The 72,089-nt window shown below is 38.6% G+C and overlaps 2 protein-coding genes across 2 annotated transcripts; both read right to left on the bottom strand.

The window, feature by feature from the left end:
- Positions 1-13,827: 13,827 nt before the first annotated feature.
- On the bottom strand, positions 13,828-24,040 carry CD2 (CD2 molecule). Its single transcript, XM_032220027.1, has 5 exons — positions 23,905-24,040; positions 19,262-19,570; positions 17,212-17,466; positions 16,596-16,727; positions 13,828-14,379 (listed from the first exon to the last, which is right to left on the bottom strand). Exons 1-5 carry the CDS (start codon positions 23,960-23,962, stop codon positions 14,183-14,185), a joined length of 951 nt encoding a protein of 316 aa, XP_032075918.1. The 5' UTR covers positions 23,963-24,040; the 3' UTR covers positions 13,828-14,182.
- An 18,659-nt stretch (positions 24,041-42,699) lies between these two features.
- On the bottom strand, positions 42,700-61,549 carry LOC116510509. Its single transcript, XM_032220103.1, has 6 exons — positions 61,486-61,549; positions 58,032-58,175; positions 54,343-54,582; positions 47,208-47,345; positions 45,516-45,635; positions 42,700-44,934 (listed from the first exon to the last, which is right to left on the bottom strand). Exons 1-6 carry the CDS (start codon positions 61,541-61,543, stop codon positions 44,744-44,746), a joined length of 891 nt encoding a protein of 296 aa, XP_032075994.1. The 5' UTR covers positions 61,544-61,549; the 3' UTR covers positions 42,700-44,743.
- Between the last annotated feature and the right edge of the window lie 10,540 nt (positions 61,550-72,089).

The following is a 72,089-nucleotide window of genomic DNA, read 5'->3' as shown; positions in this document are numbered from 1 at the left end:
GAATTAGACTTTATGGTTTTAATGAGTCTTTCCAAATCTGTGATCTGATTATTTCAAGCTATTAGCTCATACCTATTTAAACAACTATCCTGAAACTGATGTGGAAGGGATCATTCAGAATACTTACTTCCAGCTTACTTACTTTAACAGAAAGTGCCATAAGCTGAAGAAGTTTGGAACATTTGGGCTACAAAGGATGCACCCTATAGTGGATTTCGTATTTTCTTTTAAAAATCAGTATCAGAATTCATGTTCTTATTAGGTGAGTAATAGAAAGAATTTAGAACTGTTACAGCTCAATAATCTTTTAATGTCTATGTGTCATAACTAAATTATCTTGGATTATATTGAAACACTCTTTTGCTGGATACATGGGTGAAAACACATGACCTTCTGGAACAGACAGAATTACAACTAACACATCCTCATCATGTTAGCTCTGCTTTCTGGATTGCAGTTTAGTAGTATTTGAAGTTAATCGTCAACATAATGGCTCTTGAAAAAGATGACAGTGCTATCTTTTCACTGACCTTTCACAGCAAAAATGTGATTGAGGTCAATAGAATTGAAAAAGTCCAGTGATAATCTTTTACCCTGGCCCAACACAATCTATAAAGGATATCCATCACCCCTTCCACCACAATATTACCTGGGTTTCTTTCAATTTGAATGGCAGGGCAGGGAGGGGTAAAAATGGGATGAAGTTGAAAATCATATTAATAATCTGTAGCATCAAGGAATATTCTTGTGAAGTCTTGTCCAAGTGTCATGTGGAAATAAATTACTGGAGAGATTATAGATCAATGATAACGCACCTTGCTCTTTAAAATTGGTAACAATATAACTGGAGCTGAAAGTTGATGAGGGCCAGGAAAATTAGCTGAGATAAGATTCTAATAGCTGGCCAATAGTTACTTCTAAAAAATGTTGTTTTCTGAATTAATATAGTCTGCTGAAGTTATGTGCTACTTCAAGTCACATTTCTTTCCACTATGTCATAAGACAACATAATTAATTATGATTTGACACCCCAAATATTTAATCTGGCCATTTCACTATGGCCAGATAAAATATTTGGGGTGTAAATCATAAGCCATTTCACTTTGCCCACTTCTGTGACTGCACCTTCAAATAGATTGAATATTACTTGAACATATTCTAGAGAATGACCTATCAGATATTGTGCAGACTAAAAATAAAATTAATTAATGAACAAATAATTGTCTAATTCATTTTCTCTAACTTCAGGAGTAGTCACATATTCTCTTCAACCATCCATGCTTCACTGATAAAAACAGGCTTTGTATATTTTTAGATTATGTATGTGAGACAGATAAGTACAGGCAGTTGTGCATGAAAGGAACAAGTGTGTCTGCTGTTAATTGCCTTTGTGCAAAGGACAACACTAAATGTATAAATAAAACTCCATATAAATTTGCCAGTGATCATGGATCATGTAGAGGCCTGGGGAAAGGCCCTAGTAATGAAAAAACAGATTTCTAATATTCTACAACCCAGTTGTTTTAATATCTGAAAATTAAGAAAGAAAAATCTCTTCAAAAATTTGCTACAGAAAACAGTTGCCTTGTTCTTGTGCCCCCCCTAGTGTTCACTCCTAGGGTTTTTATTTTGTCTAATTACCTTGATAGATCATGATATCATAAAATAAGGAAAATAAAAATGTCCTTTCCTTTCAATCATTTTTCAATACAAGATAGACTCATTTGCATTTAGTGCTCTACTCTATATATTTCAACTCAGCAAAATCTTTGTAATGAGATATGGGGTTTTTTTCCCTAAAAGCTGAAATAAAACCAAGGGAAAAGTACCTGAGTCCAATGATTTTTTTGCACTTAAAGACGGGTGGTCCTCACTTAATAACCAATTTTTCAGCAACCATCTGAACTTTCAACAGTGCTGAAAAAGTGAGTGATAGTTATGACCATCCTTGAATGTTCAGCCATTGCAGCATCATTGAAGTCAGTGATCATAATCAATGTCCCAAACCTCCGGATTGCAGTTGTGACTTTGTGGTATCCCATGGTCACATAATTGCCATTTACACCTCATTTGCCAGCTTCTGACAAGCAAAATTCTTGGGGAAACTGGCAGGAGACTGCAAATGGCAATTATATGATGTCCCCACTTAACAACCTAGTAATTGCTTAACAATAGCAAGGGCAGAATTGCTATTGCTAAAAGGAACAGTTGACATGATGTCATGCTTTAATGGTCACTAAGCAACAGCAATTCAAGTCCCAATTGCTGTCATTAACTGAGAACCACCTGTAAATAAAACAAGAAGCAACAGCAGTACTCTAATAAGGTAACACATGGAGCAACATTTGCAACCCTTCAGCACTCCTTGATCATGCTACTGAATTTTGATGGCACAATTTTGCCTTTGTGAAGAAATTCAGGGGAGGGCTTAGAAGGTAGAACAGGGAGTGGTTACGCTTTTATTATAAATACATCCATATGAATGGATGCAATGAGACACAGAAGAGAAGTGAAATCCAATGAGAAGTCAGATAGGCAAGTCTATTGATGAGCCAGTTTATATTAGAGTTTGATGACCAAGATTCATAGGAATCACATACCACAGTAGGAATGAGATGGTGGTTTCCAGTGAAAGAGCATGGGTCAAAGCAGCCTCTTAAATCGTGCTGTAGCAAAGGTCTTTAATCAAGAAATCTAATCTCTTGCTTGGCAAAGACCCTTATAGAATATCTTTGCTTTGCTCTTCTCTCTATTCACTGGGTGTGGGAGGCCTGATGTTGTCATCATCCAACTATTCCTGCATTTGATCAGCCTGAGTTGATTGTGTCTCCTGAAGCTGATGGATTCTGCTGGAACACCTTTTAAAATATCAGATTCAGAGTCTGAGTCTTGGACTACATACTAGTAGAATTTCCACCACTTCTGGTTGCCACCAGAGGAAAGAGGAAAGATCTATTACTGAGCAACATTCATATATACAAAATTAGGATCCAGGCAGAGGTGGGGTTTCTGGGCGGTATGGCCTGGTATGGCCATACTGGTAGTAGCCAGGAGCAGTGGCTCCCACCTACAACCACCTACCCACGTTGCATAGCTGTTTATAATGCAACCAGCCAATTGAGCATGCATCACGCATGTAGGGCCTGCGCAACCTCTGCCAAGCAACTGGGTGTCGCAGGGAGGTGGTTGTGAGCATACATGTGCAGCGTGCGTGCCCAATTAGACATCCGGCACAGAGTACTGATTGCAACAGGATCTGGAACCCACCACTGGGTCCAGGCCAGGGTTTGAAACCTTAAACACTCAAGGAGCCATTTGGACCTACTTCCCATGGAAAGAAAATCCCAGGAGTCACAAAACTGGGTGGGTGGGTGTGACCAATTCAACTTCACTCCCATCCGTTCACATGACCTGCCCCCACCATGCCTACCTGGGTTTTGTGGCTCTGGGTGTTTTCTGTGGAAAATGTCTCTCTCCCTCTCAGCCCTCCCCTCTCCTCTGTTTTGCTCCTTTTCCTCTCCCTTCCTCTTTCTTTCTTTCTTTCACTCATCTCCTCTCTTATTTGTTTCCTCTTTTCCTTCTCTCTCATTCTTTCCCTCCAACTCTCTCTCTCTTTCTCTCTCCTCTCCTTCTCTCTCTCCCTTCTCTCCCTCGTGTTTCTATTTTTCCTCTCTCATACTTTCCCTCCATCATTTTCTACATTTCTTATCCTTTTCTCCTCTTTTTCTCTCTCCATTTATCTCTCTCTCTCTCATTTGTTTTGGTTTTCCTCTCCCTCTTTATTTCCTTTCTTTCTTTCCCTCCTTTTCTCTCTCATTTTCCCCCTTTTTTCCCTCTCTTATTTCTCTCTCCCTCTCCCTTCATTCTCATTTGTTTCTCTCTTTTTCCTCTTTCATTCTCTCCCTCCATCGTTTTATCCTTTCTCTCTTTTTCTCTCCCTTTGTCTCTCTCATTTCTCTTTCTCTCCCTTTCATTTCTGTTTCTCTCTCTTTTTCCTTTCCCTCTCTCCCTCTCTCTCTTTCTTTCTCTCCCTCTTTCTTTCTTTCTCTCCCTCTTTCTTTCTTTCTCTCCCCTTCTCTGTTTCCCTTTTCCCTCTCTTTTTCTCTCCCTCCAGCTCATTTCTCTCTTCCTCCCTCCCTTCTGTCTCTCATTTGTTTCTTTTTCCTCTCTCATTCTCTCCCTCCATCATTTTCTCATTCTCTCTCTTTCTTGTTCCCTTTTCTCTCTCATTTCTCTCTGTCTCCCTTTCATATTTCTTTTTCTTCTCCCTCTCTACCGCTCTCTTTCTTCTCTTCCCCGTTTCTCTGTTTTCCTCTTTTTTTCTCACTCTCAATCTCTCCCTCCAGCTGTCCCTCATATATCTCTCCCTCTCTCCTTTCTCTCTGTCATTTGTTTCTCTCTCTTTTTCCTCTTTCTTTTTCTCCCCTTTTCTTCCTTTCATCTCTGTCTCTCCCCCCCCTTCTCTCTTTCTCCACTCTCTCTCTCATGTGTGTGTGTGCTCCCTTTTGAACCATTTCCAAAAATAAGCTTCTTTGTTTCATCATCTTAGAATTATTTTTAAAATGAAGAAATTATTAAACATTGTGAGCCAATTGGCAAATGGTTCTGGAGCTTTTTAAAATGCCCATGTGGTTGGCAACCTCCATACTGTCTTGTGACTTTCATAAATCCTGGGCTACTATGTTCAACCTCAAGTGGCAACTAAATAGAAGAACCTCCACTGGAAACAGACCATCCACGTTATTGCACTAGGCAGTGGGAATCTTGCAAACAGAAACATTTTCTCAAGTTTCCACTATCTAAGACATTTATATATATTTTTATATATTTCTTTTCCTGTTTTTTTCTATATCTTTGTCGGGAATGTTTAGGTAGATAATTAAAAGATGCATAGTCCTTGTTGATAGATGTCCCCTGATAAAATTGTGCCTAATGCATTTATAAGGTGTAATACTTCTACAGATTACACAAAAATAGATGATGTACTTTACTCAAATGTGTTTAGAAGGGAATACATTTCTATACATGGCTAGTAACTGCTTGACACAATGTAAGAAAAATGGAGATCACTTATATCTAAAATGTGAAGAAACATTTTCCACTAGATGGCAGCATTAATATTTTTTGATTCTTAAAATAATCATTAACATCAAAACTGGATTTAGATATGATGAAGCCTTAAGCTATGGAAATCATAGAAGCTCTATTTGGCAAGTGCTAACAATAAATAAAGTTGTATCATAAATGAACTTGGAAAGCATGTTGCTGATATGCATTGCAAACCCCTGATAGAGTGAAGAAGGGCTCTCTTTGAACAGATGGTATGAATCCATGTAGAAGTAAAACATATCTTAACTATTGATAAAATTTTAATTTATGTTCATATATGAAATTATAGTAAAACTGTAATAAATGAAGCAAAATCTGAAATTTTGAGATACTCCTTTTGATGTGAGGTTCTCAACCACTATTTAACTTATGCCTAACTCCACATTTCATTAACATTAAATTGTTTAGTACTTTGAATTCACAAAATTGCATTGAACTAAAAACCTCATGTTGAGTTAATTCATAAGACTATGTCAGGCAAGGAATGACAGTATTCAAAACAGTTTGAATTTGGAATATTGAAACACTGAAACTGTTAGAATAAGATTTTGGAATTACTTACAAAGAACGCATAGCTTCTCATAAGAAATATATCTGTTTTGGTTTCTCAGAAACATAACAAAAATAAGCAATTTCATAATCTAAAAATTGACACTATGGAAAACTAAACATTTTATGAAGGGATAAAAATACAAGCCTACAATAAAAAATATTGAAGGAGATTTTGAAGAATGGAATCAGAAATTAATAGCCATAATATCAACAATGTCAATAATTATGTCTGCTTCAGATGTAGAACAAATTTTATCTGGAAAGATAGATATGGTATTGAAAGTAGGTTTACAACTGTCAGGCCAAGAGAATTTGGAAAGGGTTGTTTCAATGGATCTACAAAAGAAATCAACTGATGTCTTAAATTCAGTTTCATGATGAACTAAGAAATTGATCTGAACAATATTTTCCTGATGCACAAAATAAGCTTGTTAAAGCTTAAAGAACTATGTGCAATGCTGCAAAGAAGAAATGAAGATAAATCAAATCCTATGACAATATTTGAATGAACTAAATATTAAGATTAATAGAAGGAAAAGAAATACAAAATGTATTTATTTGATCAAGTTTAATACAAGCTATGTTGTTACTTTCAGAAGTCTTTTATGGACTTTCTGCTAATACCAGGAGTCAGAAGATTGTGTTTTATGGACGTATCCCTAGATAAGGGATCAGTGGTAGGTTTCAAATTTTTTTACTACCTATTCTGTGGAAGTGGCCTATTTTGTGGGCATGGCTTGGGGGTCATGTGACTGGCTTGGAGTGGCTTGGCAATCATGTGACTGGGTGGGCATGGCCAACTTGTAAAATGTGGTGAAACTCACTTAACAACCTCTTGCTTAGCAACCAAAATTTTGGGTTCAATAGTGATCGTAAGTTCTCTTTTTCTTTCTTTCTTTCTTTCTTTCTTTCTTTCTTTCTTCCTTAATTCCTTCCTTCCTTCCTTCTTCCTTACTTTCTTTCTTGTGTCTCTGTCTCTTACTTTCTTTCTTTCTCTTTCTTTTCTTTCCCTCTTTCTCTTTCTATCTTTATCTCTCTCTTTTCTCTCTCTCTTCCTTCCTTCCTTTCTTTCTCTCTTACTCTTTTTCTTTCTTTCTCTCTCCCCCCCCCTCTCTCACATACACATCCCTTCCAGTTGGCAAAAAAAATCTGTTTTGCCAACTGGGAGGCTGGCAAATAAACCTCACTATCTATTTAAAACTAACCCTATCACCCTACATACATTTAACTGGAGTGAGTGGGGTGGGGGTGATTTTCATGGGGGCAGAAGGGGCACTTGGCACTTGGCACCGAAGGCATCACTCCCAAGACACTCCCATCTTCCTACATATAACCATAGGCATTGAAAGCCTGAAAATGCCACTACCCCACATTTTCATGAGGGCAAGCGGCTCCATAAATTGCATCGGGGAATCAGGCCAATGGGCAGTGATGACTGGAAAGGAGAGATGTTTCACTTTCAGAGCTCCTGCTCCAGTCGGCTCCTGGGAGGGCTTAGGTGCTGGTGGCAGTGGCAGCTCTTGGCGAGTGAAGTCATTGTGGCCATTGTCTCCCCTGAGCTGCCCGCTGAATCTCTGAGGCACCTGTCACTTTCAGGTGAAGGAAGAGGGGCAGAGTAAAGCAGCGCCACCTCACTTGGAACCTACCGAAAACCACTGCTCGAAAAGCATAGCTTTCTTTCCCAGTTACTCAGAGGCTTTGGTTTAAGGTGGTGCTGCTTTACACTGCCCCTCCGCCTGCACTAGATTTCTTTTCTTCCAGAATGGCAGAGGGGGGGAATCCATCTCAACTCCAAGTTCCAACACTACAGCTCTGCCAGAAAGGTGGGGATAGATGGAAGACTCCTGCTTGCCAGCACGGATTACTGGGTCTTGACTGCCTCATGCACGAACTGTAGGTGTGTCATTACACACACACACACACATACACACACACACACCATTTCCCTCATGTCTGCCACTGACAGAAGTCAAAGAGAAAGAAGCATGGGAGCTTCTTGCAACAGCCGAGGAAGGAAGAGGAGCAGACAGAGGCTTTGGCTGTAGGAATAAGCCGCGCTTCCTTCTCTTTGACAACCACTTCGCTTGTAGTGGGATGGAGAGAAATCATGGGGAAAGAAGGAAGCTGGGGGGAGGCTTTTTCAGAGGATCCCAGGCCAGAGCAGCATTGAGGCCTGATCCAGCCTGGGCTCATCTGAATAAGTCCGTCCGTCCATCCCCCAGCTTCCTTCTCTTTTAGAAGCAGTTTGCAAAGTCCTGGTTTTGCAAGCTGCTTGTCAAAGAGAAGGAAATGGCTGGAAAGGATTTCTTCAGATGAGCCCAGGCCAGAGCAGCATTGAAGCCTGATCCACACTGGGCTTGTCTAAAGAAGTAACCCCCGCCCCCCCCCCCCCCCGCTTCCTTCTCTTTGAGAAGCACCTCGTTTTGCAAGCTGCTTTTCAAAGAGAAGGTAGTGCAGGCTTCTTCCAACCGCTGATTCCTCTGCTCCTGTTCCTTCCTCAGCTGTTGGAAGAAGCCCGTGCTTCCTTCTCTTTAACAGCCATATTGTTTGCAATGGGGTGGGGAGAAATCCATGGGTTAGAGGTGGGGGAGGCCACGCTTCTGCTAGGTACAGCCTTTCCTCCTTCTAATGCATGGATTTCTCTCCCTACCCCATTGCAAATGAGGTGGCTGTCAAAGAGAAGGAAGCACTGGCGTCTTCCAACCACCAAATCCTCTGCTATGGCAAAGGAAGTGGGCGGGTGGGTCAAGCATGGTGCAGACAGGTGGGGCGAGAGAGAGAGTGAGCAGTGACTGGATTGGCGAGGGGAGCGAGAGGGAGCAGGCCAGGGGAGATACCATACTGGTACAAGGCCTCTGGCTCTATGGGTATGCAAACGTACACCCAATTTCTGCTATCGGTCTGGGCGTACCAGTGTGTATCAGTAGAAACCCACCACTGTAAGGGATGGAATAACACAGGAACAAATAATTGTTTGTATAAAGTCTAAATTTGTTTATACTTGTGATGAAAGTTGGGAATCACATTTTTATATATTTCCATATATAAAATATATTGCAATATATTTCAATAAATCCATATCCAGACTGAGAAAGTCATTCAAATACTCTGCATGTTTTTACAGCATATCCTTATGAAAACAGAACGGAGTATTGGTGGACATGGGGACAAGATATATACCCCCAATATAAGTTAGGAGATAAAGTTAAAATACATCTTCCAGTATCTCTCCCTACTGGTCATGCTGGACATGCACTTTAACAACATCTGTAAACTTTTATTTTCCCTCAGTCTAATCTAGTTGGTTTGGATATTGTTGTTATTGTTGTTAGATATTCATAATGGACTAGAAAATCAGTCACATGAATTGCCTAGGCTTCTCAACCCCCAACATTTTTCTTAGTTTAATCATTGTTTCTTTTCCTTGAAAACACTTATATATCAGGACCATCTGCCCTTCTGAATCTTTCAAAGCATGTTAAAGCCAAATTCTGACCCCATTCACATCTGCTAGCTTGCTGAAATTAGGCAGAGGACTACATGAAAAAATTAACACTCCGTACAGTATAAAGTCTGGCATTCGATCAGTGTCCTACCCTAGGAATAGATACTGCTCTACTCAAAAGAGATTTTTTTAAATGCTACCATTCTCCATCTTTTCAGAATACGTTGTATGCTTTTGTCTTACTATTTGCCTGAAATGCTGAGAAATTAATATGAGGGGAATATATTTCTATTTTATTCTATTTCTATACAGAACCAGAAAGACTAGTGAAGCCACTGAGACATACATTAGCCTGTAGCAATCAGACACTTCTAACAATTGCCCAAACGATAGCACTTTGTTGCTATGGCAGCAGTAATGGGGGAATGTGACTGAGACTGATCTGGGATGTTTTTGTTTTTATTTAGAAATGTGCAACTTTTCCCACAGCAAGAAGTAGCTGAGACAAAACAAGCAGGTGTCAAATTGGAGTTCTGTTTCTGCTGTTTAGTAGGCAACCAGAAGCTGCTACTTAGACCGTGGAGGAGGGTGGCTTTAATCAATGGATTGAATTTAGGAGCTAGATAAAGGGATGAAGTGAGAATTTTTACTAATGTGGAAAGTGGACTGCCATGAGATCTGTCGAGCAAAGTGCTGCAAGATACTGTAAATTCTAATTTGGTTATAGTTTCTGTAGGAAATTAAAACACACTTCGGTATTAGAAATTGAACTATTTTAGGAAATATTAAAAGGGCAGAATGTTGCCTCTAAAGGGAGGCAGAAAATCAGCTCTCCCCCCCCCCCCTTTGTCAATAGGTCATAAAGGCCTGAGCCAGTCTACCCACTTCAGGCAGACCCATCTAGCAAACAGAAACTCACCATAAGGCACCTGGGGAAATTACATGTCAGCAAGGCAAACATGCTTGGGTCTCAGGACAGCCTACAAAGTTAGCTAAGAGTCCCCGCCCCCTGGGAGTCTGACAACCAATCAGAATGCATTTCTTACACATGAACGGGGGCTCTGGTGTGGAACCCAGAGAGGGCATAAAACCAGGGTACTCTCAGCATCTCCCCTTTTTTTCTGTTCAGGAGCTCAAGCCATGTGATCCTGTCCACCATTAAATCTTTCCATGCATTCTCTATATTTCCAGTGTCTTTTTCCCCACTTGGAACTGAAACAGATGGACATTTCTTCCAACACTTCAAATGTGCTCCAGGAAGTCAAAATAGATTGAATCTGTTCTCAGATTGTGGCTCCTAGTAAATTATAGATGTTTGAAGCAGCTTTTGAACTTGTGCGAAATCTTCAGGTGAAAGTACAATAGTACAATTCCCTGAACTACAAGACAGCACTCTTCTCTCTGGGGCCAGGGAGCAGCCCGAGCACTGGCGGCAGGAAGGGCAGTGGCAGAAAAATCTGGGCCAGAGGTTTTGGGGGAGGTGGAGCAGAGGGAGGGAAGACATGGTTTTGGAGGAGAATAAAGCTCTGTCGCCATGCAGGAAGGCCTCTGCTGTTGCATTACTAGGTCTTCCTGCAGCCCCCTTTGCATGCTCGCCTTCCCTTAAAACCTGCTCTTCCTCACATTTGGCCTGCTCTGCGCTTAATGAAACTGGCGGGGCCTGGGCCGAAGCAGCCAGGGGGCGCTGCAGGCTTGACATGTGATGGGCTGAGGTGGGCGGGTGGTTGGGTGGGAGAGAAACAGGCTCTAACGGCGGGACCAGCGGAGCCTCCTTCCATGCTTCTGGCTGGCAAGGGCTGCTGCTCCAGCGCAGGCCTGCAGAGAAAGAGAGGCAGCCCATCCTCTGCCTCCTCTTGCAAAGAGACTCAGCAGCCCTCTTCTCTCTCTCTCTCTCTTTCTCTCCCTCCCTCCCTCCCTCCCTCCCAGGCTTCGGAACCTGCCTCTCTGCTCTCCCACTTCCCAGCTGCAAAGCAGACGGGAGGCCGATACGCTTGGGCTTTGGTGCCTCAACTCGCCAAAGGAAGCTCGGCTCCTACGGCGACCCTGGATCGCTTTTTTCAATCCAGGTTTTTTAAAAATAAATAAATCAGGGAGGAGGGGCACAAAATGGAATAGCCAGGCAAAGCCCTTGCTTTGTGGGTAAGGATTTCGAGAGGGAGAAGGAGCCTTGGGAAAGAAACGAGTTGGCTTCTCTGCTTTGCTTTTAAATGCACCCATAGGTGTGTAGGCCTCATCTCTGGTATGAGGCTCTCGCTGGAGGCTGGATGGCCTTTCTGGGGCTTGTTATTTACACACAACATACTATATCCCTTCTATGGCCCTGTCATTCCAAGTAGAGTCTTGCGCCCTGCGAGGGGGTCAATTCCAGCACTCCTCTGCCACCTTCCTTGCCTCTTAGTGCCCCCCTGCTGCCCCCCTTGCCTCTTAGCGCCCCCTAAGTCATCCCACCGCCCCTCAGAGGGCAGTACCGCCCACTTTGGGAACCACTGGACTAGGGTAATGTTTCTCAGTTTTAACAGTTTTTTAGATGTCTGGACGTTTTGAGACTTGAAGTGTAATCATTTTAAAATTGTTGAGATTGAGAAATGCTGGATTACGCTGGATTTCTGAATAAAGATGTACAGGGTTGAGTTAACTGTCATTTTTCCTCCTTCTCTCTTTCCACTTCCTCTTTGCCCCTTCCCCCAAATTCTTTGATTTACCATTTTAAGGCTCACTGGAAATTGGACAGAAGTTTGACAATAACTTCATTTCATTACTGACATGCTTTAAATTCCAGCATTCCATGTATGTGGTGGCAGTAGAAAAGAGACCACTGGATTTTAAAATTTCTTTCTTCTGTCTCTTTGGCAAAGCTTTTCAAATACTGAGGCATCTCAATTAGGTCACATGTGGAAAAAACACTGAACCACAGGCTGCAAGGAAGTTCAATAGTTTCCTGTGAAAAATGTTGCTAAACATTTGCAGCAAAACTTTTGTTCTTTGTGACTAAGAAGCTCAGAGACTCAGAATAAAAATGCTTCCTTTATTATCTTTCTGATAAACTGCTATTGTTTGTTTAATACTAGCTGCATGTTTAATTCTCTTTCAGATTATCAGCCTACTGCAAATGCTTTTCAAGTTGAAAAACAGAAAATGAATGTTTGAAATAAATATATTTTTCAATTGTCTTTTGTTCCATGCTCTTCTTATTACTTTATATTTTATTTTTATCCTGCTCTTTCTCAGATTCTAACTGACTGAGTGTCCCTAGAAGACAAACTATGAATCAGAGAGTGAAATATATAAATTGAGCCAAACTCACAATAAGAGCAAAAATACAAGCAAGAGCTTCCATTCCCACCATTAATTTCATGTACAGTGACATTTATACAAGAGGCTTGTCTCCTGTACTCCATTCATCATGCTTCAGATCACAGGGTTCCCATGGACAAACATGGGATTCCCAAGGATTTCCTGATAAAGGGCATGGTGATACCCCCCAAGTTGATCAATAAACTGTTGGGAAAGACAGAGATGGGGAGCACCCCTGCTGACTCCAGAAATGGCTTTCATCAACCACCATAACAGTGCTAAGCTATAGTTTGGTGTACAAAGAATAAGACTGACATTGTAGCTTTACTTGTTTCTCTTAGCCAGCCCTGCCATGCAATTGCAAAGTGGCTGAAGGTCTGCACTTCTATTTTTCATTGATTATAGCTTCATGTAAAATATAAAACACAAACTATGAACCTTATTTATCTTTATTAGAAATAACCATCCTTTTTATCTGAAGTTTGATTCTGGCTTGTTTGGTAATTATAATTGATATTAAGTAGTTTTTAAAGTTGAGATATAACTCTGATCTGGAGGTGAACTTTCATATTTCTCCTCATGACCATCCTAGAAATGGGACAATCATTTATTTTGTAATGAAAAAAGCAGAAAATTATTTTAAAAAATATTCACATTCCTACACAAACATCAATGTTCGTCCACATAGGTACAAATAAAATTGGAAGTCATTTTTCCATATTTATTTTCTTATTTGTCTCATTCTACTTTTCACTTTCTAACTTGTCTGTCTTTTTGATCTCCTACCGCCTTTTTAATCTTCTGATCTTATTTCCGTTCAAATTTCTTCTTTTTATAGCTTTAAATGCAATTCTCTGTGTATGTCTTACAAAAATATAGTGCAAAGCTACAAAGATATAGTATAGGACAGTGATGACAAACCTTTTTGGGACTGAGTGCCAAAAAGGGTGTGCCTGTATGTGTGTGTGTGCATGCGTGTGCGCAGCACCAGGTGCCGAAAAGGGAGCATTTCGCGCACGTCTCAGCTGTGAACAGGAAGAGTGGCTTCCCAGGGGGCATGTGTGTGCTGGAAAATGAACTTCCAACCAGCAAGTCTTCTGGTTTCTGGAACGCATGCGCATGCGCCAATCAGCTGGCCAGCGTGCAGGCTCATGCCGGAAAATGGAAGACCAGCTCTTCCAGTTTCCGGCACTGTAGCACGCACAAAGGCCAGCTGAAAATCACATGCGTTATGCGCACCAGAAAACCAGAAGATAAACAGCCAACACTGTGGGTGCCAGACAACATGGTTCCATGTGCCAGTTCAGGCACACATGCCATAGGTTTGCCATCATGGGTATAGGACATATAGATATAGAACAATGTAAATATAGAACAAGTTTTAAATTTCTTTTTTTTTTTATTGCTTTAAATGCAATTCTCTGCGTATGTATTACAAAAATATAGTACAAAACTACAAAGATATAGTATATGAAATATAAATATAGAACAATGTCATACAAGAAAATACTTAAATTGCTTGAAAACAACAGCAATCATACAATCATTAAAACAGGCGACAGCCTCCCTAGTCATGAAGTCCTACATAGCTTTTTGTGGGGAATAATAAATTACTCTGAACCTTCTGATTTTCTAGTTTTGTTTCTAATCTATTTTCCAACAGCCACACTTTAAGCCTGCTCAGAGTTGGCTGGCTAACCATAAGTTTATAGACATTGCAATGCTAATATGGAAAGCAAAAGTATTTCCTCTGAGAGAAGGAAACATGAAACACAAAAATACTTAAAGTCTTTCTTTTGTGCGCCGGGGTGGTTTTGGATAAGGGCATGATTTGGAGGGAGCAATCTGTTGTTGCAGTTCAGAAGGAGGTGACCTGCTTTTTTGAGTTGTTGGAGTAGAGCCAGAAGAAACAGGAATCTCCGGAAGTTTTCTTTGTTGCATGTGATTCTGAATCTGGATTTGCAGGGCATACTCCTCAGCTGCAGTAAGGACAAGCAAACAAAAACTCTGAGTAACACTGATGGTCTAACTCAGTGGTAATCAACCTGGTCCCTACCGCCCACTAGTTGGTGTTCTGGCTTTCATGGTGGGCGGTAGGGGTTTACTGTAACTCTGCTTTATAAATTTTATAAAGTAAAGTTACTTCCCTACTTTATAAATCACCATTACTGTGGAACTGGTGGGCGGTTAGAAATTTTTACAACTAACAGAGATACAAAAGTGGGCTGTAGGTATAAAAAGGTTGACTACCCCTGGCCTAACTGAACAGCAGCAGTACAAAATCAGCTCTGGATGGCACAAATTTTATGCAGGCTATCACAAGGTAAAGTGGCATAGGATTATTGTCAAGTCCTCAATTTCCAATACTAATTGAAATCTGTTCAAAAGTAGACAGTCTCATAAATGAGGAGCCTGCCATATCAAAGTTTCCAATCCAACACCAAGGTCTAAGTCATCCTTCCCCAAATTGGTAACATTACATGTCCTTACAACAGCCAGCATCGAAATGAAGAGTAGTAATCCAATGTATTTGGGGGCTATTGGTTGGGGAAATCTGCACCATGATGACGTGATTATCACTTGGCTGCCTTTTGTCTCTCATCACCTCTAGTCATCTCTACTTGATATCACTTTTTTTTAAAAAAAACTTATTTCAGGACACAGTCTCAGAAAGCCTTGGGTAAAATCATCATCATCCACTTTAAAAAGTAAACATGGATCAGAAATAAAGAATATCAGTTAATTGAAATATATACAAAAGTACAAAATAGATGTTCTGTACAAAAATCTTATGTAGCACAACTCTATAGAAATACTAAAATACAAAAAAGGTCTTTATCATAAAAAAATTAAATAAGCTAGATCCTAAGTCATACAAACAAAATATACATAATTAAATCAGATAATGTGTGTGTGTGTGGGGGTATTTGTATATGTATCTGTGCATGTATGTTCCAGCATAACTCTTGAACACCTTGAACACCTTGAGCAATTTCAACCAAACTTGGTACACAGATGACTTACTCTCTGGGGAAAAATGCTGTAGGAGTACGATACTCCTAACGTCCCTTGGGTGTGTGTTCTATTAAGATACAACCTGTTGTGTCTTAAAATGGCTTCTACTGAACTGCCATAAAATGGGTTTTACTGTACAGCATAATGGATTTGCCATGGTAATGGCTTCACAGTACTCCACAAGGGGGCTACCTCTGGTAAGAGGGAAAATCCGACATTAGAAATTATGTTTGGTCTGGACATTTTCCCCCTATAAATAAATACCCAGACAACACTGGGTTATCAACTAGTATACAATATAAAAGGCAGGAAAGTCTACTACCAACACTAGTCAGAAGCCACAGAGCCCAACCAGAGGATTACTCCTATTCCTTAAAGTCAAACTAAAGAAACTGGGGAACAAGAAAGTCATCTATCATCCAAAGAATAAAAAGTCAATTACAAAATAGTGGGACTAATAATTCTGAAAGACTTTCAACCTTGACTTTCCTGTTGGAGTTGTGGGGATTGCCAAAAGTACCCAAAGAACATGACTGAGTAGATTTTGTTGGGATGCTCCTGCTCAAAGATAGGGAGAAGTACCATAGTGCATTGACCCCGAGACTGAAGAGATTTTTTAGGACAGGGTTGTGAAGTTTATGAGAAAAAAAAGGACAGTATTAAATTTGATTGTTTAATTTGACAGGACAAATTTAAGCATAATCATTCTAACCCAAGTTTAATACCTTTTAAAAGTTAATTTAACAAAATCAAATCTAGCTTTTGTCTACTCTTTGTTAATCTTAGGGATATGTCCCATGTCGGCGCATTTAATGTGAGGTTTTCCAAAAATGTATGCTTGGCAGGTGAAAAAGAAAATAAAAACCACGCACCCACAGAGCACATTTTAATGATTTCATCTTTGAGGAACCAAGGCTGAAAAGCAGAGCAAAAAAAAATATCACATACTTTCATAAAAATCAGGCTTTTTGGGACACATTAAGTAAAATGCTGTATTTTCCGTGTTTCCTTTCTTCCCTTCCTCCATGGGCCAGACCTGAACTTTAGTTTTCATTAAAATATATCTAGAAATTGATTTAGTGCATATATATATTTCACAGCGATTAATAGGTTTAGCATGCTTGATTGTTAGAAAGAGAGAAGCTTGTTAAATTTTAAATGGAAGGAATGTCAAGCTTACCTTTCCTTTCGCGTCTTTTTGCTTTCTTCCTTCTGATGCAGTAAATAATCAGAGCCAAAAAGATGATCAATATGACTACACTTCCCATGATTATCAGGATTATGAAGAGCATAGGTACTGAATAAAATACATCTGAAACACAGAACAACTCATAAGAAAAGACTGTATGTGTGAACTTATACAAATATACGCATGCACATAGATAAGGGAAAGTGAGCATATACAAAAGAGAAAAAACAATCTATTATTTTTTCTGCCCTCCTAACATATTAAAAATAAGGGGGGAAAACACAAAACTTTTATTTATGGGGTCCTTAAAAATGGTTTCTTGAATATATCACAGTTGGCATAAACAATCAAACCACAATTTCATTTAACATTTATTCATGTAACCGATTGGCTCTGCCACAATTACAGGGCTGTATATATTTAGATAAGTGGAATGTCTCACAATTGAATTGATTCATGTTAAAAATTACAAATTACAAACCACTCAGTCTGAATTTACACATTAAGCCAGAAACTAAACATGGTTTATTTATTATGGTTTACATATTTAATATTCCAGGCTATACAGTCTAGCATTCAGAAGTGTGTTGCGAACCTAGGTTAATACCTGCAACTGGACATGTGATTTGTTTCTCGATATAATTCTTCTTAGTAGGAACATCAACCTCACATCTGAATTTTCCGGAACTGACATTTAATTGTAATGTCACCTTCCATGTTGCATTGTAATATTCTGGTTGTACAGATTCAATTTCTTTAGTATCTTGAAGCAATTTAAATCTGGGTTTTGATTCCCCAGAATATTTCGCCTCACATGTCAATGTTTTTTGGGAACAAAACTCATTGAGTTCTAGTAGAAGCTCTGAAAGAAAAGAAATAAACTCTGCTAAAAGATTTAAATATGCCATTATTTTTTTTAAAAAAACCAAGAATTGCATAATAGAGGATTAAATCTTTATCTTTTCGACTACTATTTCCATGCAGAGCCATGGTGACTTAGTGGTATAAAATTCAATATTTCAGGCTAACTCTGTCTACGGCCAGGAGTTCGATCCTGACTGACTCAAGGTTGACTCAACCTTCCATCCTTCTGAGGTCGGTAAAATGAGGACCCAGATTGTTGTGGGCAATATGCTGATATTGTAAATCACCCAGAGTGCTGTAATGGGGCAATATATAAATCTAAGTTCTATAATCTTCTGTTATTGGCTTTGCTGGATGGGGCAAATAGGAATTGAAGTCCAAAATATACAAAGGACGTTAGAATGCATAAGCAGCATATAAAAAAAAAAGATATATTAAAGTTATCTTACAAACTGCAAATTAAACAAAAATAATGGGGGGAAAACAGTATTTGGTTATTTAATAATGACAAATATTCACTGAATTCTGCAACTATTACTACTATCAAATAGAGCAGAGTAAAATACAATACAATGTAATAATAATAATAATAATAATAATAATAATAATAATAATAATAATAATACATAGATCCTTGAATGAGTTCCATCTGAGTCTTGTTTTCTTTTATCTAAAAATAAAGTAAATTGCCTATGCGCAGGCTGCTTGAGGGATTAAAAATTTTTTTTCCTTATGGGCGGGGACTACCAAAATGGGAAGCATGCCTCTGCCTGCATAACTAGGGAGAGACTCTCCACTCCACAAAAAACAATGGCTTGAAAGCAGCTCCTCTGCCATCCTCCCCCATTCCTCCGCTACCTTCCCTAAACACCTCCCCCATTGCAAATGCAACATGCTGTTTGGGTGGGAAATGCCTGGAATGCAATAAAGCCCACCCACTCATCTCCTGCTGTCAGGCTGGATAATGTAGTGAGAGGAGAGGCAGAGAAGCCAGAGGGGAGCCAATCGGAGCCCTTGGAAAGAAGGGGATTGAGGGAAAGTGTGTGTGCTGTAGCATGCTGCGGATACCCTCACTCACACCTTTGCCTGGCTTCCTTCCTCCTGTGGTCTCCTCAGTGCTCACTCCTGCTCCCACTCCCTAGTCTAGCTTGATTGCAGGCGGAGCCACACCGCCTTTTGCAAGCCCGCTGTCAATGAAGATGGGTGCCGGTGAGAGCTGGCTTTTTGCATAGCTTTCTCCTGCTGTTGTGGGGGAGGGATTGCTTCCTCCCCAGGCCTCTGTCTGTTTCTCCCCCCCTCAAGCTGGATAAAGCTAAGACAACTGGATAAAGCTAGGTAAAAAGCTATCCCTCACTGGCGCCCAGCTTCACTGATAGCAGGCAGCATTACCTTTAGGGAGCTGCAGTCTCAAAGACTGCATAGTAAGAAAAAAGGCATTTAATTTCCTTTTGAAAGAAGTTTGGCGACTGTGGCCAAATTTCTCCCACCTGTTCACGCTAACTGGTGTAAACTGGCTGAATACCACATACCAGTGGCAGACAGGTTATTTGGCTCACTTCAATCTATTGGTATTTGTTAGAGACTTGGGAATCTAAGATGTTATTTTCTGAGGGTTGTCTATCTTAGAAATGCTTTTCAATTTTTCATAATTTACAGTAAAAACCATATGGGAACCCTCAGTACCCACAGAAATCCAACTATGGCCAATCCAAAGTGCCAATTTGAAGGAGAAAAGGAGTAAAATAAAGGTGTTCATAGGTTGATGGAGGGTAGATTGGTATTCAAAAACTCACCATCAACTTGCAATGTAATTAATTCACGAAATAATGCTGTGCCTTTTTCACCATGTGCTTCTACAATGTAAGTTCCAGCATCCATTTTCTTCAATCTATTTATTTTCAGACTTCCATTAAGAAATAAGTTGTATTTGTTTGGTTCTGGTTGGTTTTTTGACATAAAAATATTATTGTTTGTAATGTCTGCAATAAACGTAGAGTTCTTTTTCCATATTAAAAGTGTTGGTCTGGCACTGGTTTTGGGTGTTGAAAGAATAATTTGGTCTCCTACATGACCGTGAATCTTGTCATTCATGGACACAGAACCTACAAAAAAAAGAGCCAGTTGTTACATTATTTGAATCCTACCATCGCATATTAGATGTTGGTTAAAGTAGAGGTATGGAAGTTTAAAATCCCCATTGCTTCAGTTTTTCTTTTGTTTAATTTTAAACATGCATGAACTGAACATGTAATACACTGACTCTGAAAAATTCTGATACTTTGTAAAATGTCTGTGTGTGTGTGTGTGTGTGTGTGTGTGTGTGTGTGTGTGTTAAACTCAAATCACTTTTCACTCCTGGTGACTATACGAATAAGTCCATCCAGTTTTATAGGTGACATTTTGGGGATTAGTCTTTTTCCCAAGGTTCAAAAAGTGTGATTGATCAAAGTTATTCAGCTGACTTTTAAAGGCAGTATTAGAATTTAGAATTATAAATTTAATCCCCAGGACCACCTTGTCAGTGCTGCTAAAATCAAGAAAGGTGTCAAGCATTGGGCCCCCTCAGTGGTGGGTTTCAAATCCCGTTCCCACTGGTATTGTTAGAATGGGCCCAGTGGCAGCCTCATGGAGGCGGGCAGTATGCGCATGCGTCTTAGCACTTGTGCGACGCTCCGCAACACTCCAGCAGCTTCGCGGAGCGTAGCACAGTGCTGTACGCACCATGTGTGTGCATGGAAGTGCAGAAGCCTTTAAACACAGGCAAGGAGCTCGGGTGAGTGGGTGGGCCCTCCGGCGCACCATACCGAAATGGTATCCGGTGCTCCGGGATGGCTCTGGTACGCCCGTATCGGGGCATACTTCCTACCACTGGGCCCACTCTTATTCAATCTGTTCAATATAAATTTTGATCCATCCAACCCCCAAACTGGAAGACATTTCTCTGTTCTACTCTGTGCTGATAATGTAGATGGTTCAAAAATACCTATTGGCCTTAGATGGGCATTGAGCACACTAACATGGTATTGCAAGGAAGACTAGTTAATACTCAATTATCAGAAACCAAAATTAAGGCATTTGCCAAAGGCCCAAGAACCTTGGGCACAAAATTGACCAGGCCTCCTGTTTCAAATAGCTGGGGTAAACATTCTATCAACAGTAGGAAACCTCATGGGAACTATGTTTCTGAAAATGCACAGATACACTCATCTGCCATCCTTGAATTTCAAGACAAGAGGAGGCTACTATTTACTTGCAACATTCAAACTATTCAAAACTGAGCCAATAACATAACTTCTTAATGGTGTCCAGATGAGTCCCATTTCCTATTCTACATCATTAGAACTTGTTCAATTCAATATTTTTTTAATATTGGCCTTTTAAGACCCAAAATGTGTATCTGATACTATTCAGGGATTGGAGATAGACCTCATGAAAATGGAGGCTAGAATGTAGATGATCACACTCAACTATTGACTCAAACTCTTCATTTCCCCCTTAGCTTTGCTCCATTAACTAGTTTAATTCACATGGAAAAGGGAAGCAGCAACTAAAATCCCATCTTTGGCTTTCTCTCCGGGTTGTCTACTCAGCATGAATATGATCAGCCCAAAGCACTCATTAAACATCCTGTAGTAAACACCGAGCAATAATTGGACCTAGCCAACCTTTGTTCCCAGTGAATCCAACAGGTATTCTGTCTCCCTTATGACAAATTTAATTAATATTGACATATCTAACTATTGGAGGACATATATTCTAGCACAGCATTATGCAAACATAGCTGAATGTGAAGGCTAAAACATAAAGGGAGGGAAGACAGAATACCTGTTGGATTCACTAGGAATAAAGGTTGGCTAGGTCCATAAAGGCAAATGCTCTTGGGATCCTGGACACTGGGAACATGACTTTGTGAGATGAAGAGAGATGCTACTAAAGAATAATCAACAAGGGGAAGCATAGCTCACAACTAGATTCTGGTCAGAGCAAATGTCACAGTTGATAATTGAATGCCATAATTGTTAAGCAAATCCATTGATCGCTATGGAGAGGGATTTAACTGGAAATAAACACCAGTTTCTGCCAAAAATGCCAAAAATTGCAGTCATGTGGTCATGGGGTGTCGCAAATTGTAAATACAGCTGGTAAACAAGCATTTAAAATGCAGTCATGTGACCATGGCAGGGCCCCAGACATCAGAATTTTGACTCTGGCGCAGCTTTTGGGCTATCTGCTGTAACTTTCAACAGTTGCTAAGCAACCAGTCATAAGCACAGGCTACCTTATTCTCAGAGCCATTTCACAAAGCCCTCAAAATCATTACAATTGCTTTGAGGAAAGTAAAAATAGGCCCTTTTTAGTTTAGCATTCCATTTCTCCCAAATGCTCAAATTGCCATTTAGTTGACTATTCATCCACTTTAATAAAATCCTTTTCATAACTACTTTTGTTTTTTATTGTCCTGAATATTTTAGTATTGTCTACAAACTGCTGACCCTTAATTTTTATGAACAAATTAAAAATACTGGTCTAAACACAGGTCCTTGAAGGAGTCTATTTCTTTCTCTTCATTGAGAAAACTGCCTATTCTGAGCTATGATCTTTAATTTAAATTGTGAGTCTGTAATTAGATTAAGAAGAGAAGGAGAAAGAAAAGCTAATAACACATGCATTCACTTCCATCCTAATTGTGATAAACTGAATGAAACACAATTAGATATATATGGATATGTTTATGAGAATAGAATAGAATAAAATAGAATAGAATAGAATAGAATAATAACTTTACTGTCACTTTGAATGTACACTAATTGGCATGCATTAAAATGAAACTTTGTTGCATACAGTTCACAAAGGGTCACTACATAAACATTACAAAATAAATAAATAAATACAAAATTATGTATATATCCACATATAATATATGACACAGAGAAACAACACACTGTAGTTCAGATGTATACATGTACATGGTGAGTTTAACAGATGATGGCATAGGGAACAAAGCAGTTACAGAATCAGTAGTCCTGCTAGAAATACTCCAAAACCTCTTTCTGGAGGGGATTACAGAAATGGACTGTAAAGTAGGGGGGGCGGTGTCTAACAATGCTTTGAGCTCTAAGCACAAAGCGCTTACAAGCAGTATCCTGAATGACAGGAAGAGAGCTTCCTATAATCTTCTTGGCTGTCCTTACCAGTCTTTGTATGGACTTTCTATCTGCAGCCACCAAACCAAACAGCAATTTGTTAAAATGTTCTCAAATGTGCCTCTGTAAAAAGTAGCCACGACAGAAGGAGAAAGATGTGCTCATCTAATGCAATGTAGGAAATGGAGATGCTGGTTTGCACTCTTCACTAAGGATGATGTGTGGAGAGACCAGATCAGATTGTTAGTTATCTGCACCCCCAGATACTTAATATTGATTACCACCTCTAAAGCTGCACCCTTGATACTGAATGGAATATGACTACGCTAGCTCTTTTTAAAATCTACAATGACCTACTTTGTTTTATTAACACTTAGAATCAGGTTACTTTATTCAGATTACATCAGTCCACCAGAGCCTTCACATCTTCTCTAAAGTTAGGCCAGTTGGAAGGGAGCATTATGGGTTTATATAAACAAAAGTTTAGGAGGGAAAGGCTTCACATTTAGGAACAGCTTGGTCAAGATACACATATCTTTCTAATATTTAGGCAAACTATTAAAAAAATTACATTTCAGAGCTTTTGTTATAGAAAAATCAACTTAGTTTGACAGTAAAGATGATAAATAAATGGATTCTATTTTATTTAAAATGGGGTTCAGTATGGTATTTTATATGAAATTTTGATAGAAGTGTTCTGTTTTTAATTTTTAAGAAAGCAATTTGGCTGATTCTAAACTATTTCAGATTTGTTGTTTTTCAGTGTTTGCATTTTCTCTGATATCTTTTTTGTAAAAGTTTGTATTAAACTGCTGGGTGAAAGCAGGTATTCACAATATTGCATCATACGTTCCATAACTTCTAGAATGTCAATAGCTGACTTTCATAAACGTCAATAAAATTGTACAAAACCCAAACTCTACTAAATCCTAGGAGACTCATTCCCAATCTTAATAGCTGTAAGTCTAGAATAGTGATTACAGTAAAATGTTAGACTTGGACTAGGACCATCCAGGTTTTAGTCCTAGTCTCAGCTGCAGCAACCAACTGGGAGATTTTGGACCAATCTTTTTCTCTAAATCCAATGTCTCAAAGATTAGCCTAAAGACATTCACTAACTTTTCACTGACACCTCCAAGTTCAACATCTTAGCCTGAATATTCTCACTTTCAAAAAAAATATTTTAAAAGATACTAAACTGTAATAACCTTGTTACTACAGTGAAAACATTTGCAATAAGAGTTCTTCGCATTTGCAAAGAAATTCAAAGAATGTTGCATTTTTAAACTCACCTTCCAAGCTGAACAAGATCATTAGGAATTTAATTAGGAATGGGTTGCCCAAGTTCATGTTCAAGGCTGTATTTATCTCTAGAGTGAGAAAGAAGTATATGACACAGCTTGCAGTATCTGACACCCGTACATCACATTCTTCGTTTTGTCTTTCTCTCCCTCCCTCCCTCCCATCACCCACACCACCTGCACTTCAGCTTTTATTTCTCTAGTAATGGAAATAGAGTCAGTATCTTTATAAGCAGATATTGAAAATATATACAACTGATGTTTTTTCTTTTCCTTCCAAAATCTTTATTTTCTTCTGTGATTTCAAAGAAAAATCGAACAAGGTGTATTGGTAAGTGTCAATACACAACTGGAGGGTTACATTCAGCAGTTTTCTATACAGATCATATATATGTCTGTCAAATTGTTAAAATCATGGCCAACACATCAAAGGATAGGGGACCTGATTCAACATTAGTAAAAGTAGATGCTTTATGCTGAGCAAATTTTTTCTCTTCAGCAAAATGTATAAATAAGAGAAAAATTATTGTGTGCATAAATACATATGTAAATATGTAAGTGAATAGCCTTGAATTGTGGAATATGATGCACGTATTGTAGATTTGCTGCTTAATTCAGTAAAATAATATATGACAGAAGAAAGTATGCAGTATAATAAATTATTGCTTAGCAAATGATTCAATTTTGTGTAGGAAGTAAGTCAATTCTTTGTGATGTCTTTTTGTTTAAGATATTTATGACGATATGGATAAGAAATGGTTGTGGGAACATGAGATATGCTGGTTTGGAACTGTATTCTTAGTGAGAACCTAAAAAGAACTCACAGACATCAAATATTAAATAGATTATTTGATATAAGAAGGATGGGGCTGAAAAAATGTATTGAATACCAAAACAATTGTATTGATAGGGAAAAGTTAAGCCAAAATATTTTTTTTAAAAATAAGAGAAAGCGGTGAATTAATATTCCTTGGTAGAATATTGACCAACCAAAGGAAAATGGATGCAAATGCAAATGACAACAAAAGGAAGTGGGTAGGATATGGTTTGTTGCAAAAATGATTTTTTTAATGAGAGAAGCAAAATGACTGCAGATGAGGGTGTGTCTTTAATTACTTTGTTATAGGAAACTATAACAGGAAACTGTTAGAATTTCAAACAAAAGGTAAAAAGAAATGGAATTAAATGGAAATGACTTGTACAATAAAATAAAGCTGAAATAAAGAATGGGTGGTGAATAAATTAACATTGAATACAAAAGTAAATGATCACCCAAAAAAAGAAACAATGACAAGGGAAACCACTAGAATATAAAATAAGAGTAACCCACTCCATATTATGGTAGCAATGATGTTATAAATGATGATGATATTTGGTAATGAAACCTCTAGAGGAAAACAACCAAGCTCAGAAAGCACCAAGGATTCCCCATTTCAACCGTTGTTGCTATGTGAATCCCTTGTAACAGCAGGTTTCCTATTTCAATTATTTCCAGGTACCGTCAGCCACCAAGTCAAAACTGTACTCCTTGGTCACCGATTCAAGAATAGAGTTTATTCATGTTATCATGGCTTCCCATTTCCTTTTGCACCAGTCCTCTGATCCTTTTATCTATCAAATAAGATATTTTGGATACATGTTTAGCACATTTTTGGATGATAGTGCTCTGTTCAGAAATAGCACAAGTGACATGTCACAGGTACAAAGAAAGGATTGTATCAATCCAGAGCACTAGAACTTTTTATAGGAACTCCTTTGTCAGTAAACATGAAAGTGAAGGAACAATTTAAAATGTATTCAAATCAGCAATGAAGACAGATATTGCTCTGAAGGCATGAGGGTAGCTGCTCCAATTGTGTGAGACCAGCTATCATCTTAGGTTGAGAAGGACATTACAAGGAAGGCCACATTACATGAAGACAGACATACCTTTGTCTTCATTTTTATTTTTCTCCATATGGAGATGATGATGGCAATATTCTGAGAAAATATTTTCAGAAAACAATGGCCAAATAAGTTACTTGCTCACAACTTGGCCTCATTTTTGTCAATGGCATATTACACATCAGATTTCATGCCATGGCTCAATGTTAGACTTTGGAAGAGAAACTTGTTACTTTCCAGAATGTCATGAATCTGTATCAAACAGATTAGTAGTATCTATTAATGCTAAATAAGCAGTGGAATAACATGCCTTCTGAACACTGGAGCTCTTCAAGAAAATATTGGACAGCAATTTTTCTAAGACAGTATGAAGATTTCCATGTTGGACAGTGAGTTGGACTACTTGGATCTCCAAGTCCCTTCCACTTCTGTAATTCTATGGAAATATGTTTGTGCATAAGTAAAGATCAATTTTATGTGATTTAAGGGTAAAACCAAGGCTGCCAGGCATTCTGGCATTGATGTAGGGAAGTGGAGTCTCTTATTTAGGGCAGGAATGTCTAGCAGAAGAAAGATATTTTGGTTCAAAGAAGCTAAACTTCTTCTTTCAGCAATGTGAACCATGTGAGATTGCATCTCCACAAAAGTCTAGTGGGGATTTTTTTTTTCACTGACTTTCAGTAGAAAATGAAATAAAACACGTATTTTCAGCCATATATGCTATTAAAAAAATAGAAATGCACAGGATGAAAAAGAGCACAAAAATCATCTCTTGTCCAGCCACTTCTTGTGAAATAATTGCAGTACTATCTTGCCCCTTCTTGTCATTGCCCTTTTGTTTTTTCAAAAGACAAGTGCATTTTGTTTTTCTAGAAAAAAGCCCCTTTGGGACAACCACAACCTAGTTGATTGAGAATCTCCATAGACAGATAGGTAACTCTGGCCAATGAGAAAGCTGTATCTACTGGCTTGTAGTTTTCATCGATACAAGTCAAACATGAGTCAAAAGCATGATAAAATAGCTAAAAATGTAGTTATCAAAATCCAGGTGTCGTTGGCTTCTGGTTATCATTTTACTCTGTTTTATCTCAACATTAGTGCACAATTGCAAAGTTATTCTCCTGATAACCATAAAGGAGTTATCAATATCATAATCTGTGAATCTCAGCAGTCTTGCACTTACAGGAAGAGGAAACTAGTTAAAAAAAACACTATAGTGTTTCCACATGCGTAGTGGAAACAAAAATGAAAGCTGTTTTTTTATTTTCATAATGTATATCAGAAATCACAAATCCAGATTCTAAAAATGTGCAGTGGAGGGCAAAACAACATTCTATGGAAAGATACTGAAAGACTTGCAATAGCAAATTATTTTATTTAGGTTGTCCAGAAATTGAATCATGGCAACTGAACTTTCTTCTTTTTAGTTTGGAATATTTTGCTAGTTATCAAATTAGCCTTTTCAGTCTGAACCTATTTTACCTACACTATTCTCAGTGCAGAATGTTCATTCTAGGCTACAGTAATTAGTTATTACTTTACTGCAGGGGTGGGCTTAAAAAATGTTAGCAAGGGATTACCTGCCCGGTTGCTATCTAGATCCCTTCCAGTCGGAATTTAGGCCTGGCTACAGCACGGAAACCGCTTTGGTCGCATTGACTGATGATCTCTGGAGTGCCAGGGATGGAGGTTATGCCTCCGTCCTAGTGCTCCTTGACCTCTCAGCGGCCTTCGATACCATCGATCATGGTATCCTTCTGCGACGACTGCGGGAGGTGGGGGTGGGAGGCACCGTCCTACGGTGGTTCTCCTCTTACCTCTCAGACAGGTCGCAATCGGTGTTGGTCGGAGGGCAGAGATTGACCCCTAGGCCCCTGAATTATGGGGTGCCGCAGGGTTCGGTACTGTCCTCCCTCCTGTTTAATATCTACATGAAGCCGCTGGGTGAGATCATTCGACGGCACGGGATAAAATACCATCAGTATGCGGACGATACGCAGCTGTATCTGTCCGCCCTGTGCCAACTCAGTGAAGCGGTTGACGTGATGTGCCAGTGCCTCGAGGCTGTTAGGGACTGGATGGGGCTTAACAAGCTTGTACTCAATTCAGATAAGACCGAGTGGCTGGTGTGTTTCCCTCCTACTAATTGGCCAAGTCTTCCATCTCTCAGGCTGGGGGGTCAAACAGTACGCCCCTCAGACAGGGTTCGCAACTTGGGAGTCCTCCTGGACCCACAGCTGAATTTTGAACACCACTTGTCGGCTGTGACCAGGGGGGCATTTGCCCAGGTTTGCCTGGTGCACCAGTTGCGTCCCTACCTGAACCGGGAGGCCCTCACAACAGTCACTCGCGCCCTTGTGACCTCTAGACTGGACTACTGCAACGTGCTCTACATGGGGTAGCCCTTGAAGAGTATTCAGAGACTTCAGCTTGTCCAGAATGCAGCCGCGCGAGCGATCGTGGGTGTACCTCGGTTCACCCACGTAACACCTATCCTCCGCGAGCTGCACTGGCTGCCTATTGGTCTCCGGATACGCTTCAAGGCGCTAGTCGTCACTTATAAAGCCCTTCATGGTATTGGACCTGGGTACTTGAGAGACCACCTGCTGCCAATTACCTCCACTAGACCGATCAGATCTCACAGATTAGGCCTCCTCCGAATTCCATCCGCCGGCCAGTGTCGACTGGCGACCACCCAGAGGAGAGCCTTCTCTGTGGCTGCTCCGACCCTTTGGAACGAACTCCCCATGGAGATTCGAACCCTCACCACCCTCCAGGCCTTCCGCAAAGCCATTAAAACCTGGCTGTTCCGACAGGCCTGGGGCTAAAGAGCTGTTGCCCCCGTCTCGAATGGTATGACTGTTGTATGTTTTTAAATTATGCATTGTTATGCTTTGTTTTTTTTTTTTATTTCTTTTTGTCTGTATTCCCCTTCCCTGGTTGAGTTGTGAGCCGCCCTGAGTCCCCTTTCGGGGGAAAAGGGCGGCATACAAATGAAATAAACTGAACTGAACTGCTGGGTGGGCATGGCCATGGTGGGCGTGGCCTGGTCAGACTCCTGCATCACAATGGAGGGGGGATTGCCCTCCCCGAGCTCTAGAGGCTTTCCTCAAGCCTCCAGGAGGGCGAAAATGGCCTTCCCAGGCTCTGGATGCCATCTGGATGCTAGAAACGGGCCCATTTCCAGCCTTCCTGAACTTCCGGTAGGCCCATTTTTCTCCTTCCCTGAGACTCTGTGTGCACCCTGCAATTACAGTAGCTGCATCCAAAACGGATAGGGGTTTTGGGAGGGTGAGTGGGTTGTGCGGGCCAGCCAGGTGTGGGATATGCACAGAATCTTAGCTAGAGTTTCTCTTGAAGCCCTGCGAACCCCCAGTAGCCCAGCCCTGCTTTACTGGCTCATATATTTGCAGCTAAATCACCTGCAAATGATCTTTGTGGCATTTCAAATGCTGCTAAATATAGCATCATCCCATTGGCTAAACTGTTTGGGATCACTGAGAATTGCATCGAATGAAGCAGTGTCGAGAGTGCCACAGATTGCCTACTCCTGGTGTAAGTAATATTGGGCAAGACAGAAATGAGACATAAGTATTATCTTCTTTCTTTCTTCCTTCCCTCCTTTTTTTCTTTCTCCCGTTTTATCTTTACATAATCTTATAGGACAATTAGGCTGAAAGACAGACAACACCAGTCACTGAATAGTTGCCATTCCACACTTAATATTATACTTTATATTGTCTTCCATTAAAGAAGAATCCTCTTTTGTCTGCAGCCATTTCCCCATTTTCTCTTTGTACCTTGATAGAGAAACGTATGCCATTACTACAATTGAACTGTCAACCTTCTAAGTGGGAGATGAGCATCTTCACCTCTAGGCCACCATGCCATTCACTGTCCAGCCTAAACAATAAGCAAGAAAGCAAAGCAGATTTTAGGCAAATAGAAGTTGTCTCTGTGCTGTGCAGGAATAATGGAGTAAATTCTTTTTCGATACCAATTCAGAACAACATAACTCTGACTTATTCTTCGATAAGATGAAGGCAATGTCATGGAGACATAAAAAGATAAATATGTTTCTGGGTGACATAAATGCTGCAATTAGGCATACATGTTGGAAGGCCTACATTTTCTTTATTGGTAGTCCATCTGCTTCATATATTATTATTATTATCGCAACAACAGAATTGTATCACAGCGGCCAGTTGTTTCGCTGGATTTGGCATTGGTTACTAGTCGGGCCTCACCCAGGGGCCTAGGATGTCGTAATGTATTTTCGTAATATGCGTGCAGATCCAAGCAGTGCAGCTTTTTGAATTTGACTGATGGTGATTTTGTCAATTTTAACTGTTTTAAATGTAATTCCAGTGCTTTTGGAATAGCACCCAGTGTGCCAATTACCACTGGAATTACCACTGCTGGTTTGTGCCATAGTCGTTGAATTTCGATTTTTAAGTCCTGGTATTTTGCGATTTTTTCATGTTCCTTCTCAGCGACCCTGCTATCACCTGGTATTGCGATGTCTATTATTATTATTATTATTATACAATTGTATCACAGCGGCCAGTTGTTTCGCCGGATTTGGCATTGGTTACTAGTCGGGCCCCACCCAGGGGCCTAGGACGTCGTAACGTATTTTCGTAATATGCGTGCAGATCCAAGCAGTGCGGCTTTTTGCATTTGACTGATGGTGATTTTGTCAATTTTTAACTGTTTTAAATGTAATTCCAGTGCTTTTGGAATAGCACCCAGTGTGCCAATTACCACTGGAATTACCACTGCTGGTTTGTGCCATAGTCGTTGAATTTCGATTTTTAAGTCCTGGTATCTTGCGATTTTTTCATGTTCCTTCTCGGCGACCCTGCTATCACCTGGTATTGCGGTGTCTATGATTGTGACCTTATTTTTCTCAACCAGTGTGATGTCTGGTGTATTATGCGCCAGTATTTTGTCGGTTTGTATACGGAAATCTCACAAGATCTTGACCATCTGATTTTCGGTGACTTTTTCAGGCTGATGTTCCCACCAGTTTGTTGCTGTTTTAATATTATAATTTTTGCACAAATTCCAATGGATCATTTGTGCTACTGAATTGTGCCGCAATTTATAATCAGTCTGCGCGATTTTTTTACAGCAGCTGAGTATGTGATCAACAGTTTCATCAGCTTCTTTGCAAAGTCTGCATTTGGCATCATCAAAGGATTTTTCGATTTTGGCCTTAATGGCATTTGTGCGGATAGCTTGTTCTTGCGCAGCCAGGATTAGTGACTCTGTTTCTTTCTTTAATGTACCTGTTGTTAGCCATAACCAAGTTTGTTCACTGTCCACTTTATCTTTTATTTTTTCCAGAAATTGGCCATGCAGTGCTTTGTTCTGCCAACTCTCCATTCTTGATTTTATCACATCTTTTCTGTATTCTTGTTTCGTCTGTTGGGCCTTCAGTAGATTTTTGTTCTTTACTTCGATTAATAGATGTTCTTGACTTTCTTTTAAATAATCAGCCAGTGCATGTTTTTCTTCTTCAACTGTTTGCTTCACTTGTAATAATCCTCTGCCACCTGATTTTCGGGGCAGGTACAGTCTATCAGTATCAACACGTGGATGTAAACTGTAGTGCATTGTCATTAGTTTCCTGGTTTTTCGGTCCAAAAGGTCCAAATCAGCTTGTGTCCAGTTAACTATACCAGCTGTGTATCTTATAACTGGTATTGCCCAGGTATTTATTGCCTTGATTGTATTTCCACCATTCAATTTAGATTTCAAAATTTTCCTAACTCTGTTGGTGTACTCTCGTCTGACAATAGTTTTTACTTCCCCATGCTTGATGTTATCCAACTGCAGAATGCCTAAGTATTTGTAGGCTTCATTTTCTTTGCATTTAATTAGTTGGCCATTGGGCATTTCAATTCCCTCAGATGCAGTGATTTTGCCCCTTTTTATGGATACAGTGGCGCATTTTTCCATGCCAAACTGCATTGAAATATCGGTGCTGAATACTCGGACTGTGTTTGTCAATGATTGGATTTCTATTTCTGACTTTCCATAGAGTTTCAAATCATCCATATATAGTAAATGTGAAATTTTTTCAGCTTCTTTGGCTGTTTGGTAGCCTAATTTCATTTTTTTTAAGATTACTGATAGTGGGATCATTGCGATGATGAAGAGAAGAGGTGAAAGTGAATCACCCTGGAAAATTCCTCGTTTGATATTAACCATTCCGTAGCTCTCATTCCCTACTGCCAACTCAGTTTTCCATTGTTTCATTGCCTTTTCAGTAAAGGATGTAATATTTTTGCTAATGCCAGTTGTTTCTAAGCATTTTATGATCCAACTATGTGGCAGTGAGTCAAATGCCTTTTTGTAATCAATCCAGACCATATTCAAGTTCGTTTTTCTGTTCTTACAATTTTCTAATATCATTTTATCAATTAGAAGCTGATCTTTGGTGCCCCTGCTCCTTCTTTTGTTGCCTTTTTGCTCTACTGGCAAGATGTTGTTTGTTTCCAAATAATCCATCATGTTATCTGCAATAATGCCTGTGAGTAATTTGAAGGTTGTTGGCAAGCATGTTATTGGTCTGTAGTTTTCAGGTGTTGTTCCTTTAGTTGCATCTTTCTGAATCAAGTATGTTTTTCCAGTTGTCAACCATTCATCAATTTGGCCCTTTTGTAAAATTTCATTCAGTTGCCTGGCCAATATTGCATGTAAACTGGTCAGATATTTGAGCCAGAAACCATGTAATTGGTCCTTTCCAGGTGATGTCCAATTCTTTACCTTTTTAACTCGATTTTTGACCAACTTAGTTGTTATTTCTAATACTTGCATTTGTTTGTTGCCAATGCTTTTCTCAAAGTAATGTATCCAGTTTGCTTCCTTGTTGTAGTCCTTTGCATTTTCCCACAATTCTTTCCAGAATTCAACTGTGGCCTGTTTTTCTGGTTTTTCACTTTTGGTGTCACCATTTACATTAAGACTTTGATAAAAACGCCGTTGGTCTGATCGAAATTGCTGATTTTGTTTATATTGGATGATTCGTGCCTCATATCTTTCAATTTTTCTAGCTGTTGCTGTTATCTGCTGTTTTACAATTTCTACAGCTTCATTGATGTTTCTTGTATCCAATCTATATCTTCTGATTAGCCGATCTATGATTTTGTTGTTTTTAAGCCGTTGCTCATGCATGTTCTTTAAGTTACTAGCATCTGCTCTTAATTTTTTGATTTTTTGTTCTAAACGGATTTTCCACTTTGGCTTTGATGCTTTTTCTGTTGTGTGACTAGGTACTTTAATTTTAATGCCTAGTTCATTAGTGACTATTACAGCTGCGCTGTACATTAACTGGTTTGTTTCCAAGATGGATTCCGGTTCAATTGTTGAAAACACTGCATTAACCATTTTCATGATAGGGGCCAAAATTTTCTTAGGCACAGTTTTTAGTGATGGTAAACGTTGCCTTTCCTCATTAAGCAGAAAATGCTCCATGATCTTATCCTTCAATTCTTTTTGTTTTTGAGTTAGTTCATCAGTTGGTTCAATGATAACTGGTTCTAGTGGTGGTGATGTTATTTCCTCCCCGAGAGCTTCTTCTGGGAGTTCTACTATAGTGTCTTTAGTTGTGTCATGAATATCAGTTATTTCCGCTTGTGATATTGTTTTTTGGGTTTTGCAATTTGCCTGAATCTCCTCATGTTCAACTTCACTAAACACTTTATTCCGTATAATAAATCGCCTTTGATCTGCTAGTCGTTGTTCACTAACATTTGAATCTGGATATTGTTGTTTCCATAATTCATACATTCGCTTTAAATATCCTCTTTTTTCTGGCTCTGAGTTGTAGTAACAGGCCATTATGGCACGGTTTTCATCTGCACTATATTTTTGTCGTTTTGTTGGCTGGTCCACTTGTAGCCCACTTGTCGACGGATGTCCAGGGACCCCAACATCCGCCGCGGCCCTTGTTAACCCGCGCGACGACCGATGCGGTATGGAATTCTTATTCATTTTTTTCACCATATTGTATGGGTTGGCGGGGGGTTTTTTACGGGACCAGATGCCAACCTGATCCCAACCTTCCTCCTTTCTCATCCGGGCTTGGGACCGGCAACGGCGGAGTTTTATTATTATTATTATTATTATTATTATTATTATTATTATTATTATTATTATTATTATTATTATTGTACAATTGTATCACAGCGGCCAGTTGTTTCGCCAGATTTGGCATTGGTTACTAGTCGGGCCCCACCCAGGGGCCTAGGACGTCGTAACATATTTTCGTAATATGCGTGCAGATCCAAGCAGTGCGGCTTTTTGCATTTGACTGATGGTGATTTTGTCAATTTTAAACTGTTTTAAATGTAATTCCAGTGCTTTTGGAATAGCACCCAGTGTGCCAATTACCACTGGAATTACCACTGCTGGTTTGTGCCATAGTCGTTGAATTTCGATTTTTAAGTCCTGGTATCTTGCGATTTTTTCATGTTCCTTCTCGGCGACCCTGCTATCACCTGGTATTGCGGTGTCTATGATTGTGACCTTATTTTTCTCAACCAGTGTGATGTCTGGTGTATTATGCGCCAGTATTTTGTCGGTTTGTATACGGAAATCCCACAAGATCTTGACCATCTGATTTTCGGTGACTTTTTCAGGCTGATGTTCCCACCAGTTTGTTGCTGTTTTAATATTATAATTTTTGCACAAATTCCAATGGATCATTTGTGCTACTGAATTGTGCCGCAATTTATAATCAGTCTGCGCGATTTTTTTACAGCAACTGAGAATGTGATCAACAGTTTCGTCAGCTTCTTTGCAAAGTCTGCATTTGGCATCATCAGAGGATTTTTCGATTTTGGCCTTAATGGCATTTGTGCGGATAGCTTGTTCTTGCGCAGCCAGGATTAGTGACTCTGTTTCTTTCTTTAATGTACCTGTTTTTAACCATAACCAAGTTTGTTCCCTGTCCACTTTATCTTTTATTTTTTCCAGAAATTGACCATGCAGTGCTTTGTTCTGCCAACTCTCCATTCTTGATTTTATCACATCTTTTCTGTATTCTTGTTTTGTCTGTTGGGCCTTCAGTAGATTTTTGTTCTTTACTTCGATTAATAGATGTTCTTGACTTTCTTTTAAATAATCAGCCAGTGCATGTTTTTCTTCTTCAACTGTTTGCTTCACTTGTAATAATCCTCTGCCACCTGATTTTCGGGGCAGATATAGTCTATCAGTATCAACACGTGGATGTAAACTGTAGTGCATTGTCATTAGTTTCCTGGTTTTTCGGTCCAAAAGGTCCAAATCAGTTTGTGTCCAGTTAACTATGCCAGCTGTGTATCTTATAACTGGTATTGCCCAGGTATTTATGGCCTTGATTGTATTTCCACCATTCAATTTAGATTTCAAAATTTTCCTAACTCTGTTGGTGTACTCTCGTCTGACAATAGTTTTTACTTCCCCATGCTTGATGTTATCCAACTGCAGAATGCCTAAGTATTTGTAGGCTTCATTTTCTTTGCATTTAATTAGTTGGCCATTGGGCATTTCAATTCCCTCAGATGCAGTGATTTTGCCCCTTTTTATGGATACAGTGGCGCATTTTTCCATGCCAAACTGCATTGAAATATCGGTGCTGAATACTCGGACTGTGTTTGTCAATGATTGGATTTCTATTTCTGACTTTCCATAGAGTTTCAAATCATCCATATATAGTAAATGTGAAATTTTTTCAGCTTCTTTGGCTGTTTGGTAGCCTAATTTCATTTTTTTTAAGATTACTGATAGTGGGATCATTGCGATGATGAAGAGAAGAGGTGAAAGTGAATCACCCTGGAAAATTCCTCGTTTGATATTAACCATTCCGTAGCTCTCATTCCCTACTGCCAACTCAGTTTTCCATTGTTTCATTGCCTTTTCAGTAAAGGATGTAATATTTTTGCTAATGCCAGTTGTTTCTAAGCATTTTATGATCCAACTATGTGGCAGTGAGTCAAATGCCTTTTTGTAATCAATCCAGACCATATTCAAGTTCGTTTTTCTGTTCTTACAATTTTCTAATATCATTTTATCAATTAGAAGCTGATCTTTTGTGCCCCTGCTCCTTCTTTTGTTGCCTTTTTGCTCTACTGGCAAGATGTTGTTTGTTTCCAAATAATCCATCATGTTATCTGCAATAATGCCTGTGAGTAATTTGAAGGTTGTTGGCAAGCATGTTATTGGTCTATAGTTTTCTGGTGTTGTTCCTTTAGTTGGATCTTTCTGAATCAAGTATGTTTTTCCAGTTGTCAACCATTCATCAATTTGGCCCTTTTGTAAAATTTCATTCAGTTGCCTGGCCAATATTGCATGTAAACTGGTCAGATATTTGAGCCAGAAACCATGTAATTGGTCACTTCCAGGTGATGTCCAATTCTTTACCTTTTTAACTCGATTTTTGACCATCTCAGTTGTTATTTCTAATACTTGCATTTGTTTGTTGCCAATGCTTTTCTCAAAGTCATGTATCCACTTTGCTTCCTTGTTGTAGTCCTTTGCATTTTCCCACAATTCTTTCCAGAATTCAACTGTGGCCTGTTTTTCTGGTTTTTCACTTTTGGTGTCACCATTTACATTAAGACTTTGATAAAAACGCCGTTGATCTGATCGAAATTGCTGATTTTGTTTATGTTGGATGATTCGTGCCTCATATCTTTCAATTTTTCTAGCTGTTGCTGTTATCTGCTGTTTTACAATCTCTACAGCTTCATTGATGTTTCTTGTATCCAATCTATATCTCCTGATTAGCCGATCTATGATTTTGTTGTTTTTAAGCCGTTGCTCATGCATGTTCTTTAAGTTACTAGCATCTGCCCTTAATTTTTTTATTTTTTGTTCTAAACGGATTTTCCACTTTGGCTTTGATGCTTTTTCTGTTGTATGACTAGGTACTTTAATTTTAATGCCTAGTTCATTAGTGACTATTACAGCTGCGCTGTACATTAACTGGTTTGTTTCCAAGATGGATCCCGGTTCAATTGTTGAAAACACTGCATTAACCATTTTCATGATAGGGGCCAAAATTTTCTTAGGCACAGTTTTTAGTGATGGTAAACGTTGCCTTTCCTCATTAAGCAGAAAATGCTCCATGATCTTATCCTTCAATTCTTTTTGTTTTTGAGTTAGTTCATCAGTTGGTTCAGTGATAACTGGTTCTAGTGGTGGTGGTGTTATTTCCTCCCCAAGAGCTTCTTCTGGGAGTTCTACTATAATGTCTTTAGTTGTGTCTTGAATATCAGTTATTTCCGCTTGTGATATTGTTTTTTGGGTTTTGCAATTTGCCTGAATTTCCTCATGTTCAACTTCACTAAACACTTTATTCCGTATAATAAATCGCCTTTGATCTGCTAGTCGTTGTTCACTAACATTTGAATCTGGATATTGTTGTTTCCATAATTCATACATTCGCTTTAAATAGCCTCTTTTTTCTGGCTCTGAGTTGTAGTAACAGGCCATTATGGCACGGTTTTCATCTGCACTATATTTTTGTCGTTTTGTTGGCTGGTCCACTTGTAGCCCACTTGTCGACAGATGTCCAGGGACCCCAACATCCGCCGCGGCCCTTGTTAACCCGCGCGACGACCGATGCGGTATGGAATTCTTATTTGTTTTTTTCACCATATTGTATGGGTTGGCGGGGGGTTTTTTACGGGACCAGATGCCAACCTGATCCCAACCTTCCTCCTTTCTCATCCGGGCTTGGGACCGGCAATGGCGGAGTTATTATTATTATTATTATTATTATTATTATTATTATTATTATCATCATCATCATCTTTGAAATGGGTCCTGTAGAAAGGCTGGATAAAATAAAGAATAAGGTAAAGGTAAAAGCTCCCCTTGCACATACAGTATGTGCTAGTCGTTCCTGACTCTAGTGGGTGATGCTCATTTCTGTTTCAAAGCCAAAGAGCCAGCGTTGGCCGAAAACATCTCCATGGTCATGTGGCCAGCATGACTAAACATTGAAGACACATGGAACACTGTTACCTTCCCACCAAATGTGGTCCCTATTTTTCTACTTGCATTTTTTACATGCTTTTGAACTGCTAGGTTGGCAGAAGCTGGGACAAATAACAGGAGCTCACTCCATTACATGGCATTAGGGATTCGAACCGCCGAACTGCCGATCTTTCTTGTCGACAAGCTCAGCATCTTAGCCATTGAGCCACCTCTTAAAGAATAAGGGCCAATAGCTAATTCCATATTTATTAAGCTCTAAACTGGCTTCTAATGGATTAAGCATTTTGAAAGTGATAAGAGTAGCTTGCAATCCAGACTTGACAATTTTGAATTCGCTCCTCTTGTATTAGTCTTTCTTAGACAAAATATTAGTTATTAATGAATGATTATTTTCCAAAGTGTGATGTTATTTGCAGCATCTTTGCAGGATTTGCTAGTTAGTAATGACTGACAGAATTCATAATAATGGAATTAAAGAAGGCAAGGTCATTGCAGAAATGATCTATAAATTAGAAAGTCATCTTTGAATTTAGGCTTCATGTTTACAGAAATATTTACCTTTTCATAATTAAATTTACAAAATTTACATATGCTATCTAATATTTACAATGAGGCATCATTTTGTGAAGGGAGAAAAATAGCCATTGGAAAGTTGCAGGTAATAGGCCTGGGAGTGAGTTTGAAGACCTCACTGAACCAAAGTTTTAAACATACCATATTATTTCGAGTATAAGATGCTCCAAAGTATAAGACACACCTAGCTTTTGGGGAGGAAAACAAGGGGGGGGGGGGTGAATCTGCCTCTGTCTCCCAGCAATCTGCCTCCTGCAACAAACAGCAAATAATACAGACGATATGCACTGTTTGTAGTGTTACATTTCAGACTATACTTTTACAGATGCTGTTAAAATTTATGTCCTTTCTGGAAGTATAGGTATTCTCTGCTATTGAAAAGAAAATACAATAGCGCTAGGCCTCTTCAGATCAAGCATTTATTTTAAAAAGTTTCTTCATTTTGTTAAGCTGTCTAGAACAATAATAAAGCAGTCTTTAAAAAATAAGTCTAATAATTTGAGGCATAATAATATAGGCATTTACAGTTATTGACTTACCTTCTTGCAGCAAACAGCAAACAGCCTGATTAGTACAAGAAAAACAAATCTGCTTCTGCTTCCGAGAAATTGTCCTCCAGGAGCAAACAGCAAGTTTCACATTCAGTTTAAGTGTCCCTCCCAATCATCATCTGAAGAAGCATAAGGAGAATACAGAAAGAAAACTATGCCCTCTCCATTCAAAAAGTAATGGGTCCTGCAAAAAGCTTTTGCTCAAACTTCCAGTGCTGAAGTTTTGCCCTTTGCTGTCACCTGGTGGCAAAATTGTCAAATTGCACTGCTGTCCAATGCTTGATGTAGCTTCCTGAATGCATGTTAAATTATGTATTAATTAAACTCCTCAGCATAATACAATCCTTAGAATTCTGGATAACTTGTATACCCCCAACTTGGTTTTCCCCGCTAGAAATATTGTATCTAATACTACCTACCCACGAAGACTGAAGAAATCTACCCATGAAGAAAGAAAGCAATCAAAGCAAATGATGAAAAGTATGCTGGTCAATAACTGGACATTGAATCTCCCTTAAAACTGGCCACACATTAACATGCAGTGTTTAGTATCACCTGGAGGTTATACAGTCCCATAGTTAGTCTTTGTTAGCTGGGCAACTCTTCTGGTCCAGAAGCTAAACAGCATGCCTGGTTATTATTTGATTGGCTGACCATTAGGCAATACCCAGGCCTGTGGTCTATACTAACAAGCAAAAGGTACATTTTAGAAGGCAGCATGGGTATTTTCTTGCTGCCCTGAAAAACTGGCAACTTAGATTTTTAAGGCTAGTTTTTTTTAACAATATCTACAAGGTGAAAATAACATAATGCATTTACCAATAGGACACTGTGGTATAAATGAGAAAGATATGAAACTCTGCCTGACTGGTTCTCCTCTTCTTTGGGTCTTTGTGAAGCCTATCCAAATAATGTTTCTTACCTTCTCATCCTTTGAAACCTTCTCTTTATATTTCCCATTCTTTTCTATTCCCCTGGCTCTTTTTTCTTCTTTTTTCTATGAGAAATGCATTAGCTTTGAGAATGGATGTTATCTCTCCTACTCTCATGTCTGTTATAGCTACAAAAAAAGCAACAACAATAAGTTCTCATGAGAAAATAAAAGGTAGTCCTAAGTCATTGCATTCAAAATAAAGAACTTTTGCAAGCTAGGTCCTACAGAGCTAGAAAACTTAACCTGACTAACTGCTGGGGATATAAGATTTTAGATCAAGGCCAGAGATGGTATTCAGCCAGTTCTGACCGGTTCTCATGAACCAGTAGCGGAAATTTTGAGTAATTCAGAGAACCGGAAAATACCACCTCTGGATGGCCCCACCCTCATCTATTTGCTGCCTCCCGTGTCCCAGCTGATTGGCTGGGTCTTCTTTTGTTGCCATGACAGGAGAATGGAGCTGAAAAAGTAGGTTAGTGGGGTGGGGAGAGAATGGGGATTTTGCAGTAATCTTCCCCCAGGAGTGGACAGAGAATGGAGACCCTTTCCCTAGGAGTGCCCTTCCCCCAGGAGTGGGAAGGGAATGGGGATTTTACAGCATCCTTCCCCTGCCACACCCACCAAGCCACGCCATGCCCACCAAGCCACGCCCACAGAACCGGTAGTAAAAAAAATTAATCCCACCACTGATCAGGCAGAGCAGAACAACTAAAACTGATAACCAGGGCCATGAGTTATTATATCTCTATATAACTGGGTCAAGGATATATACTAAAAAAAATAATATCAGGTAGATCATTACAAAGAAGAGAGACCTCCAATTTGATGGTAGTTTTTACTTCATTTGCTCATCCCTCTGTCAGGTAATCAGATTGCATAGGCTCAAGGTGCTAATGGATAATTCAACACTATATGCAATAAGATTATGTATTCTTAATTTGGTAGTGGATGAAAATATGAATTATAAAAAAACCAGCTAGACAAAAGCAATAATACTTGGCCTAAGAGCTGCCTAGCAAAACTTTGGTCCTACAGCAAAATTAATGCTGAAGTAGATTTAGCTAGGTTTTAGTTATGATAGACACTTCATTTTCAGAATGGGGCATAGGTCAGCCTTCTTCAAGTTTATAGGCAGTTCCTCTTCTCGTAAAAAGATACTAACAGTGACATGGACCTAAGCTCCTGCTTCCACATGAAAAGGACATGACAGGCAGAAGAAAGAGGTCATTCCTACAGTTTTCCAAAATTCCATACCCATGTCTATAATTATATACAATCAATCACTTGATTTCATCTTCAAAGTACAAAGTGATAAAGCAGGACAGTTTTAAACATTATGAAGCTGTGGTAGAATAGTGTAAGTTTAAGGGGAGTCTACTTTAACACTGGTACAGTTAATGATAACTTAAGACTGAGGCCAATGCTGAAGATTAATATTATAGTATAGCCTTTATTATCATTGTACAAAATAAATATAACAAAATTGGTTTTAACCTACTGGTGCAATCCATGAGAACAAATGCAAACAACATGAATAGTATAAAGAATAATCCCAAGGCAAGTAATAAGGAGAAAAGAAAAGAAAGGAAAGGAAAGGAAAGGAAAGGAAGGAAGGAAGGAAGGAAGGAAGGAAGAAAGAAAGAAAGAAAGAAAGAAAGAAAGAAAGAAAGAAAGAAAGAAAGAAAGAAAGAAAAAGAAAAAACTAGTCATGTTTCCGCGTTGTGTGCAGTGATTGCAGTAGCCTGATAGTAGCAAGCAGTTAAAGAGAAGTAAGCAAAGTATCTCCAAATACCAGTATACTAAATACCAGTATCTCCCCTTATTTTAAAATAAATTTGGTGCCAGTCTACTTAACAATGAAAGTTAATGTGAAGTAGGTAAGATATTGGACTAGGACTGAAGGAATCCCGATTCAAGTCCATCATTAGTCCCTGGGTGATGTTGAGATTCTTTTAATTCAACATGTAGAATTAGAATTAGAATTTTATTATTTGTATGCCGCCCTTCTCCGGGAGGACTCAGGGTGGCGAACAATTCAAGGGGGAAAAAGGGGGACATAAAAAAAATACAAATAATAAAAGTAAACAACAGTCGCACAACCATACATGTCGAGAGGGGAGGGAACTCATCACCCCCAGGCCTGCTGGCAAAGCCAGGTTTTGACGGCTTTTCGGAATGCCTGGAGAGAGGTGAGGGTCCAAATCCCTGCGGGGAGTTCATTCCAGAGGGCTGGAGCTGCCACAGAGAAGGCCCTCCCCCGGGTAATAGCCAGGTGGCATTGGCTGGTAGATGGCACCCGGAGGAGGCCAACCCTGTGAGATCTAATGGGTCTGTGGGAGGTAATTGGCAGCAGGCGGTCTCTCAAGTACCCAGATCCAATACCATGAAGGGCTTTATAAGTTACGAATGTTATATGTAACATTTGTAGGAAAAGAATTTACGGAAAGAGTTTTATATAGGCTATCCTGAGTTTCCAGATGGAAGACAGAATTTAAAGTTCCCACATACAATAACAGGGGATAAGTATGAATAGGACTGTTGTTTATACATAATTCTCAGGATTTCTTCTCTTCCCTGGGAAATGGAATAGTAAAATTAGACTGGCAAGAGAACCAGCTTTGGATTGCTGGGGGATAAAGGTGACTCCTGGTTTAAAAAATGCCAAGATTGCTGAATATGCTGCCAGGTAAGAATTTTAGCCAATGTTGAAAAATAAGCAGGTAATACAAAGAATCCAACTCCTCGTTTTAGGTATATAAAACAACCTCTTTATTAGTGAAGGAGAGCATCATAAAAAAATCACCACAGTGAGAATACAGCTCAAAGCATTACAGGAGAATGATTTTTCAGACATTGTATTATTGCAATATAAGGTAAGGGGGAGGGAATTGAGCAAAGCAGCAAGCTATAGCTATTCAACAGAATATACAAAGCTACCTCGTGCCTGGGTGTTCTTTGCATCTTCTTTGGTGTAGTAAAGATGCTCCTCATTCAAAAAGCAGGAAGTGTCTGTTTTATTGTCCAAGGGGTCCTCTAAAAATGTGTATCACCAGAGTACTTTCATTTTGATTTAGTTACTTTTTCCTAATTAATACTCTTAATTGTATAACCCCCCAATGAGCCTGGCCAAATCTACCTTAAAGCCTTTAGGAAGATAAAAAAGAAAATCCTGCAACTATATACAAGTGGTACAATACACTTTGCAATCAAGGTAACTATTATTACATGTCCTGTTTACATACCATGTTTTTCTGAAAAGAAAAAGCATAAACATTTAGCCCCTAGAAAGGGTTGGATGGCAATAAAGTAGAAGGGAAAAAAACAGCTTTATTCTGCCTCTTGTTTATTATTCTTAAAATCTTTCAGTGTACAATGCTTTAAATGATGGTTATAGTAGATGCCAAAGCTGTATTTGTCATCACCAAATTGTTTGGTTGTTTTCTTTTTTTTAAGTGCACTGGAAACACCTACAGCCAATTCATACTATAGTAGACACTCCTGCATTTCTTTTTTGATAGCAGACTAAGCAGTTGGAAAATTTTTGTTCCCTGAAAGGAAGAGTTTTAAGCCTTAGTTTCAGGTTTTCATGAAATTAAAGCCTATGTCATTTAAAAAAATAAAAGCTTTAATTCTTTTTTTTTTCTTATGGCAAGATCAGCATAAAATTGTTGCTGATTTAGATCAATGGTCAAACATGTTCAGCATCATAGTTGCCACAGTGGTTGATCTGACATTTACAGAAAATACACAAGACAATATGGGGGCAATTACTTCTCTTGGTTTTGCCCTTCAGAAAATGGAGGATGGTTTTAGAAGCATGAAGCACCGGTCCTTTAAGCTGTTCGTACCGGTAGCTATTGTAACTAGAAGTCTTACCTTCTTGCATAAACTTGTTCACAAAATTCCACAGTAGGGCACCTTCTATAAACATTTCTCACATTCAACAAGAGTCACAAGATACCTACTCTTTATTTTTAAAACAAACACAAAGCACATCTTAAATAAAGATGAGAACAATTATGAAAATATTGCTGAAAAGTGGATTTAAGATGATAGTATCATCTGCAAAAACAGCGGTGAGGGAATTGCTCTGTTATTCTCTACCTGTTAGTCACACATTAAGAGCTAGAGTATGTATAGAAAAATACTTTTGCATAATTCTCTTCAAATGTTCAAGAGAAATATATGATTAGAATCCTCACCCTCAGCGTTATAAAAATGTGGTGAAAGGGTTTTTGTTCATAATTCAGATGGCTTTTGAAAATTGTGGGCCCAAACATCGGTGTATGGACTGCTGTTGAAAGAGGATGCAGAACACCCAAAATGTCATAGGCAGTTTGAGAACATCCTGTGTAGCTTAAGGAGCCTGCTGCTAACCCCTGGATTTTGTGGTTCAAGAACCAGTTTTGGTTCATGTAAACACTTAGCACAGAAGTAAAATAGACATGTTTAATCACAAAAATCTGCAACAGCTAAACATTTCAGCAAGGAAGCTTAAAACCAGCTCTAGAATTTTCTACAGAATTCTTGATTCTGATTTCAATGTAAAAAGAGCTAGAATTCCTCAAAAGAATTTCATCATTTGTATGTCTACTTAAGATGAACTAGGAATCTTGGGGACTTGAAGGCCAAACATTAACTTGGTAGAGAAATTATTCCAATTTGGGGAGAAGGGTATCTGATATTTAGATTTCTCATATCCATATCATTTCTATAAATGCCCTTAGGAATAGGAACACAGAAGAAAACCACATTTGGGGCTAATTTCAAATGGTTTGTAGACTTATGCTATTAGCAGGTAAGTAATTTATAAAGGACATTATACTATTCTGAGAAAGCTTGGAATGAAGAAGCCCCAGTTCCCCAGACTTGGAGAAGGGAAAAGGAGCACACTGGATCAAGCAACAATAGGATCAGGAAAACAGTCGTCTATAACTTCCTGGGCTGCATTGTCAATTGTGTCCTCTTGGAACTCTGTTTCTGTCCCCACTTTCTCCTCTTTTCTGCATTCTGATTTCACCTCAGGTCCCACTGGAGGATTTGGATCCTCCTTATGGTCCGGTTTGAAAGTTTCACAGGTTTGTGCACCTTTAAAAGAATGTCAGGAAAATTCATAAAGTAATAATTTAGTATTGTGTACATTTTCTTAAATCTTTCATCAAATCTTCATGCTGTCTTGCTTTTCATTCTTGTACATGACCCTAACATGAGAACTGAATTCTTGAACTTAAAAGTTTATTTCTTGTGAAGCTGTTTATGGATTAGTTAAGCTCCATTTATTTGAGGAAGTCTTCAGGAAATCATAGGATATAACTGTTATTATTAGAAGGAAAATCTATATCAGTTTTACTTCTCCTGATGTTGTGAGAAAGCATTTGACAAGGAATTCTGGGACACAACCCATTTTAGCAAGTTTGCTTTGCATAAACAATTGCTTAAAACAATACATGTACTTATAGAACAATCACTACATAGAAACTGTTACAAGATTTCTTATTACACTTGCAATAAGTGCAAAATATGGCTTACTTCAAAGGATACTGGAAAAAGTTGTATTACCATAGCTCATCTCCATGCCAAAGTAGACAGTAGGGAAAACAGCTTTTAGAACAACACAGTTACATTTACTTTCTGTTGTATAATAACAACGCTCATGTCTCTGTACTTACTAGTATTGGGAGTACTATCAACAAGAACATCTGTAATTTCACAATGGTCTCCATTAGGAGGAGGATTTGGTCTTTCACTAGAAATGGCAGACATGGTTATGCCCTCATCCTTTTCGTCTTCTGTAGAAAAGCACAGTCAGAAACTGAAAACTGCAATTCATGAGTGTTTTTTTTTATTCTTAATGTGGAACAGAGATATGCTTCAGTACTATACCCTTTGTATCTGGAAAGAAGTCCTAATGGGCTTTATGACGGTCATATTGTTGTCTTATTAATTTATTACATTTGTTTGCCACCCATTTCTCTGCAAGGCAATTCTTGTGGTTTACAACATCAATATACATATATATCTTATATATTAGGGTTTAGTGAAGCTTTGAGGGATGTTTTGATCTGATGAAGATTTAAATGAATATCCACATGAGCTGTTTTGAAAAGAGTGAAACAGTATGACCATACTCTTACACAGGGGTGTCAAACTCATGACCCACAGGCCAGATGTATCACAGGCTGTCCATGCCCACCTCCAGTTTAGCAAAAGTGGGAAAATCACAATTCATGTGACAATAACATTACACTGCCAGTTTGACACCCCTGCTCTTACACATGGCTCTGTTTGAGAGCCTATGTTTTCCCCATAGCATTATGCTACATCACAGAAAAGAACTGAGAAGGTTTTTTTTCTTTTATTTTTGGCAAATGGTCTTGAGTGGTCTTGGACAAGAATGCTTGTTCTATGAAGCTAACCAAGATCCATCAACAATGAATGACTTTAACCATCATTATATGATTGCCAGTCAAAAGCAACTTAACATGTGTTGCCACGGGTCTTCCAGTTCCAGGCCAACTTTGGCAAACATGGGAACACACTGAGATTGCACAGCCTGGAGTTCTTCCAGACTATTTGTCAACTGCTTTGGTGAAGGTCATGCTCTGGTGAATGCTCTGCTTACAATAGTCAGCTTGGTAAGTGGTCTGAGAAGGTAACCAACAGCAGCAGTATTCATCAAAGATGGAGATGTCTTCCATAAAAATATCTGCTAATTATTTTCCAATTCTCCTAAAGGAAGTTTTTAATAATAAATATAAATGGGAAAAAACTTCCTGTCTAGTTTTTTCTGATTTTCTTCATTATTTTGTTTAAATACTTGTTTTCAAATAAGCGTACATGGGGCTGCATTTCTTGTGGCCCGCCAGCGACTGCTCTGCGTCGGAGGCAGAGATGGGACCAGGGCTGTTTGACAGTTATCAGCTGCCTTCAGAGTCAGACATCAGTGAGGCAGACAAACAGCTGGAGCCTGCTGTGTGCATGCACAGAGTTGCCAGACGAAGGGAACAGCTAAGGAACAAGGGTCGACTTGGGAGTAAAGCCACAGATGGACAGTGAGTGGCCCCTCCCATAGGGAATAAAAGAGGAGCGAATGGGGGTGTTTGCAGGAGACTATTAGTTCATTCCTGCATTCTTGCCAAGTATTGCAGCATCTGAAAGATAACGGCCTGGCCATTCTCCAAGCCTGATAAAAGTCGGTAATTGTGAACTACCTTGAAAGACTGTTGGTCGGGACTTTGCTGGAGAGGAATTCACTGTAAATTAAATAAAAGGGACAAGGACTCGGCTTTGTGCTGCTGGGGAAGCCTAAGTCAGAACAGCATTATGAGACACTACTTCAATGAGAAAAAAGCATTACTCACCCACAGGGACCCGAACAAAGTTGTGCTTGGTTTTCATGCAGCAACATGTGATCAGTGAGGCTGTGACGGCTAGCAAAACTGCACCACCTCCACAGGCTGTTAGGACATACAGGAAGAGTGGATTTTGCAGCAGATCCCCTGGTAGAAAGAAAGAGATGGTCTTTAGCAGTTGACAAAGTAGAAGAAATCAGTGCTGGTTTTCTAAACATTAAACCCCATCAGAACTAGAGCTGATGTCAGATGCATCTTGACACTAAAAAAGGCAGAGTTTTATTTTTTTAATGTTTAAATATATGCACAAATATTATAAAATGAAAAAGATTCACAAAGCATATATATCTTATGCCTTAAATAAAATTAGTGCTACGTATCTATTCATGTCAAATTCCACAATGCTGAGGTCAGTTTATTATATTTTATTTTTCACATTTCTGAACTCAAAGAGGGTCTCTGGGTGGTGAAAGAAGGATTTTGGGTGGTGATTTAACAACTAGAAGCCAGAATAAAACATATGAATTAATATACATAGACCAAGTTTTTTATTAGTTTTACAAAGGGAATTCTGGACTGTAAAATACTTATTCAGAAAAAGAGGAAACTGTCAATGTAGTGAAATCTATCAATTTTCTCCAAAATAGATGCTATTCAAAATAAGTTTTTATTAAATTAAAATAAATTAAACAAAAATCTATATAACGCTGAAAGAATAATTAACAAATATATATTTGATATAATATCAACATGTTATAGCAACTCCTTTTATTTCACATATTAATTTTGTTCTGAAAACTCACTGCTTTTTGTAGATTTTTTTGTGTTTTTGCATTAAATGTGAATTGTTTGGAAACCAATTAGGAAATAATTGAAAATGAATATTGCTTTTGTAGTTGCCGAGCTCCAGATTTTAATTATCTGGAAGTGATCCAAGTCCTTCTCAATTTTATCCCCACTTTAAATATGGATCTTTGAAGGGGAGAGTTTCCATTCCTGTCTGGTTTCTTTCCTCTTTGCTATCGTTTATTCTTTATTTTTGTATCCTACTGTACTTTTTTAATGTATTTGTGAGACACCCAGAGATGTTGAGAGTCAGACAGTAAACAAATTAAACAAACAAACAAAAAAACTTTTAATATAGCTGAGTAAGCATCGAACTGCTTGAAATCTACCTGCACGATATTTTTAGAGATTTGGATTGCATATTCTAGTATATATGCTTAATCCAAAATAAATATTTTATTTATAAGAGTTGTGATTTTATGAGGTTTTCTCTCTTTTTTCTCTTTCTAGTTGCAGCAATTTATAGTAATTTTATTTATAGTAATAAATGAAAATAGCATAACATGGCTTGCTTGCAATCTGCTGTGCATGGGAAGACTATAACATTTTCCTTTTCTGCAGCAGTTTGGAATAATTCCCCCCTCCCCACACACACACAGAAACTGCTACTTGCAGGTTAGAAAATCTTCCACCAGTGTCTTCCACTGACTTAGACGCAAAGGCCCAATTAGACTCTCTTTCTGCAGCTCACTGAATCCATGCTTTTTCACCAATTTTCCAATTTAGCATGCTGTCTAAAACCATTTCAGTGTGTTCTGTGTATCTATAATAATTGGATTGAGAAAATCATCCAGCTAAGGTAACTATGAGTCAATTGGTTTGTGAATATAATCTTAGTGTCACTTCTGGTTCATTAAAAAGGAAGGAAAAGGAAAGTTCTTAATTTGAAGAAGAAAGTCTTGGCAAGTAATCAGAATAGGAGGGATCTGTCACCCCTCTGGCAAGGCAATCCACTGGGAGCTGAGAGAGAGGAAGGCTAGAGGAAACTCACATGGTCATGATATAAACTTTGTCTTCTACGATTAACAGTAGGAAGAATAAGTGTGGGTCTATACTTTGTATTCATTAGAGCAGGCTATTTCTTTGGTCAGCTGATATACTATACACCAGATCTTTGAATCACAAAATTATCATGATCATAATGTGAGAGATACCCTCAGCTTAATAGCACTGAGTTGAATGCTCAAGGCAATGAAATTTCCTTGACTTTAACATACTATTTTTATAAAATACCTGCCAATATCAACAGTTGCAGAAACCAAAGACAAAATATTTTCTACTTTAATGTTTACATCCTATAAAATACTAATAAAAGTTTAATAATGTAAACAATTAAGGATAAAGTTATTATTAATTCATTGATTCCCTTATTTATTTGGATTATTCTATGTCAGTGTTTTGTCAGAGCTGCTATCCGCAAATAGTTGTGTGTGGTTTTGATATTTATGATTCAGTGACTGATGCACAATCCCCTCAGAGATAATTCTTTATGCTCTTTTGCACCTTGCAATCGTGATAGAGTATAAACTATAGGAATTACTCAGGGGTGGGTTCCAGCAGTCACTACTGCCGGTTCACTCGTGGGTGTGCCACGCAATAAAAATTGTTCTGCACGTGGGCAGAAGCAAAAAACAAGATGGCGTCGCCTACAGTGCCACTCAGAGAACCTGTTTGAGAGTGTGGCAGGCCTGGGTCACTGCCTGTTCCAGCGACCCAGGCCACCAAACCACTACCGGATCGGCTGAACCAGTCCGAACTGGTAAGGACCCTCCACTGGAATTACTCAATGTTAGTTCAAGTATAAGCCAATCTTAACAAAGAAATCATGTTAGGCTAAGGCTGAATAATCTAACAAACACAGTTTATTTATTTTATTTTTATCCGTCCTTTACTATTTTTATACATAACTAAAGGTAGTTGTTGTATAGTAAAAGTTAGTCCTCGCTGTTACGAATGACAGCTCGGCAGCAGCCAGGCGCGTCTTAGCCAATCAGACGTGCCTGTCAGTTGCCGGGCGAGTCTGAGGAACTATAAAAGGCAGACTCGTTCAAACTGTCAGTTGTTCAGCACCAGAGCAGACGAACACTCCAGTCCAGCTGGAGCTGCTTCTCTGCCTCTCTCTCTACACAGATCATCCTTCTGTTGCTACATTGTTAAACCAGCACCCTGCCTGGTTGTTACCTGTTACTGTTACAAGTTGTGTTAAAATAAATTGGTTACAGAGTTACCGGACACGAGCCTCTGTCTCATTCCTGAAGATATAATACTGGCGACGAGGACTGGGGACCTGTAACCAGAAGAAAAAGGAACCAACTGCCACTTCTCCAACCAACTGCTATGGCCGGAATGCCAATGTTTGCCCCTTTTGGGGTTGGAGGTGAAACCTGGGAGGCATTTCTTGAACGGTTTGAATGCTTTTTAATCGCTAACAACCGTCAAGGTCAGTCTCAAGCGAGGAAATGTGGGTTCTTCCTTATGGCTTGTGGCCCAGAAATGTTTGCCACCGCAAGGTCCTTTGCCGCCCCTAGAGCGGTGTACGACCTCACCTGGCAAGAACTAACAGACGGATTGCAGGCATACTACGCACCTACTCCATCTCAAATAGCCAGACGCTTCGCTTACCGCAGGCGAGTCCAAAAGCCTGCAGAAACGGTAAATCAATTTTTGCAAGCCTTGAGAGTTGCTGCAGCGCAGTGTGAGTTCCCAGATCTTGAGGCAAATCTCGCAGAGCAATTCGTCTGTGGCCTAAAGGATATTTTTCTCAGGCGTAGACTTTTGGGCAAGCCTAAGGTCACATTAGCTTATGCCATAGACGAGGCTCGCGCTGCGGAGTTGGCAGATTCATCCTCCAACGAAATAGAACGCTACCTCGCGCAGATGACGGTTGCTGGAGGGTTACCTGCCACTCAAGCCTCAACCGTTCCAACTCCTCCTCCGCTCCAGCAGCCAACGTACATTACAAATCTAATTGATGAGCTAGCCCCCCTGCCTGACTATCTACAACAACTTCAGGTAGATAGACTTGGAGCACAACCCCGCCGTCAGCAGCCTCGACAGAGTCAAGCCATCAGCCGTTTCCCTTCAAATTCCTCTGCTTGCATTGGCTGTGGCGGAGCGCATGCCCGGGCTAATTGCCCCTTCAAGGCAGCGGTTTGCCGCCGCTGCGGAAAGAAAGGACATTTAGCCCATGTCTGCAAGGCTTCACTTCCTACTCCTTCTGCAGCAATCGAGCCACCTCCTCCATATGGTCCTCCTCCACCCCCGCCGAAGAGCTCGCAGCAGCGGAAACCTGCTCAGCGTCAAGACGAATGCTTTAACATCAATCAAGCTTCTTCGTCCCTGCATGACACCTCCATCAACTCATCCTCACAGGGTACGGACAAAATCAATATTAAAATACTGATTGAAGGGAAGCCGTGTCAGATGGAAGTGGACTCCGGCTCATCAAAATCCCTTCTTTCTTGGGACACTTTTTCTATGTTGTGCCCCCACGTGAAACGTTGTCACTTGTCACCCCTTAACGCAATTTTAACAGACTATCAAGGCTCCCATATCTCTATCCTAGGTTCATATGCCTTGAGGGTTTCTTATGGCAAGTTTTGCGTTGTTTTACCTGCTTTAATTGTTCAGAAACCTTTACCAGCAATTCTGGGGTTAGAATGGTTTTCTCCCTTGGGTATCTCCCTTCAGGGGATTCATTCTACTGCGGACACGCCCCCAGACATAGCAGCAGTCTTGTCAGACTATGCTGATATCTTTGATGGCCAGCTAGGCCATTACAAAGGCAGCCCCATATCCCTTAGCTTGGACCCCCAGGTTGCACCAATCAGACTGAAGGCCCGCAGGGTGCCCTTTGCATTAAGGCCAAAGGTTGAAGCTGAGCTCGATAAGCTCGTGGCGCAGGGCATACTGGAGCCCATCGACCACTCACCTTGGGAGACCCCCATTGTGATTGCGGTGAAGGCCGATGGCTCCATTAGGATCTGCGCCAACTATAAGTCGACCATCAACCTTGGCCTTCAGGCAAACCCCTATCCAGTCCCTGTTGTACAGCACCTGCTCCATTCCTTGGGGCAGGGCCGTATTTTCGCTAAACTGGATATGGCGCAGGCCTACCAGCAACTAGAGCCAAGGTGGCGCAGTGGTTAAATGCAGCACTGCAGGCTACTGCTAGATCAGCAGGTCAGCGGTTCAAATCTCACCGGCTCAGGGTTGACTCAGCCTTCCATCCTTCCGAGGTGGGTAAAATGAGGACCCAGATTGTTGGGGGCAATATGCTGACTCTCTGTAAACCGCTTAGAGAGGCCTGAAAGGCCTATGAAGCGGTATATAAGTCTACTGCTATTGCTATTGCTAACTCCCTGTGGATGACGATGCGGCGGCTGCCCAAACCATCGTCACCCACCGGGGGGCTTTCCGTTGTCGCCGCCTTCAATTCGGCGTTTCCGTTGCCCCGGGGATTTTCCAGAGCCTCATGGAACGTCTGCTCCATGGGCTCCCTGGAGTGGTACCTTACTTTGATGACGTCCTGATCGCTGCTGACAGCTGCTCAGACCTCATCAAAGTACTGAGGAAAGTCCTCGACCGTTTCAGGGGCGCGGGTCTTAAATTTAAACGCAGCAAATGTTTCTTTGCTGTGCCCCAAGTGGATTTCCTGGGCTTCACAATTGATGCCCAGGGAATTCATCCTACCCCTTCTAAATTGGCAGCTATCAGGAACGCTCCCACTCCTACTACAAAGGCGCAGCTCCAATCGTTCCTGGGGCTTCTAAATTTCTATGCGCCTTTCATCCCTCACAAGGCATCACTAGCCGAGCCGCTACATCGGTTGCTCGACCGATCCGCGCCTTGGCAATGGGGCAGCCGCGAAGCGCATGCATTCGCGGCTGTCAAATCCCTGCTGACGTCAGAGGCAGTCTTAGTGCAATATAGCGACAAGATGCCCCTGACTCTAGCATGTGATGTCTCCCCCGTCGGTTTGGGGGCTGTTCTGAGTCACGTCCTGCCCAACGGCTCAGAAGCCCCCATAGCTTTTTATTCCAGAACACTGTCCTCGGCTGAGAGGAACTACAGCCAGATTGACAAGGAGGCTCTGGCTGCAGTGTCTGGAATCAAAAAGTTTCACGACTACCTATACGGGGTGAACCTGGATAATAGTTCCTCTTCTTCCTATTTTCTATACTACAACACCCTGTGATATAGGTTGGGCTGGGAGAGAGGGAATGGTACAAAGACACTTGGCAGGCTTTGATGCCTAAGGTAGGACTTGAACTCATAGATTCCCAGTTTCTAGCCCACTACCTTAACCATTAGACTACTCCAGACTCACTTTGTTTGTGTATTTGCATCAACAGCCAGGTATTTTATTTTCTGATAAAGTTGTTGAAAAATTGAGTTTCAAAGCAATTAGTGAGTTTGCACGCAATATCTAGAGGATTTTTTGTGGGGTGACCTTGTTAATTATTTAATTTCTTTAAATAGTGTCATCTAGATTATACTAATGAAAAGCAAATTATTTTCCCTGAATTATACATAATTATCATATTTTCAAATATCCATAATATCTAATCATATCCACATCAGACCATCGATGTAGCCTTTATTTCTCTCTCTCTCTTTGACTCCCTTTTTTCTTACATCCAAACTAAGACTCAGGAAAATAAATACAGATGCAGAAACTGTAGTAGCCAGATTCAGTGTCAAGTTTGGAATACAGCAGAGGTGGGTTGCTTCAGGTTCGGCCTGAATCGGGCGAACCTGTAGTGGCAGCAGGAGACTCCGCCTACCCACCCGGATGCTTCTGCGCATGCGCAGAAGCAGCAAGAGTACACGCACATAAGCGAACCAGTAGTAAAAAAAGGGAAACCCACTATTGGAATAAAGGATGAACTTCATAGGAGCTACATGCTAGAGGATTTTGAATTTAGAAAAGCCAGGATAGGGCCAGATTGCTGGTGGTGATATTAGATCATCACTCTGGCATAATCACATCTAATGAGTGCATTTACTGTTCCCCATTGATCACAAGTGCTACCTTTTTATCACTTGTGCTGCTTGGTATTTGAAAAAATAATTAGGAAGATTAAAATATGAGAAAAGGGAAGAGTTCGCCTTATCATTTACACTACCTAAACAAGATCTGTAGTCTCACACTAATGCGGAGGAGAAAAGGATTTGATAGAAATAAACATATTTTCTCTGGCCAGATTAAATGAAGGATACATAAAGGAATAAAATATGCTCAGGTGTATATTTATCTATATAACTCCAATGACAAGTTAGATAAAATATAACTTACCGTTATCACATTTCATTTCAACAGGAGAACTCTTACAGTGATTTCCTTTTTGGCAAACGTACTTGCCATGTTTACCTTTTTCCAAAATAATTCTAGTGCCATTATCCTTGATACAGCCATCACTTACAGGATTTCCATTCAGAGTCCAATGAACATTGTCATTGAATTGGCCACCTGTTTCACACAACAGGCTGATTTTTCCATTAGGCAAACAATGAATGTGAACAGTTGGAAGCAGATCTAAATGATGGGATATCAACAATCAGAAGGGAGAGAAGAATTCAATAGGTTATGGCAATAATGCTGTTTCAAATATATAAAATAAAACATAATAAAATGAATAAAAATCAACCTGATTTAATGGTCATAGGAAAATATATCAGAATTTTGCCCTGGGTAGTTTTACAAATAAGAAGCTTTTATTCCAACAAAAACCTTATCACATTTCATTTTTATAAATAAAAGATGCACAGTGTGTCTTGCTAACATGTGGTATACCTCCTGATGTGTTGTATCTCTTTATTCAAAATCATTCAACACCAAATTACTATGCTTTTCACAAAATGTCTATCAACTTCTTTACTTAGAAAAACTACAATTGCACATACTTGAAAAATCCTCATAGATTTTTCCTATTCTCCTGGGGAAAAAAAGATTTTTACTATTCTGTGCCTCCTGGAAAATAATATTTTTTCTACACAAATTATTGTGGAGGGGGTAGGGGATGAAGTCTAGGAACTTTATAAAATAAATCACATGATAATACAAATATAACATAGTACTTCGTTTAAGGTGAAATGACACTGCGATGAAGATATAATACAGGTAGCCCCTAGGTTATATTCTGCAACTTTCAAAGTTATGACTCCACTGAGTATGTGATACATGACCAGTCCTCAGATTTTCAGCTGTCACAATGTCTTTGCAGTCACCACTCACCACTGCAACATTGCAGCAAACTGTGGTCATGTGATTGCAATTTTCTATGTTTCTGCTGCCTTTCCACAAGCAAATTCAACGGGGAAGCTGTCAGAAAGTCAGAAGTTGTGGCTACATGAGGTCCTCATTTAATGAGCTGCATGGTCTTTGCATAACAAAATCAACCAGAACTGCTACATGAACCCACAATATCACATGTTTTTTAGGGATGGCAATTCAAATCCCAATTGCCTTCATAAATTAGTGGTAGTTGAACCTCAGCCAAATGGCAAAATATGCAAAATGGAATTGAGTTTTTAAAGAATACTTATGTTCTTCAAACATTATATCCATGACATTCCTCAACTGGCCACAGCTCATATATTAACACTGAAGGGAAGGGTAATAAGTTCCCCTCCACACTGAACATTCCCCTAGTTACTGGGTTTCTTCAGCTCTACCAAATTCAGAACAATTCTGCAGCATTTTATCTATGATATCAGCAGTTTTCACTTGATGAGAATTTCCCATCTCATCCTGACTCAATTGAAGCCACAGCACCATATCATTCATTTTTAAATTAAGTGACCAGTTTTGACTCCCAGTGAAAACAAACACAATGACTTACTGAAAAAGATTTGAATGGAGATGGGGAATGAGAGAAGTGTGGAAATTAGCTTTTATGCTTTCCCCTGGTCACCTTTGTGGAGTACTGAGTGTTACAAGGATGACACTGTTGAGAAAACTGAAGAATGTGTGATATACCTCATAGTTCATTCTGCATCTGTTCTCTGCATCTCTGACTTGTCAGCCAGGCTATTTTTGGACACAAGTCAGCAGTTCTTCAAAAAAAGTAATAGACCCATGTTCAGAAATAGCCTGACTGACAAGTCAAAGACTTGTGAGAGGCCTCTGAATGTTCCTTCCTGCCTCATTCATGCCTATGACTGTCAACAGAATCACCAGACGTAAAGACAGAACATGGGCTGAAGCAGGGGGAAAAGATCAATAATGAGTGAATTCTATTATTTATTTCCAGAGAATGACAGAGCTGCTAGCAAATTACCTTTTCTGCAGCATTTGTAAGTAGCAGGTTAATTTGGCACAAAACACACACATGCCAGCGAAGTAATAAATACAGTAGAAGCACGGCCACAGGAAACACCTTGTCAACAGAAATAATACAACAACTGAAGCACTCATTCGTGATAGGGCCCGGCTGCCTTTCCTGGTTTAAACTGTTTTTTGCCCAACTCAGGTCTAGCATTTTCTCAAAACAGCACTAAATATATGTATAAAAGAAGCCTGGGCAAGCTTTACATGCTGTAGGTGGATGATTCAGAAGCCAGATGTCACAGCTCATCTGTACACAAGGCTCAAATGAACACAGAAGACAATGGCCAGCAAGTACACAGAAGGGTCTGTGACTGCAGCAGAATGAAGTGGCCAAGTAGAGCTGGACAAATCTCCCTAACAACTCTTCCATCAACCATATACTTAGTGAGATATACTGGATTGTGTACAGGGCAGAAATTGTGCTGTGACGGAAGGAAATCCACAATAGAGAAACTAAAGATGAATTGAACGGCATCGATATTGAATGAAGTCAACATTATGAGGAAATGTATATAAAATATTTGTAAAACAAATGGATAAAAATATTCTTGCCAATATTATAGAGATATAAGAATTGAACTCCATCATTCAAATATAATAATCAAAAGTATGACATGGAGATTTTTAACAATCGGAACTATGTACAGTAAGCAGAAACAGAAGAAAAGGTGCTTTGAATAAAAAGCTTCCTCTTTTCACAGCCTGTTTCCCAGATGCCTGAGGAATTTGTTCAACTACTTATTTGTCTCACTTATCATAGGAATACTTTTGACAAAAATGTTCTTGTGCAGGGTTAGTTTTGTTTAGTTAATAAGATGGGCCTTTTATTTGCTTCCTATTCCTGCACAAAATAAAAATAAGAACAGAAAACATTGAAAAATACAAATGTGTGGTTAGAGAAAGAACACTGCATTTTTGTGGGGGTGATACTTGAATTAAAGATTGTTATTTTTAATAATCTAGGGCTGGACCTATGTATTCAGAAATTTGGAAGAGAAATAATGTGCTCATAAATACAGCATGAGTAAAGAGCATTTTCATTGTTCCAAATCTGTTGATTTGTGCAAAATTTGTTTATTTTATTTATTTATTTGTTTGTTTGTTTATTCATTTGTTTGTTTGTTCATTCATTCATGTTTTTTTTTGCCTCCCATCTCACTATCAAGTGAATCTTTTTATTGTAATGTGAAATGACTAAAACATTTTTGTTCCCTGTTAGTCAGCGACTAGGATGATAAACTCCCATAATCTTTCTAGGATGAGCTATATACTTCTAATTTCAGTCGAAATTATTTTAGGTTCATGGTAAAACCAATAATGTGAAATGTCAATAATACGCTGCAGTTATTATTTAGTATGTCTATATGGCATCTGGTAGGCGAACATAAAGATAGTTGAAGTTGTGACTGACAATCATAATAATGTGCCACCTGAAGTGATGATGAATGCCAGTTGATTACAAAATATGTTCTCTGTGCTATAGCCTTTAGGCTCCACTGTGTTAAACTCAGGTTCATTTAACTGCAGATCATGGTTTACGATTAGATGCTTAACTGAAGTAAACAAGTTTAAGACATAAATACGTATAATGCATTAGGAATTGTAATGAAGTTCTTATATTTTGTCATTGTTGACCCCAAAATCAAAATACTTACCACACATGCAAAGAAAAGATGTCTCGTTTCCAAGGCAGGTGTGTACACAGTTTACGTCTCCTTTCCCTGATCGATTATCTTGCAATACTTGTGTTTCTGAGAAATTATTCTGAGTGGTTAAATTATTGGCAGCACAAGTCTTGCCTATAATAAAAAGAAAACAAAACCCATTCATTATTGAACTATTCTGCTATAGTGGATGTTATATGTATCTGGCTTTATAATGGTAAAACAGAGAAAACATTGACATAGAGATGAATATATTAATTAACTGAGCAAAAGAATGGTATTGCATTTGGGAATGTAAATTAAATGCAAGAAAAAAACTACATCATCAACATAAAAATAGTGAATATACTATAAATATTATAATGATTAAAACAATATAATATGATTAAAGAAAAAACTTACAAAAAGATTAATCTAATAACCATAGACAATAATATAACTTTAACTCAGTACTAACATAATTTATATTTAAATTATTTATTTATTTTATTTTATTTTTTTGTATCCCACCTTTATTATTTTTATAAATAACTCAAAGCGGCACATAGGTATATCCAACACACCTTCCTCTTCCTATTTTCCCTATAACAAAACCCTGTGAAGTGGGTTGGAGAGAGACTGGCCCAAAATCACTCAACTGGCTTTTATGGCTAAGTGGGACTTGAACTTATTGTCTCCTGATTTCTAGCTTGGTACCTTAACCACTATGCCAAATTGGTTGTCATATATACCATTTTGTTTCATTTGTTCATTTTTAGAAGAGAGATTTTTCACTCAATCCCTTATCATTTCCCATTCTCATGCTTGGACTACAGCAATGCGCTATACATGGGGCTAGCGTTGAAGAACATTTGGAAGCTACAACTGGTGCCGATCCGATGTTGCAGATTGTTCTTGGGGTCCCTAGGGTGGTCCATGCCACACCATTGATTATTACTTTTAAAGCCCTGCATCAAATGAGTCCAGGTTCTTGATAAACTGTCTCACCCAATGGATTGACCCCACCCATGCTGATAGAAGTGGCATGCTGTGAGTCTGTTGGGAAATTTTGGCTGGGTGCAAGAGAAGAGCCTTCTTTGCCATGGATTCTGCCCTTTGGAACATCTTGGCCCATGAAGTAAAATTGGCTCCCACCCTTCTGATCATCCATAAGGGTTTGAAGACCCGCTCTCCAACTGTCTTGGGGCACCAACAGGGGAGTATCACTGGAGGTGGCTGATGATTTAAGAGAAAAGCCCAACTCCCCTCCTCTTGCTCTCTCCCATCTTTTGTTTTACCTTTACTTTGGATTGTCATTGTATTTTTATTGTTCTTAGAAATGTTTATCTTGTAAGGATTTATTGCTTTTAATACTATAAGCCACCCAGATTCACTTCAAATCAAGATGGGGGCAAACAAATTTCATAAAATAAATTGTAAAATGGTACTCAGGCTTGACAGACCCAAAGTTCCTAATGACATGGCAGACTAAATCTTTAGGACTATAGTTCATCATCAAATTGACATTCTTAAATATAATATTCCTTTCTGTGATTCAGTTGTCATTTTAATTTAAAACCAAAGCAACACTGAAGTTGGACACGATCAAATTATAAATGAAATAACATTTCTTACTACACATCAGATATCGAAACTTTTTTAAACTTGCTTTGAGAGTTACAATAAATATGAAATTGTATTTTCTGGTGAACTGATATTGATTAACACCTAGACCTCTTGATTCTCTAAAACTCAAAATCCTCATTTTTCACTTCACAATTCACATAATACCGAGAGAGGGAGGGAGGGAGGGAGGGAAGGAGGGAGGGAGAAGGGGAGGGGGAGGGGGAGAGTGAGAGTGAGAGTGAGAGAGAGAAATGAAATATACACATAATCTATTTTAATCTAATTCTCAAACAAATGTTGTAGATGAATCACACTAACACATAATCTGTCAACATCTTTCAATCAGCTACTATATTAGCAACCAATTGATTTTAAGTATCAGTTTTTTAGTTAGTCCAAGTACTCCATTAAAACATCTTCACTACTACTTGGGTTCTACAACAAATAGACGTCAAAACTAAAGTCAAATTATATAATTAAAATTCTGATAAGTAAAGCTATCAACATCAAAGGATAATCCCAGATAGTCAAGGATATCCTTAGGGTTTAAGCTTACTATTAAAAAAAATCCACTTAACTAATTTATCTCTCTTTATATCATACAAATTGGCAAGAGAAAAGAAGTATCATTGTGATTGCTAATATAAAACAGCATAGCCTTATTATTTTTGGAACAGATTTAAAGTGTCTTCATATTGCTTTTCTTAGCTCACATGTTTACCTCATCAAAGCCCAGGGAAACAGTAGATAACTGTTTAAGGAAACTTACAAATGCTATAATTACCTGGTTGGTTTACTTATAAAGCTCAATTTGATGTGATCATAGCTGAGAGTAATTCCTGTTCTATATTTATTCTATATTATATATCTATATCATCTATATCTATATCTATATCTATATCTATATCTATATCTATATCTATATCTATATCTATATCTATATCTATATCTATATCTATATCTATCTATCTATCTATCTATCTATCTATCTATATATATATATATATATATATATATGAGAACATGAATAAATTAAAGCAGATGAGTTTACAGATCTCAGATTTAAATGAGAATACTTGCTAATGTGTTACTAAAACAAAACTAAAACATATATATACTCTTACTTGAGTAAATATTTAAAATTTGAAATATATTATTTGTCTGCTTATTTGTGTAATTAAATATGCCTTATAATTGTCATTTATAATGAATATAGGTGTATCTAATTATATTGGTTGATTCAGTGGCTTCAAAACTTAGGAGATGTTGTTCACAGTTCTACACTAACACACATATAATAAACCAGTAAGAGAAATAATTTCCATTGTTAAATAAAAATATAAATAAGGACATGACCAGCACATATATATCTGAATTTGTAATATTCTTTATAATATATATTCACTGATTCTGGAATAATGTAAATGGTTCTGGTATTTCAAATTTTAAAAACAAAGCAGTATGATAAAATCTTGAAATTTATTTTCAAAACTATATACAACTGGCCTAAGTGATTTGGGATGATTTTTCTTAGCATATTTACTCAAGGACATATTAAGAAAAGAGAAGAAAGCCTAAGAATTATTGGTGTTTAAATTCCCGTTTTACCCACTGTATTATGTGCAAAGCCCTTCAATCAGTTTTATTTTCATTATAAATGTAGTAGGCAAAAAAAAAAGATAAATGTAGTTCAAAAAGAATAGACTTAATTACCCCTTTTTATGATTTGATGATGATAACACCAAGACTTTGCTGAGATTTGTTGACACCTTTTAAAAAGGTATAAATGTCTGTGCAAAGTAGGCATCATGCTAATTTTATAAAATAAAGTTTGACTTACCACTAATGGTCAGGATCATCAATATACATGGCAGGAAAAATGAAAAATTGAAATCCATTTTAAACATCTTCTTGCACTGTATGCTGAGAGGATCTAGCTTTGCTGTTAAACCAATGTACTACTCAGGATATGATGTCAGAAGCAGTAACAAAAAATGAAATAAAAAAAGAACGAATACTGGAAGGATCCAAGATTAATGTAGAATCAAAATAGAATGGAAGGTTGTTTGGTTGACTGACCTCATGCTATAGCCACATTAGCAAGATGATCTATTTCAATGGCCATATACGCAGGAAGTGGGGTGTGTAAGAGTAAATTCAGAAGATGAGATGAAATAGTAATCTAAGCAAGACCATCTTAGCCTACAGGTCAAAGCTAAGAAAAAAAAAGCAAATTCTGACATTACACCAGTTTCCTGTTTTTTAAGTCTTTTCTTAAATAGATGAAGCGAATAATGACAGTTTTTTTTAAAAAAAAAAAAATGACTAAAAACAGTGAACCAAGCTAGTTGCAAACACTGTGTGTTGGAACAAAAGTGCAAAATTGGTACCTGCCAATATATTCTAAGCATGAAGGAGAAATGACATTTATGTTCTACATCTATAGAAAGAGAACCAACAGGGAAAGCTTAAAATCTCACCAAGACATGTTACTTATAAACAATATTACAAGTCACAGTGAACATCTGTAATCTTCCACATGTAGTTGGTCTCCAATTGCTTATCACCTCCAGCTTGTATAAATCATGGTCAAGATGGCAAATGTCATATAACATCTGAATTGTCATATATTTATATCCATTCAGTTCTATAAGTGAAACTTCATATATAGCCATTCACTTCTATAAGTAAAACAGTATTTCTTATGAAATATTAAAAATAATCTACTGTACTTTACCAACCTAACAGAGATCAAAATTAATGACTAGTTTGTTCTCTCTCTGTCTCTCTGTCTCTCTGTCTGTCTGTCTGTCTGTCTGTCTCTCTCTCTCCCTCTCTCTCTCTCTCTCTCTCTCTCTCTCTCTCTCTCTCTGTGTGTGTGTGTGTGTGAGTGAGTGATGCGTTCACCATTATAGTCAATTAGCATGCACTGTTTGCCTGGCTAATTTTTTTCTTTACTCACAATAGAAAAACTTTGCTTAAACAATCTCAACAATGTACCGTGTCTCCAACAGGTATCATAAGATAACAAGCTCAGCATTCTGCCCTTAATTAGATGGCTTGTAGCTGCTGCCTGTAACTGACAGACTTTAAAAACTTTCACACCAACAGGTTTGTTTCTCTCCTAAGCAGCTTGGGACACATACCCATGAACATTCTAGTCAAGCAGCAGCACTCATGCATTCCCTTCAATGTGTATTCCCCATTCTGCATTTGCTTACTTTCTTGTATTTTTTTTTCTTTCCAGTGAATTTAAATAAAAACATGATTTCCCTTCTTGCTATTATTCCTGTACTGCAGTGAGCATTCCAAAGACTGGGAGTAAAGGGAAGCTGAAATAAAATCGCAGACATGGGATTTTTCACTTAGCAACTGTATTACTTGACTGGTTCCCCCATTGTGGTTGTTAAATCAAGATTACCTATAATTGGACTATGTCAGAACAAGTCCAAGAATGAAATGGGACAATCTAGCCAGAGTTCAGTTCTTTATTTGTTTACATACAGCAGACAGAATCTTGAAACTCTTACTACTCTTAGCCTAAGAATATACCCTGGAAGATTCTAGGACATGGATATCATCACCCTCTTCATCTGTCTGCTATGGGGATTACGCTACCTCTTGTCTCCATCTCATTTCTGGAATTAGCTCCCTCCTTCCTGAGAAACTGCCATTTTACTGTAGTCCATCACCCCAGCTTGCCTTCCATAGGCATCATTTCTCATAGTAGTTACCTTCAAACTATTGCTAACCTCAAATAGAATCTGAATGTATGTGTGTGTATATTAATGAATTAAGTCAAAGAAGAAATGAAGGATTAGATCATTAGCATCAGAATGTAATTGGTTCCCTTTCTTTGTGCATGCTATGGCTTCTTTTCTTTGCTAGATCGTACCTACCTTTATCATTATTGCCACTTTCATGGCAACCAGATGACTCTAATATAGGAAAAATAGCAATAATACAGTAATACTGATAGCAGCATTCTCTTTTCAATATTAATACAAATTTAAGTCTTGCTTGTATTAGAGCTGCATTAAATATGCAATTTTGACCAACAAAGAAATATAGCATATACAATTGTTGTGAATATTATATTAATTATCTGTATGGTATAAGTATACACCGATTTGCACATATATTTATCCAATGTACTGTATATAATATATCTTCCATTTAGTGGCAAAAATTCTATTTAACAAAAAAAAAATAAGCAGAGTCAAGTTTATAGTTAGTATGTTGGTGGATTCTCCACCTACCCCCAAAATATCAGACTCCATTGCTAAAAGCAGTAGAACTGACTGAAGGTCATGATAACTTAATTTTGTCTCTACTGCTCTCTCTTTTTTTAAAAAAATAAGTGATCTAAGATGTGACAAAAATAGCCTTCCGTGAGAAAAGCAGTCATCTGAATCTCCAGACATCTGCAGGCCAGCACAGAGGGGAGAAAAGACATTTGCAATTAGAAAGGTACCCATGGATGCCCTTGTCCTTTGTGTTTTGGATTTGCGCCAACTCTATGCTAATAGGCTGCTCCTCTTCTCCCATCCTAAATAAAATAGGTAAGACGGAGAGAATGGGATCTTGCAATTATGTTTGTATTTGCACAGCAGCATCATGAGCTATAAAAGAGCCAATCCCATTTCGCCCTGCGTTATTGGACAATCCAAAATGCGTAGTTCCTGGCGGATTTGCAATGTCAGGTGGACTTAGAAATGGCAATTATTCTGGCTATTCTTGCTGGTCTTCTAGTTATATCTATTCTGAGAATAATAAAGGCCCAAATGTGAAAATAGTGTATATAGGTGAACAGAGAAATATTCAGGAGAAGATTGCAGTCAGGTCAACTTCATATTTAAAGAGACCTTGGGCTTTAGAAGAAGTTCCTCTCATTTTTGAGTAACAATGGCACATAGCAGTAACATTTTAACCAGCTCTCATCACTAATAGCTGCCTTTTTAATTTGCTATAATGTCAGAGATCAAGACTATATTAGAGACCTTGTTGGAAGTTCATATAATAGCTGGACCCAAAATTTTAGAATGTAAATTATTTTTGAAGGGAGAGTTGGATGAAATTGATGGGGGGGGGGGCGGGGGCTCTGAGGCTAAGACCAAAACTTATGGTAGCTTTAACTTCCTTCTTTTCTAGGTAAACATAATAGAAAATGGCAAGAAAATCTTCCTGCACTTTCTTAGCAATTTTTGTTCAGTATAGCAAAAAGATAAATTATTTCCGATGGAAAAAAAGTTTATTTTAATGACAGCAATTGTCTTTTTCAAGGGAGAAGAGAATTCTGGATGATTCTTATGAGTGGAGCGCTGATGCACTGAACAAGATGGCAAAGGTTATATGAGCATATTACACGTTCATCTCTTAGTTAGTCTAAAGCTTTCCTAACTTTCTACATACCAATCAATTTCCCAGGACCAACAGAATGAAATAATTCTTTCTCCTTTTTTCAGTAATAGTATTACCATCAACCTGTAGTGGAATGCTGTCCTTGAGAAATTGTTGGAGAAATGCTACTTTTGTCTCTTTTCAATCCAACAAATTTGGTGAAGAATTTAGAAAAACTATTTAAATGTGAAGCAAACAAAATTAAGATTTTTTTCTTGAACTAAATATTTAGTATGTAAAGCAAATTCAGTTATATCTAAAATGACTTAGGATAATAGTTAGGTTTCCCTTGTCATTCAGAACTGAATTTCCAGGTTTCCTGGCACAAGGTAATTTCTTAAAGACATGAATGTATGATGTTGACCTAAACCCACCTATATTTCTATTCATAGCCAATTGCTAATGAAATTTCTGTGTAGCTGCATATCAAAGGTATTATTTTTCATATTTTGCAACTCAAACTGTGTGGTCCTGCTTCCATTCTGTGCTTCAATTCCTTTAAGAAAAACCCCTCCACTTCTGTTAGGTACTATGCCAGCCATGGTCAGAGCAAAGTAAGAGGTTGAAATTCAGAAAATGATCCTTTAAAATGGCATTATTTCCAGCAATTTTATGCACTGGAATCAGGCAGCTGAGTGCTAAAATGTGGGAAAGACTTTTTCCAATTCTAATTCTTTTTCTAATTCCTCACTCAAAGAACCATTGGCAAGTTCTTGCTTTTGCATTTGCTGTCCCTGATTCCATACATCCACTTCATTTAAAGTCATGTGTGAAATGTCAATAGCACTATTGAATAAATGAGAAGAACAATTAACACTTGATTTCTACAAATATAGAAAACTATTACAATAGAATGGACCTGCTGCAAATCCCATCAGCCAAAAAGTGTTGACTAGTGGGAACTAGAAGTTGGGTTGCTTTTTTTCTTTTTGTTTTTGCTGTAGCTTCTGCCTTATGGAATATTCTCCTCATGGAGATTAGAATGGCCCCAATCTGTTGGCTTTTCACAAAGCTTTAAAAATCTGGCTATGTACCCTGGCCTAGGACTTGGAATGTGTTAAGGCCCCATTATTTGGCTTTACTATTAGTTGCTTAATCCTCAGAGCTGCTGTTTATACTTATTTATTTTCTGGGTGTTTTTATTTTTTTAATATTTCATAATTTTAGAATTATAAACTGCCAATAGTCACTTGATTGAGTTTTGTGGCTACAGAAATTGAATAAATAAAAACTCAAAGGTAAAATTCAGGGTATAAGCGTTTGGTTTGAAGGAAAGGCAATGCGTGTTGTCTTTCCTCCAAACCAATATTAATTATGATATTTAATTAATATACTTTAATTAAGCATATTTAATAGTTATTAAAGTGATATTTCCAATCACACATATGATTAAATCAAATATTGATTGTGGTCATAGACCAGCATGAGGAAGGTACGGCAGTCAATTAAAAAGCATAGGTGATCCATCAGAATAAAAAATATATATAAAAAAACTAAAAGATATTAAAATAGGTGTATTAAAACAGAAAGCATACATAAAAAAACAAAGTCTAAAAGGAGAAGGGGGTGTATTAAGTGAATATAGTGGGGCAATAAAGGGTAGTAGTTGGAAAAATATAGCTATCAAATGACAGGTTTGTTTTATTGAGTACATCATTTTGACACGAATGAAAATAAAACCAGCTCTAAATATTTCCTGCAGTTTCAGTATAATTAAATAAAAAGATAATTCCCCCCATCATGGTCCCAGGTCACATTGTCTAATTAGTTGTTCTGGCATCTCCTTGGCAACTCCACTCAGTCTCTGGCCAGCACCTATTAAGATGACCTTGATTCCCACAAGTTGTTTTGTCTGGTCTGACATTCAACACTTCCCTCCTCTCACACTATGTGGCAATATGACAAACAGAAAGATGGCTGTGGCAATAGCAATAGCAATAGCAATAGCAGTAGACTTATATACCGCTTCATAGGCCTTTCAGGCCTCTCTAAGCGGTTTACAGAGAGTCAGCATATTGCCCCCAACAATCTGGGTCCTCATTTTACCCACCTCGGAAGGATGGAAGGCTGAGTCAACCCTGAGCCGGTGAGATTTGAACCGCTGACCTGCTGATCTAGCAGTAGCCTGCAGTGCTGCATTTAACCACTGCGCCACCAGGCCCGATCCATTTCAAAGGTGACATAAATTTAGTATGGTGAACCAGGTGCTCATTAAGTCTAACTGGTCATCATACAACAAATTTAAACACTGCTGCACAAAGCCTGGCAACACTATGCTAAAACAAGTTTGATATCTCAAAGCAGCAAAGAAATATAGAATTGTCCTGTGTGGGTTTTTGTGCAGTAATGCTGAGATTAAGATAGTATTACTGTTTCTATAATGTAGGCACTGGAGAAGTACAGACTCTGTTGTTTCTGTCTATCCAAAGTATTGGGGCATTGTCTCTCTGGATGAGGGAATCTTCCTATATTGGTCCTCAGGGACAGCTGAGGGGAGGGGATAAAGTAAAGGCACTCTTGTATTTAGACACTTCAAGTTTAGTTAAGCATGCCATAGGGAAGTCAGAATATCTGTTGGATTTATTGGCACTAAAGATTGAGGGCCAGGCTAAGTGTAGTTAGTACCAGGTGTGGGATTCAGCTGGTTCAGACCAGTTCAGGTGAACCAGTTGTTATGATTTTGTGCAGTTTGGAGAACCAGTAAAACCAGCTAGCCCCACCTGCCCCATCCCACCCTGCCCTATATATTATCTTACCTTCACCATGCAATCCAGACCATCCTGCTAATCTCCATGCCTCACCTGCACTCCTCACTAAAGGTAAACATGCCACCCGCTCACCCTTCGCCATAGCTAGTTCGAGGAATGTGCCATTTCCTGGCTCCAGCCTTGTCCTGGAGCCTCTTCCCACTCACCCTTCACCTTGGCTGAGTCAGGAAATGCACCATTCCCTGGCTCCAGCCTTGCCCCAGGCCTCCACCTGCATGCTGCTGGTCTCAAACTACAGTCCACTGGGTCCAAAGCAATTTATTCGGCCTGTGGCCTGCCACGCTAACTCGAAGGGCTGCCAGGCGGTTGGTGCAGGAGAGCCAAAGTGGTTTGGGAATGGAATGGATAGTTCTTCTGTAAGAAGCCCCATCCAGAAAGTGCTGCAGCAGAGATCTTGAAGCCACTTCTTCCATCCATTGCCAAGCCTTGGTCACTTGAAGAGATGTTCCATGTGTTCTCCGGATCAGCAGCTTCTTCTCTCCACTGCTGTTCTTATTGGGAGAGTGAGCATCTTGTGTAATTTAGCAGCTGTGAGAGCATCTTGTGTAATTTAGCAGCTGTGAGCTGCAGAGAACCAGAATTCAACATGGCTGCTGCTTCTCTGTGCTGCATGCTTTCCAGATGGGACTCAGACGAAAGCGGCAGCTCACAGCTGCTAAATTGCACAAGAGATGCTCTCTCCCCCAGCAATAGCAGCAATGGAGAGAGTATCTCTTGTACAATTTAGCAGCTGGAGAGCAGAGATGGAGCAGAGCAGCCCCCGAGAGGCTCTTTGGTCCATCCTTGCTGCGTGGTGGAAGCCACACATGTGCAGAAGCTGTGTTTAAGAGAGTCCCACTCTCAGGTTTGCCCTGCCAGGTTGCAGTATAACTAAGATTCCAATCCAGGGCTATGGTACTTGTTATCTCTCTGTTAGTATTCAGAGGTGATACTCTGCAGATTTCTGGATGAGAGACCATGTATGTTGGCTTTTCTCCAAGGTCGATTGGGGAGTGTTCTAACTACACGGTTGACTATTTTTCTATAAAGTGAGAACTTTAGAGAAGTGTGAACTTCAGAAACCACAATAGTTTATTCTCTTGTTTTCTAAATAAACCAATCAATAAATTGTTGGTGGAATAACATATTCTTGCTTGTGTACCCCAACATCAGATTTTTGAGAAAGATAGTCTCTCTATCTGTGAAGGTAACATAGAAATTATCAATAATCTTGTCATCTCCCACCATGTTGTATGTGCCATTAATTAAAATAACAAAAGTGACCTAAATATCAGGAGATTCCCTGTGAAAATACAGACATATTTAAAAATTTTGTTTTGCAAAATGTCATTATTAGGCTTTTCTATACGGTATGTTGTTCTCTAGGAGCATTGCAGCGTCTTGATGTCCCTGAGCACTGTGTTACTGATCATTATTATCATTAATTACTAACACCCTTGAAAACCCTTGGAATACATGTTTAAAGGTTGTGGGCAATGAATATTATTAATAGTAAACTTAATTAGGTCCTTTATTAGAGAAAGGTTTAGACAGTACCATTGATAGCAACAACAGAACATTCACATTTATAAACTTGAGACTAACCTCAATAGCAATTGCTTCTAAAACAAATTGGAATTCAGTTTTGAACCAGGCATAAGAAAGTCATTTTAGTAAAAATCTGGAAGTATTCAAAATAATTATTTTTAAAAACATGAATTCCGAAAGTGTCCAATGTAAGAATTTTATTTCCTTTGATAGTTGTTATTCATGTAGAGCAGAAAAACTTCTAATGCTTTTCTTTTCTTTCAGGATTTGAAATTTTGTTTGCAAAAGTTTATTCAGAAAAAGGTTATGCAATATTTCCATAACTATCTGTCTAATTAATTGTTTCCAATTTGGTGGCAACAAGACTCTAATTCAGGTAATCCTTGAGTTACATCCTTAATTAAAACCAGCATTATTTTGGTCATTAACAAGATCCCCATATGACCATGTCCAAGCTTTTTTGTGGTGGTCATTAAGCAAACATCACGGTTGTTAATTAAATGCTGCAGTTGTTAAATTAATCCATTGTATCTAAAGACTTTTTTTTTGCCAAAACCAGGAAGTAAACACTGAAAACTGGCAAAATATGCTGAACATCTCAGTCACGTGACTGTGGAATGTTGCAAATGGCTATCAATGCCATCCAGTTGCCAAGCATCCAAAATTTTGTAGATACCGTTTTTGTGATTTATTTTTAATTTTGACTTATTGTTGAGCAAGGATTACCTGTAGAAAAAAAAAGGTGGAAGATATTTAGATACCTCTTGCTCTTCTCATCAACCTTAAATGTATGTTACTGTAAACAGTAATAGCCATTTCAGATCATTAACAAACATATATTTTTCATTTTTGGCATATATATATATATATATATATATATATATATATATATATATATATATACATACATACATACATACATACATACATACATACATACATACATACACACACACACACACACACACACACATACACATACACATATATATATTTATATATATATATAGTTTATGCTCAGTTACAAGGTGTACACTTGCAATTTAAAATAGTATTTTAAAGTCAGTGAATATTTTATATCATCTCTTTTTCTTTCTGATCAGCATGATTTTTTTCCAACATTTCCGAAACTGTTCTTATAGGGACGTAGGCTTTTTCATGTTCTTTTATGAATCTAGAATGTGAGTCTTTAAAATATTCAGTGATTCTCTCTCTCCATTTCATTTTAGGCTTTTCCCCCCTAACTGTCTCTAGGATGATATCTGCTGACTGTGGTAAAAGAACTGCAAGTGTCAAAAGAATCTTGATATGAGTGCTAATTAGCATTGCTATGTACTTAGCAGAATTCAGAAAAAGGCTTTCCAAAATCATTTTAATAATATCAAAGAGGAAAAGACTAGTCAAATGAAGCATAAAATGTATCTCAACAAGTATGAAATGTAGAAATCGCCAATAGAGAATAAACTGATAAAATTTGAAAGTTCTCAAGTTTTATGCATTAGCATCTGATTACTTGTTCTGTTTTATGTTGATGGGAATAAAACTTTAGCTGATATAAGGAAGACACAAACAGTTCAGTTGCTCAGCAAGCAAAGGAGTTGGCGAACTAGATTTTAGGAAGAAAAAGGGTAAAAAATGATATGATTGTGATTAAAAGAACGCAGGCACAAGCTGGAGTTTAAGAAAGAAAAGAAAAGAGACCCCAGAAAGATAAAAAAGCCAAAAGGATAAAAAGCCCAGGAAGAAATAGGTGAAAAACCAAAATCAAATGATTTTGGTATGGGGGTGAAGATTATTTGAAACTTAGAAGGAAAGACCAAAACTTGAGTAAAGAACATAGGGAAGTTGAATCAAGAACTGAATAAGCAGAAATTTTCTGCACAAATTGAAAAATGGTTCCGCATTCTGGAAAAGAGGGGGGGGGGTGAGAGGCTACATAAGACTGTTATGCACTTTTGTGCAGTTCAAAGGTGGCTCTTAGACTTTTGTGATCAAACTAGTATGTTAACTACATTTGAGAAGCAGCTGCTTTATTTCTGTTCAGTTGCTGTGTATTTGTAACTTGAAATGCTGCAACTTTTTGTTTCACAGTTTTAGAAATGTCAGCCTCCCATACCTCCCATATCCCAGGCTTGAGTCCTAATAAGGTTGAAGTAGTTTGATGCCTTTTCAGTACCTTCTTCTAGAAATAGCCTTATAATTTTGCATATGGCTAGGTAAGTGTTCTGTCCCCCCTTCACGGCTCTTAGCAAACGGCAGACAATTAAACTTAAAAGGAACTTTCTTTATCAGTTCTCAGTTCAAACTGGCTTCGAAAATATAACAGAAATACAGTCTCTTTCAAGCAGATAACAGAATACAAAACAACTCTTACAAGCAATGCACTTCTTCCAAAGTCTCCATGAATCAGGGTTACATGAAACACCAAAGCACTTATCCAAGTGTATCAAGCAATCTTGTACGAACCCATGAACACACGAAGGAACGTATGAAGGAACATATGTTGATTCCCGCAACTAGGGCGTGGCAGCATCCGTCCTTTTATCTCCAAACCTGCCTCTAACAAGCCCCAGCTGCATAATGAATCTTGTATCCCGAAAAGACTCACAGCAAACATCTGCTGTGTCACAACAGGTAAGTATATATGACATGACTTAAGATGTGCATGGGCAATTGTATTTATTTATTTACATTTTTCATTAAGATAATCACACAAATATTTTTTTATTTAAGTAGCTGCCTATCTCAG

Source organism: Thamnophis elegans, chromosome 6, assembly GCF_009769535.1.
Source record: "Thamnophis elegans isolate rThaEle1 chromosome 6, rThaEle1.pri, whole genome shotgun sequence".
Lineage (NCBI taxonomy): Eukaryota > Metazoa > Chordata > Lepidosauria > Squamata > Colubridae > Thamnophis > Thamnophis elegans.
This window is presented reverse-complemented; position numbering and strand designations above follow the sequence as displayed.

Excerpts from the sequence above, each read along its gene's own strand:
- LOC116510509 (XM_032220103.1), bottom strand. The coding sequence starts at position 61,543 with ATGGATTTCAATTTTTCATTTTTCCTGCCATGTATATTGATGATCCTG. Across the intron at positions 58,176-61,485 it reads GATGATCCTGACCATTAGTG|GCAAGACTTGTGCTGCCAAT; the intron begins GTAAGTCAAACT and ends TTTTTATTATAG. Across the intron at positions 44,935-45,515 it reads TGATAGTACTCCCAATACTA|GTGCACAAACCTGTGAAACT; the intron begins GTAAGTACAGAG and ends ATTCTTTTAAAG.
- CD2 (XM_032220027.1), bottom strand. The coding sequence starts at position 23,962 with ATGAACTTGGGCAACCCATTCCTAATTAAATTCCTAATGATCTTGTTC. Across the intron at positions 17,467-19,261 it reads AATTACATTGCAAGTTGATG|AGCTTCTACTAGAACTCAAT; the intron begins GTGAGTTTTTGA and ends CTTTTCTTTCAG. Across the intron at positions 14,380-16,595 it reads AAAAAGACGCGAAAGGAAAG|CTGAGGAGTATGCCCTGCAA; the intron begins GTAAGCTTGACA and ends TCCTTACTGCAG.